This window comes from Cornus florida, unplaced genomic scaffold (genome assembly GCF_030987335.1).
Source record: "Cornus florida cultivar Cherokee Brave unplaced genomic scaffold, ASM3098733v1 CherokeeBrave_3.0.0_Hap2_Chr11, whole genome shotgun sequence".
Taxonomy (NCBI): Eukaryota; Viridiplantae; Streptophyta; class Magnoliopsida; order Cornales; family Cornaceae; genus Cornus; species Cornus florida.
In genome coordinates, this window is record NW_026775581.1 from 74,257,447 (window position 1) to 74,319,256 (window position 61,810).

Genomic DNA, 61,810 nt, shown 5'->3' on the forward strand with positions numbered 1-61,810 from the left:
TTAGAGCTTCTTGTTGTATCTTCCGGAGAGGATGGGTTTTGGAGAGGGGTGGAAGAGATGGATCCAATTCTATATTTCTACAGTGAGATTCTCAATTTTGGTGGATGGGTCTCCTTCCGATTTTTTCAACAGCTCATGAGGCTTGGGACAGGGAGATCCATTGTCTCCCTTTCTAATCATTAATGTGTTGGAGACCTTTAGTAGGTTGATGAAGAGGGCAGTAGAGTTGGACTGTATCAAAGGCTTTTAGAGTGGGCAGGTAGTACTCTAGCCTGGAGGTTTCTCATCTTCTGTTTGCTGATGATACTATAGTTTTCTGTAATGTGGATGAGACTCTGTTCAAACTTTTGAGGTGTGTTTTCAGGCAGTTGCTGCAAATAAATCATCAGAAGAGTGAGGTTGTGCCAGTGGGGGAGGTTCGAGAGACCCTCGTTAGCTAATATTCTGGGTTGTAACCTTGCCAGTATTGTATCTGGGTTTACCTTTGGGGCCGTCTCTGAGGAGAGACTCCTCCTGGGAGCTTGTGTTTGAGAGCTTTGAGAGGACACTAGTGGATTGGAAAAAGTAATATGTTTCAAAGGGTGTGAGGTTAAATCTTTTGAGAAGCACCCTTTTGAGCCTTCCAACTTACTTTATGGCCCTATTTCATATGCCCTCTTTAGGTTCCATCTTGTGAAGTGGAAGCAGGTTTGTAGGCTTATTTAGATTGGGTCTGGGTGTTTAGAGGTTGGATTTGTTCAGCGAGGCGTTATTGGGCAAGTGGTTGTGGAGAGCACAATCTTTGGAGGAGGATTAGTCAATGCAAGTTTTGGGGAATCTAGGGGTGGATGTTATTCTTTGGAGGAAGGGGCTCCGACTGGGGTGGATGTCTGGAATATCATTCGGAGGGGTTGGGATGAATTTTCAAAACATATCCGATATAGAGTGAAGAGTGAAATAGGGCCGGCTAGGCCATGCTTTTATTTATTTTTGGAGTTCAGGTCATGTCAGCATTCAAAGAAAGCACTCTTGAGGCTTGGAGAGGTTGTACAGTGGGGCGGCAAGCCCAAGATGCCTGGAGGGTTGCACTCCTTTGTTTGTAGTAAGGCTTATGGCAGGAGAGGAATATGAGATCCTTCACTGGAATGAAGGCTCCTATATGGGCACTTAAGTTCTATATTCTTGGTTCTTTGGGGTTCATGGTCTACTTAAAACTCTATGGGGGATTTTGTTAATTTTGTGGACAGTCTGCAGGCATAGTGGGTTTTTTTGGCTTTTGCGAAGTTGTATTTGGGATGCGCTTCCCTCTTGAGCATCTTTTAAATGAATCTCACTTACCAAAATGTAGTATGCAACTCCAACTGGCAACTGCCAAGTCTATCCTATCTCCATTCTAACGGTTGAATTCATGAATTATATGCAAACAGGACTCCTAATGCATCGACTTGACCGACCATTAAACTCAATAGAAAGCTTAGCTACCAAACATCCGTGTTAGTGTGTTACCAAACGTGTCATCTTTTGTTTGCCTTGTCTCCTTATGTTATTTGTTCAAACCAATTCAAATTCTTGGAGCAACAAATGTTCCCCTTAGTTTTCTCTTCAAGCACTATCCACCCAAAGACAACTATTAGGCACATTTACTTCCTGCCAATTGGCCATTTTTAACAGAAGAACAAGCCACCTTCCCGGTAGCTGTTCACATCAAATCAGACATCAATGGTGCCAAAACTCATTTAATTCCATCACCTTTTATTGATACAACTTGAAAGTGTCTCATATGCTTGCAGCCCAAAGGTCTAATCTTTTCATAATCATGCATTCTTCAAGATCACGCATATAAGAATGGAAAATTTCAAACTGAAGTCATGCGCCAATATTTACAATGTTTATTAAATGGTTTCAGTTACCATCTGACTGGACCCTTTTCATGTAACCACCTTCGGCAAGGTTATATTGACCTGAACATCCACTAGTTTTGCTATTAATTCACCTATTGTGCTTATTTTAACCATTTGAATGGGACAATGATATACGTTCGAAGCACGCCAAAATTTTAAAACTTGCATAGATAACAAGGTTGTCATTAGAGATCTTAATTCATGGGGTCTGGATAATCACATGCATATATTTGATGTTTTAAAATCAACATGGGAATTAAATCTCAACAAATGTACAATTCAAAATAATTTCCATACAGAAAGCTCCACCAATTCACGCAAGTATTGTTGAAAATAAATATAAAACAAGATATAAACCCAGCAGAATCAGGTAATGAAAGCACTAATTGGCCAGAACCAAAATGTGTGTGTGTGTGTGTGTGTGCAAAACTGCAAAAGTAAATAATCATAAGAATTGATGAACAAGAAATAAAACCTCACTTGAAAGAACTTATCCCACAGCATTTCAAAAGGCAATGGACCCGGTGTCAAGAACAAGAAAGCAATTTTCGGGTTCTTTGATTGAAAAGGTGTCTTCAATATTTCCCTGATTACAACCTGAGCTGCTGTCTCTTCGTCTGATAATTCTCTGGAAGGAATAGGTAGAATCTTTTCGTACATGGTGCAACTACTGGAGGAAAAGATATAGCAAGCTGCAGAGCTTCTGGGTGGATAAATATAGGCTCCGAGCAGAAAAATGCTCACCAAACAAACTAATATAATAACCCATATTGGTCTTTTTAAATGTGGCCGCTGGCGGTACCCAGATGTGCTCAGCATATCTCTTATGCCAAGCCTCCATGCACGAACTGTCTTCATTTAGGAAGAAGGCATCACTGCAGTATCTCAGAGCATCCTTCTAGTTCTCCAGAATCTTGGACCACTGTGGTCTTAAAAATGGAGAGGAAAACATATTTCCTTCAATGAACAACTTGAAGCATGAAATTCAAAAGTCTGAAATTTTAGACAAAGGCAAAAATACTTATTGAAGAAATAAAAGTAAGTGTATCAAATATGGTGCATTGTAAAAAGTAAAAATAATAATCTTTGAGTTATAATTTGAATACAAAAATTAAAAATAATTACTATATATAGTAAAATCATAAGCAGCACGCGTAGCTTATATAAAAAAAAAATCAATTATCAGCACAAATAGCTTTTATGATACATGCTAGTTATGCATCTGTCAATCCTCAATAACAGCAGCAGTATGGGTGATACATTAAGGGATTAATACTAGAAAATTTACTTGTTTACTTCAAATGGGTATTAGAATATTTAGCTTCCAATTGATATGGGCATTCGGCATGAGATCATACATTAAACCATGAACAAAAATCCCCAAAAATTCAACACATGCCAGACATGTGAAACCGATCAATCCAGTCCAAGAAGTAACTGAACATCATAACTAATACTATACTACATTAATCTAGTTTCGACTAATTCAAACAAATTCAAATTTTCTCACTGGAATTGACAACACAACAATTTCAGATCAAAGAACTATTGAATATAATACAATCCGTAAAGAAATTGACCGAGAATATGAAGAATCCTTAAAAAATAAAAGAAAAAGAAAACAAACAGAACTCCACGAATTCAAACAAAGCAAATGTAAACGAATCTCATTGAGAATGACCTTTTGAAAAAGCAGCTAAAGGAGAGATCCCAGTGTGAGTCTGATCGCAATATTCAAGATCTACGACAAAAGAGAGAAAAAGTAGAGAGAGACCAAAAAAATAAAAGACGATGGATCTATTGATGAATTATACTGTAATAATAATAATAATAATATATATACTATTATATAAGCAGCAGCAGTAGTACGTTGCTCCTCGTCGATTCGTCGTCTCTCCACCTTTGCTATGTGTGTTTATCTCTCTACTTTCTCTCTCTAGAAAAGTAGTACTACTGCTCTCTCCACAGTGGGTTCCGTTGATTCGCTTGGTTCCGAAGTAGGAGAGAGAGGAATGAGAACATTTCAGCCTAGTAATTTACTCCACGTATGTCTCGTAGCGATTGTCGTGAAATTGACTTTTCATTTCTTCATTTTTTTTTTTTTTTTTCATTTATAACTGTAGTACTACGCATTTATTACCAGTATTCAAAAACAGACCCGTTTAACATTAAATATCTCTCATTTTACTCTTACTCCATATAAATTGGAATAATTTAATGGGATTTGATTTATTTTTTACAACTTTTCAAGCCTATATTACACAATTAAGACATATATATATATAAACCACTACGCAAATTAATTATTAATACAAAAAGTATATTATTTTGGTCCATAGTGCCCTCAGTCCCTTTGGGGCAATTTCTTATTGTTATAAAATTTTCTTAGTCTTAATCTATTTGAATTATCGTTGTTATTTATTTTAAAATTTTCAATTAAATAACAAAGTATGATTTGTGGTTTTAATTATTTATTCCCTTTAGAAAAATGTATATATAAATAAGAATGTTATTGGCATTTACTCCTATATAGTAGTAAGTGTAGATCTAATATTTCCAAGTTGACTCTACTGTAAGTATTCAGAATCTGAAGTGATTGATTACCAAGTATGTCTCTCATATGTGATTTATGTAACCCTTTTTTTTTTTTTTTTTTGAAAGGTTAAGCAATGCATAGGTAGAAGAAAACTGTACATGGAGGCCTTTGGCCATAACAGCCCATAAAGGGCAACAGGCACAAAACAAGAAGTCAATGGCCAAAACAAACAAGAAACAAAAGCCCAGACCAATACAAGCCTAATAACTTTGTTTAACAAACTAATAAAAAAAGCCGTTAAACTAAGTTGTCAAGCTTTCAATCCGGTAGCAAAGCCCTAAATCGGCAAAGGGGATCCCTCTGTAATAGCTAATCCGGCGGTCTCGGAGGAGGGCGACAGCATGCCGGAGACAAATTCCAAGACTGCAAAATAGATCTAGATACTTCACAATCCTTAAGGCAGCGCAATTGGAGAAGACTTGTGATTGTATTGTTGACCTTAGTCAACACCAATCTCTGCGAAGACGATTTGCCTTTGAAGATTCTATTGTTACGTTCTTCCCATACGTGATACAACATGGCTGAGAGGCATATCTTCCGAAGCATGTTGATTGGAGAGCTTCCCTTCCATCTGTGGCTAATCCACAGAATCATGCCCTCCCAAGAGAAGAATGGTTTGTAGAATTTGCACCTATCTTGTATGAATTTCCATAATGGTGAGGAGAAGATGCATCTGAAAAAGAGGTGGGAGTGGGATTCAGGCTCATAATTGCATAGAGCACATATGTTATCATGACTAGCCATTGCACTGCTGTCGAGGGTTGGGAGTCTGCTTTGGGCTGCCAACCACATGTTGAATTTCATCCTTGGAGTTGTGGGAGAGCACCATACAAGGTTGTACCAAGCAATTTGATCATCGTTGCCTGCAAGATGGAGAGTGGTATGTTTGAGATTAAAGGTACCAGAGGGGATGCTGACCAAATTAGCTTATCTTTTCTGGTTGAGCATGGCTGAGGAAGAGCAAGAAGTTCAGGAACAGCATTGGAGAGTGAATGGGGGAATGACCATGAGTTATTAACTATGAATCTACCCACAGGAGTGAACTCATCAGCTCCCAAGTTTGAGAAGATGTGGGAAGGAAAACGTAAGCTGAGAGGACCTGCTGGAGACCAATTGTCCAACCAAAAGTTGGTATCCATTCCATTGCCGATGACATGCTTGATGATGAGTCTAGTTGGATGCCTTAGCTGAAGAATTTTCCTCCAGCTCCAAGAGCAAGGCTGGGGGATCTTCAAGCTCCAAAAGCTTCTATTCTTTATGAGGTAAATTCTGCACCAATTGATCCATACTCTGTTTGAATTGTCTGTATGAAGGTCCCAAATATATCTGAGAATAGCAGCTCTATTTGCAACCTCGAGGTTGGGGATGTCTAGGCCACCTTCAGCTTTGGGCCTGCAGACATTATACCATGCAACTTTTGACCCTGTAGATTTCAATTCTGGTCCTGACCAAAGAAATGATCTAAAGATCTTGTTCAGCTCATTGATTACACTTTTTAGGAGGACAAAATACTAGACCAATAGAGCTGAGTTGAGACAAGGACAGCTTTAAGAAGCTGTAAACAACCTGCATAGGAAAGGGATCTGGCAGACCAGTGAGAGATCCTGTGAGTGATTCTTTCAATGAGAGTTCTACAATCAGAGCTTTTGAGGTTTGTAGTGATCAGTGGAACCCCGAGATGTCTAATGGGCAGACTGCCCTTCTGAATGCTAAACATATCAATGATTACTTCTTCCATCTGAGGGTGAATGCCTGCATAAAAGATTGAGCTTTTTGACAGGTTAATTGTTAGTCCAGACATCAAGCAGAAGAGGTCAAGGGCTGATTTCAGTGTGAATATGGATTCAATGTCTCCATGGCATAGTAAAAGAAGGTCATCAGCAAATGATAGGTGGGTGATACGTTGCTCCTTACATCTCCAATGATGCTTGAATCTTGGAGCTCGAGTAACATAGTTGCTGATAATGGATGAGAGAGCTTCAATAACAATGACAAACAGGAACGGGGAGATTGGATCTCCTTGTCTCAACCCTCTCTTCCCCTTAAAAAACCTCTGAAATTCTCCATTCAGAGCAATTGTGAATGATGGGGATGAGATACAAGACGGGATAAGGGAGATAAACTTCTGAGGAAACTTGAGAAGAGTGAGGCAGTTGTAAATGAAGTCCCAATTTACAGAGTCAAAAGCTTTCATAAGGTTAATTTTGATATCACACCTAGGAGGGCCAATGTCTTTGTGATAACCTCTTAAAAGCTCATGTGCAAGGAGGATGGAGTCAGTGATCTTTCTGCCTTGGACAAAAGCTGTTTGAGTAGTGTCAATGATATGAGGAAGGGTAAGTTGAAGCTTGGAAGCCAACAATTTTGCTATACACTTGTAGATGGTGTTGCAGCAGGATATTGGCCTGTAGTCATTGAGAGATGAGGGATTTGAACACTTTGGAACAAGTGAAATGCAAGTGCAGTTGATCTCAGAAAGGAGCTTCCCATTCCTGAAGAATTCAGAGATGGCCTTAATAATTGAGTTCCCCACAATGTGCCATGTCTTTTGGAAGAAGAGTGCATTATAACCATCCGGGCCTGGAGCCTTGTCCCTATTGAGTGACAACATGCAATTCTGGATCTCTAAGGGAGAGGGGGGAGATTCCAGAAGGCTGAGCAAGTTGGAAGGCAATGATTTGGTGATGAATTGGGATAAATCAGATGGGCCATAAGTAGGAAGGATGGAACATCCTAGTAGTCTCTGAAAGTGAAAGATTGTTTCTTGTTTGATGGCCTCTAGATCAACAATGTCCACCCCAGCTGCAGTTGTGAGACTAACAATTTTGTTCCTGTTATTTCTGGAGGCAAGGGATTTGTGAAAGTAAGGAGAGTTGGAATCTCCTAGTTTCAACCAAATCATCCTTGATTTTTGCCTTAACATGTCCTCTTGAATCTTCCCAGCCTCAAATACTCAGCAATAAGAGCCCTCTCTAGTTGTCTTAGGTGGATATCATTTGGGCAATTGTCAAGATCAGTTTGACATGAATCCAACTCTAATTTTACAGAATCCAGCCTTGACCCAACATCAGAAAATTCTTTCCTGCAGGTTGATTTAAGAATGTGCTTGACTCTTTTCAATTTTTGGACTACCTAGAACATAGATGTACCCTTGATATGGGAGCTCCAAATTCCTTGAACAGAGTGGTAGAAGAGTGGGTGGTTACTCCAAGCATCGAAGAACCTGAATGGAATGCGCTTTCCTTGGAAGTTGAAGTTCATAGAGAGTAAGATTGGGCTGTGATCAGAGATACCTGGGGTTAAGCACTTGCATTCTGAGAATGGAAAGGACATACTCCATTTACAATTTACCAAAGCTCTATCAATCTTCCTGGCTATGCATGCATCCCCCAAGCTTTTGTTGTTCCAAGTATACAATAAACCATTGTATTTCAAATCCTCAAGTTCAGCCTATTGAATGCAATCTTTCAAGTCAGACATTGAAGAGCTCCACTTCTGTGAACCACCAAACCTCTCATTTGAACTGGTTATAGCATTAAAGTCTCCCATGATGATCCAAGGGGAGTGAGAGAATAAGTTTGAGTGGTTGAGAATGTCACTCCAAAGAGTCAATCTTTCATTTGCATGATTAGAGGCATAAATAAAGGAGCAGAAAAATGACACATCATGACTAATAATGGAGACAAAGCAGTAAATGGCTTGCTTGTTGATGTTAATAATGCTGAGATTAATGGAATTTGAATTCCATAAAATCCAGATTCTCCCAAGATGGGAGAAGATGTAATTATGGGCAATAGACCAATGAGGAGCTATGAGATGATGGATAGCTGCTACATTATCATGAGACACTCTGGTCTCTACAATAGATATAAGATCCAACTTATTTTCTGAGATAAGTTTCTTTACCCCAGCCTTCTTGGAGGGCTGATTTAACCCTCTCACATTCCATGTTATAAAGGAAATCATTTAAGGTTAGAGGTAGAAGAACCTCTAAGATATCTGTGGCCCTTTGGAGGGTCTGAAGATATCAAAACTGGGCTATGGCTTTTACTCTCTCTTGCAACCTTTTTTAAGCTTCGAACTGTCAATTTGTTAATTGTTGAATTTGCATTTGCAGGAGGAAATGATGAAGATGGCTCACTCATGCTGCAGCATTGTCTTGGAGATGCTACAATTGCAGAATCTTGAACTGCAGGGGAGTTGGGATGATGCTGCTGGTCCAAAGCAATGTGTGTGTATGGGGGAGATACCTCATTCCTGGACCTGCTCAGTCTCGGCTCTTAAGGGTAGGTTGATGGAACTTCCTTACATTCAGATGAGGTGGAACATGGCTGTGATGGGCATGTGAGTGGAGGGGTATGATGGAGATTGCATGTAGAAGGAGTGACTGTGCGTGTAAATGAAAGTTTCTTTACACAGAGAGGGGATGGATTGAGAGGTGGAGGCCTGCTGGTGTGTTTCCCTTTGGATTTGGAGAGAAGTGCAGTGGGCCTGTAGATTGTAGGTGCTGAATTGATTGGACACTATGGGTCAATATCACAGGTGGAGAGTGGGGTGAATGGGTAATTACATAATAGAGGGGAAATGACTGTTTGTTGTTTATCTTTGTGCTGTGGATGATTTCTCCTTCCATTCTTCTTCCTTAGTGTGATCCATTATGTGTTTTGAGGGTTCTCAGCAGGGTTATTGTCAACCATAACAAGGCTTGTGTCAACCCTTGGTGGATTAGGGGTTGTCTTCATTTGTGGCTTTGGGTTTATGTGGTTTTGGGGACAGGATGCTTCAGTATGGTTAAGCCTCTTGCAGGTATTACAGATCTTAGGAAACCATTGGTATTCAATACCAATATCAACAATGGTGCCATCATCCTTTTTGAGTTGAGTAGCTATGAGTAGAGGCTTTGTTAAATCAACATTGATACAAATTCTGGCATACCTTAGCTTTGATCTTGATTCTGTTGCTAGGTCAGCATAAAGAGGGATTCCAACAGTGCTAGCAACATGGCTGAGACCCTTAGCAGTCCAATACCTAATTGGAATGTTGTAAAATTTAACCCAAGTAGGAGTAAGGGTGGTTTGAGGGGAAGAAGGTTAATTAAACTCGTCCCATTTGACTAAGGAGAAGGGGTGGCCTGCTAGTGTCCAAGGCCCCATGGATAACACCTTTTCAGCCTCATTGGTAGAGCTAAATCTGAAGAGGTAAGTGTTGTTCTCACCCAGAATTGTCTTAGTTAGACCTTGGGAACTCCAAAGTTTAGTAGTTGCTGTACTGACAACTTTGAAGGGCAGTCTTTTGCGGATGGAGGTGCCAACCAAGTGATTTGAATTCCAAAAATTTAGACCTTCAATTGCTACTTCCTCTGGTGGCTCAATCAGAGATGGGTTAAGGGATGATGATTTTATGAACTCGAAGTTCATTTTTGCTGGGCCATTTTGAACAACTTCAGTCCATCTTTTTGTCTGTTGGATCTTAGCTGGGGGTGGTAAAGGGATGGTGGTATCCGCAATATGGTGGGCTAGGTTGGTTAGAGTAAGTGGGTTGGCTAGCGTGGGGGAGTTTGGTTGATAGCTTAAGGTAGGTTGGCCTAGTTGGATGGGACGTGGGTTGTTGGGAAAGTTATCAGCATTGCTTCCTTTTTGGAGACGGGTTCCTGCATTTGACAGAAAGTGGTTTGGACTGAGATGAGGTGGTGATGTCACGGATTTTGAATTCAAATTCAGATTGAGAAGTTGTGGTACATTGGCTTCTGTGGTGGTGGTGGTGGTGGTGATATCAGGTGGAGGTTGATGAAGGGTCGCTGTGGCCTTGATTTTGCTTTCTTCCAGTTCTTTCTTGAGCATAGAGATGGTTCTGTTCTTCTCCTGAATCATTTCTAAAGCTTTACCCAAGTTTTCTTCTGACCATTCAAGCTTCTTTGTCAATCTGTCAATTTGATGCTCTGGAGAGTTGTAAATTCTTGGGTTGAAGTTCTTTGGCAGGTGGTAGCTGCTGTCATTTGAAACACTTGAGCCCTTTCTATTCTTGTGTGGAGAATGAACTGTTGGTACGGGTGACTTTGGTTTTTTGCCTGTTAGCCTAATGGGCTTGGTTGATGGTGGAGGGAAGTGGACTGGTGATTTACCGGTGTGGAGTGAAGGTAATGGTGGTTCAAAAACTTCAATTTGTAACGGCCTAGGACAAGAGATATTTGTTTGTTTCACATTGATTTTGGAGATGGGCTTAGAAACATTGGTGAGTGGTTTTTTAGGAAGTGGATTGTGGGATGTTGATGCATAGCTTCCATTGTTGTGAAGATTCGTGGGAATGAATCTATCTCGGCATGCTTCCTTCCATTTGAAAAATGTTATATGTCATGAGCTAGCTAGGCAACGGAGTGTGCAAATTTCCACATTTTTAAATTAAGGTTCTTGAAGAAAAACACAAAACAATATTTTAGTTTATATATATATATATACACACACACACATATATAGTAAAGTACATTAGAACTTAACTCTCTCTTCTTCGTTTTTTTTGTTTTCCTTTTTATTATTATCATTATTTTAAAAACATTATCCACAATCCTAATCATTTATTGCTATTGTTGTTGATGAATGCAAGAATGTACAAGATGAGATATCACCTTTCTTACATATTAGATGTCCGTCTCGAAAACTTTCATTTACAATTTTTCAAAGGAAAATTTCAAAACAATATTTTAGTGCATATACAAATACGTATATAGTACATTTGAACTTAACTCTCTCTTCTTCTTCTTTCCTTTTGTTTTCCTTTTTATTATTGTTATTATTTTAAAAACATTATCCACAATCCTTCTCCTTTGTTGCTATTACTGTTGATGAATGCAAATATGGATATACAAGATGAGGTACTACTTAAAAAATAGGATAATTTATACACACTTCCCCTATAGTTTGTTATAACTACACAAACCTTTTATCTGATTTGAGAATTTACTCGGATCTCTTTTTACATGGACTTCCCTTCTGTTAGAGTTAACTTTAGTCTTGACGGAATATGCTGACATCATGCAAAAAAATTTATTAAAATTCCTATAATACCCTTATCCCTATCAGTTGACATTTTTTTTTTGTGAATATTCCTTTTTCTCTCCTCTTTCCTCTCCTAAGAATTTGAAAACAACAAAAAGACATTGCAGCAAATATGAAGATGACAATTGTTGCGGAAAGAGCAAGAAACTGTCATGTCCTGGGAAAATCCAACAATCCCGAACAAAACCTTAATCCTCCATAACTCATGAATGGACAACATGATCCGTGCACCCAACACCACCTTATAATTCCTCCTCTAGAATGCCTCAATTTGCAACCCAAACCCTTCCCCCGTACCGGAAAACGTGTGAAAATGTAAATATTGATAAATTTTCTCTCTTCTTTTCTTCTTTCCCTTATTTTTCTTTTTTTCTTTATTACTAACCCAAAGGTCATAGCGATTGAATGATCTAGCCCTATTCGGCCCACGGGATTTCTAATATCAGGTATATATTTCTCAGTTATGGAAGGGATGGCTGACCACAAATAGTAACCGTACTACCGTTCCTTCGTAGCCCTCTTCAGCCCAAGATCGCCATCCATTCTCTGTCGATTGGGTCGTGAAGGTCTATGTTTGGTGAAATTGGATCTCGCAGAGATCAACAATTGCAATAAGAACCATGATTTCATAAGAATTGGCAACAACTCTGGATCAAATGTGATAATTTCATAAGAATTGGCCTGAGATTGAAGGAGGCCAAGACCAGTACCAGTGCGGGGTATGGATTTTAGATATATATATATATATATATATATATATATATATATATATACGCACATATATAATTCTATGGGGTAATTTAGTCATTGACCATAGTAGTTTGAGGGTATTTTAGTAAATTATACAAATCTGTTAGTCCTTTTGACGGTCCCTCACTAAGACGGGAGGTCCGTGTAAAATAGTTTCGTATTTTTGGAAGGTTTGAATAAATTTTCAAATTAGATGGGAAATTTCTGTAATTATAACAAATTATAAAAAAGCTATATGTAAATTACCCTTAAAAAAAATAGAAGTACATGCCTAACCAGTATAAAATGCATGCAAACAAGACTGACGTTAGAGTCGAAAATTTACTTAAGAGGGGCAATCATTAAGACTAATACGAAAAAAAAAAAAAAATAGCAAATAGCATAGTGGTCTTTATAAGATTTTGATTTTTAAAATTTTGCGGGACTCTTAAGGTCTTTTGTGAAATTTGAAAATTCTCAGTGGATATACTTTTAAAATTATTAAAATCTGTTCATAAAAAATATAAATAATAAAAAATTCAGCAACCTCTATTTCCTCCACTGAGCATAACATCGGCTCTACCATTGTGTGCCCCTTGGCCCATTCTGGCTCTACCCCAAGTTACCAGTGAGAGGGATGCCATGCTTTTTATTACTACTCATATTAGTTATATATTTGTATATAAGTATTACATACATGGGCACTCCACTTTTGTACAACTGGACTCTATTTTTGTTTTTTTAAAGAAATAATAAGAAAGTCTCTACTGCATCGTCATCATTTTATAACATCATATTTACCCTTTTCACTATAAACTTTATCTTTTCTTACATTAATTATTTTTTCTTACTATTTGTTTTGGTGAAAGACAATTTATTCAACTGAAATTATGGATTCAATTAGGGCATATTTACTAATCATTGCAAATCTTTATCCAAATTGAGAACAGTCTTTGTGAATATTTTAAAATTAATCATACTATGTCATAGTTGTATATAATACCATCTACTGTTTTTATTATTATTTTGTTATTTTTCCAAAATCCATGTTCTTGTAATTTTATTTTCAAAAGAATTAACAACTTTATTTAAACTTAAAGATTCAAAGAAATTTCAAATTAATTCTTAAATACACATCCAAAAAAAAAAAAAAAAAAAAAACCAAAGTAAACCCAAAGCATAAAATAAAAAATAATTTTTTTTAATTACTATTCCCATCACCAACCAAATTAATTCTCAAAAATTACTTTGAAAAAAAAAATCCAAACTTAAACTCAAAGCATAGAACAGAAAAACAAAAAAAAAAAAAAAATTAAAATAAAACAAATTACCATTCCTAACATCATTAGCATCAAATGAGTATAATGCTTCATCAAGTCTCAAGAGTTATTCAATGTTTTTGAACGATTACTTAGAAAGACATGAAGTAAGAGAGGAAGGGGTGTTAACAAAGATATGGGATGCTAAAACCGTTAATTGGGAGGAAGGAGAAACAAAAATATTTTACCATAATTGAAAAGGATTATTATAGTATTTGAGACAAATAATTATTAATTTAAACTTAAAGTCAGAAGTGTCATTTAATTTGGAGTGCAAGCATGCCTCCTACGAGAAAGTATATTTATTATAATCACATGTATTAACTACTAATTACTTGCAACATTTGGTAATTAGTTGTTTAGTTGTAAGTAGCACTAAGTAATTAGTTGTAAAAAAATGAGTATCAATTACTAGCAATTATATAGAATGAGTATATTCTATTATTAGATAAATTAATAGTATATCACTACCTACATAACTTAACCCAATTAAGATATTTTCAATTACATTTCAATCTGATTAGCCAACACTGTTCTAGAACACCACCATCAAATGGGACAACGATACTCTCAATTTATTGTTGCTGGTTTTACAGGCATCCTTAAAGGATGGTGGGATAATGTTCTCACTGACATTCAGAAGGTAGAAATATTTTCAGCCGTCAAGATTGTCAAGGATGAAAATACTCAACAAGAAGGCCCAGCTGCTAATGCGGTTTACACTCTCATCACCACAATTATTTAACATTTCGTTGGTCCAGAATGAGCTAACAGTGAAAGGAGTAGAGAGTTGTTACAGAATCTAAGATGTCCATCTTTAACTCATTTCCGGTGGTATAAAGATGTCTTCTTACCCAAAGTTTTACAGCTTCGTGATGCAAATCATGAACATTGGAAAGCAAAATTCGTGGATGGTCTTCCTACCTTTTTTGCTGAAAGAATCAGAAAGAAATTAAGGGATATGAATAATGGAATCTCTATCCCCTACAGAAACTATATCTATGGTGGATTAGTTAACATCATAATACAAGAAGGTTTAGCTCTCTGTAATGATCTGAAGTTACAGTCTTAGTTAAAACAACAGAGATTAACAGGGAAAAAGGAAGTAGGTGAATTTTGTGATCAATTTGCCTATCAGACTCCTTTATCTTATCCTAAAGTTAGGAAAAGAAGGAAAAGACACAAGGCTAAAAAGCCTTATAAAAAGAAATATTCCAGAAAGAAATATCAACAAAAGGTTGATAATTCAAAACAGTACACTAAGCCCAAAAGGAAAACCTATCCAAAAGTAAAGGGTAAAGGAAAGCTCAAAACAAAGGCTAAGTGTTTCAAATGTGGACGGAAAGGCCATTATGCCAATAAATGCAGAACTAAGGAGAAACTTAACAGTCTTCCAATCAGTGAAGAGTTAAAACTCCAATTGAGCAAATTACTGCTTAATACTAGTTCTTCTGAAAATGGATCTTCTGATTCCGAGGACATACTTATGGAATTACAATCTTCCTCTTCCTCTGACGAAGAAAATAGTAATCCAGAATGTTCTTGTCACCAGAAGAATGACTATTACAAGGCTATTGTTGAAATGAATGGGCTCAGTTTAAATGTCTTAACTGCTCATTAACAATCCTTGTTGGATTTTATAGATCAAGTTCAAGATCCTCAGATTAAAATGAAGATCTTTGAAATAGGTTATGTAATTGCACAACCTCAAGAAGATAATGATAACCCAGACTTTCTAAGATCTGAGAATCATTACAGCATGAAAGAAGTTCTAGACAGATTAGAACATAAAAGCCAAAACTCCCGTCTTGCTAATCTTCCAGATTTAAGGATGGAGGTTAACAATTTAAAAGCTGAAATTCGCCAATTAAAGATCCATCAAACCAATATGGATTTGGAAATTAAGCTTTTAAAAGACAAGGTAAATCATGCTACAGAAACTTCTTCCTCACACATTGAAGTGCCTAAAGATAAAAATTATCTTAATCTTTTGAATCAAGTCACTTACCAAAAATGGTATATCTCCATTAATTTGGTCATCAATCAGGAATATACTATCACTAATGTTGTTGCTTTGGTTGATAGTGGTGCAGACATGAACTGTATTCAAGAAGGATTGGTTCCTACTCAATATTTTGAGAAAACCACTCAAGGTCTTACCAGTGCAAGTGGTGGTAAGATGCAGATTAAGTATAAGCTTAATCGCGTTTTTATCTGTAAACAAAGTATTTGTCTACCATCTACCTTTTTACTTATTAAAAACATGGCACAACAGTTTATTTTGGGTACTCCCTTTTTAGCCTTGATTATGCCAATTGAGAAAATTGATTATCATGGAATATGCTCAACTTTACAGGGTCAGTCAATCAAATTTGAGTTTTTGACCAAACCCGTGAATAAGCATATCAATGCTCTTAAAGATAGCATTATCTTTAAGGAAAAACAACTGAATTATTTGTAAAAGAAAGTCTCTTCCTTAGCAATTAATCAAAGATTGGTACATCCCACTGAGCAACAGGAAATTGAGTTAATACGACAAAGTTTTCTGAAGGATATCTGCAGTGATGTTCCTAATGCTTTTTGGGACAGAAAGAAGCATGTTGTTTCTTTACCTTATGAAAAAGGATTTACCGATCTGATGATCCCTTCCAAAGCTAGTCCCAGCCATATGAAGGCTGACTACTTGGAACTTTACAAAACTGAAATTAGCCCTTTAATGGAAAAGAAGTTAGTTACAACAAGTTATTCCCCATGGAGTTGCAGAGCTTTTTATGTTAATAAAAACTTTGAAAAAGAACGAGGAGTTCCTTGACTGGTTATTGATTATCGACCACTCAACCTTGCTTTGAGCTAGATTCGATACCCAATTCCAAACATTAAAGATCTGTTAGATAGGTTACAATCTGCTATAATTTTTTCTAAATTTGATCTTAAATCAGGATATTACCAGATACAGATTGCAGAAAAGGACAGATATAAAATTGCTTTTTGTGTACCCTTTGGACAGTATGAATGGACAGTAATGCCCTCTGGTTTAAAAAATGCCCCTTCAGAATTTCAACATATTTTGAATGACATTTTTAATCCTTATACTGAATTTTCTATTGTCTTTATTGATGATATTTTAATATTTTCAAAATCAATAGAACAACATTATAAACATTTGAAAATTTTCAAAAATGTTATTTACAGAAGTGGTTTAGTAGTTTCTGCTCCTAAACTAAAAATTTTCCTCACCCAAGTAAGATTTCTTAGTCATGAAATTTGTGATGGAAAAATTAAACCCATTGACAGAAGTATTGAGTTTGCCTCTAAATTCCCTGATGAAATTAAAGACAAAACTCAACTGTAAAGATTTCTTGGTAGTTTGAATTATATTCGTAACCATTACAAGCATCTTGCACAGGATACAACAATTTTACATACACGGCTCAGGAAGTCACCTTTCCCTTGGACTGAAGAACATACGAGAGCCATCCAGAAGATTAAGCTTCGTGCTAAACAGATTCCTTGCTTAGCCCTAGCAAATTATTCCTGGTTTAAAATTGTTGAGACAAATGCTTCCAATATTGGATATGGTGGTATTTTTAAACAAAAGAATCCAGAAATTCGCTTCACTTCAGGATCTTGGAAAAATACACAATTAAATTATTCTACTATTAAGAAGGAAATTCTTTCTTTAGTTAAATACATTTATAAATTCCAAGATGATTTAATCAATCAGAAATTTTTGTTACATATTGATTGTAATGCTACTAAACAAGTACTAAAAAAGATGTTAAAAATTTAATTTTCCAAATAAATATTTACTAGTTGGCATGCTGATTTATCTCACCCATCAAAACTCCAACTTGATATCGATGTCGTTAATATCATCAGCCCCCCAAATTAGTGTCGGACTCCTATCATTGCTCTTACTAATAGGAAAGAGGAAAATTAGAGACAAAAAGTCAACTACATGAAAAGACCTGCTCCATGCTGATTGGTATTAATCAGTGTAGCAGTAACTTCCACTTCTTTGAGAAAGTCCTCAACATAAAGGTACAAATTTAATGGTTTAGTTTCAAATGGAAGTTCACAACCAAAAGAAGAATGAACAAAGTCCAATTTCATTTTACACGTTCCCACGGCAACAAGAACCGGATGACACGGAGATAGGGGTGAGGGAGACGCAAGGTTCAGCGCAATTAGCCAGGCCCAACCTTGGGAATGTCATAATGCTCACTCAGATTGGCCAGATATTGGTTGAACTCCTGAATCCGATCACGGTGAGATTTTCTGGTAGTCTTGGCCAGCCTTTTGATATCGATCTTTTCCCACTGCTGGAGATACCGTTTCTCAGCTGGCGTAAGATGATCATCATACTTAGCAGCCTGTCCTTCCCCACCGTATTTCATGTCATCCTCACTCTGATCTGTAGACAATCCCGTATTTCCAACTGAAACCCACCAAAAATGATGAAAGAATTCAAGAATCAACACGAGGAGAAACATATAACAAATGAACCAACGGAGACACAAATCACAACGAGAATAAAGGCATTGAATGAGGATTAATGAAGACTGTCAAATACTATAAATGCCAATTATAAAGTGAACAAAATAGGGAGAGTGCTTAAAGGATACTTTCAAGATCTCTGACATTATCTTCCCCTTTTTGTCTAATTGTTCACTGAGAAAGTGTTTTTACCCAAAAATTGTGAAAACAAGATTCTCATCCATCACATCAACTTCCCAAGCCACCTTTTTCATATTAAAAGAAATATTCAGTGTACTAATTGACATAATACTCGAGCCACATTCACAAAACCTCGCAGAATGTACCACAAGAATGATTTTCAAATGAACCTGTACAAACCCAGAGATCTACTTGAACTATTATAATGCAGCATTTCTGCTATGATTTATCTCTTAATATAGCTCGGGCCACCGGAGGTAATTACAACGTATGTATGCATATATACAAACTGCAAGGGGGAGGGGGAATAACAATAAACAATATAGATTTGTGGTGTCAAAAACTGAGCTGAAATTTTATGTATACGCAATTCAAGTTTTGGGAAAACAATCAAACAAGTCATCACTTTCGAACTCAGCTCAATGACAAAGGAAAAGAATAACATTCTTCACATTATAAGAGGGCGCCAGTAAGTCAGTAACCTGTTAAAAGGTCATTCCCCGTGACTTGAGATAGATGGCCATAATGCTTGCTGTGTTTCTTTTTCTTTTTAATCCCATCTGCCTTCACATGCAGTGCTTTTCCCTTCAGCTTCAATTTCTCAGCAACAACGGTCTCATAAGCTGACATCTAGCAATCAATCAATAGTATGAAGGGCTTCGCATTAAATTATGGAAAGTTCTAAACATTCAACAAATTAGAGAAGTGGATAATTAAATGGAACTAAATATATACAATCTACAGTGACAGTATTCCGTATAAGAACAAGGGCAAAGCAGTAATTTGAATATGGCCTACTTGGGACCTCAAAAGGTCACAATTGGGTTGAGTCAAGTCTTAGCATCCTGACAATTCTGGAATGAACTGTAATAGGTCCATGAGTCATAATCCGGTCAATATATGAAATCTTAAATGTAATCTATTTGGTTTAGACTTATCTTAATAGTCTTAATTTTCCAGAATTTCCATTTTGAAGTCTTAACCCTCATAGAAGTAGACATTTAACAACCTATATCTATCTATACAAGTTTCCTATATTGGACCTCTCTTTGCTAAGATATGGAATAGATTTTACCCTACCCCTAATTTCCCAAATTATAAATATTAAACTCTATCAAATAGAGCTCAATTCCATGAACTTGAGAGATGCTATTTGAGGGTGGGAGTGATTGGGTCATGCACACCTATCTAGAGGTAAAGCTTTGGGGTTCTAGCTGAAAATCCCATAATGCTCTTGTTTCTTCGTGTTCTCATCTTCTTCTTCTTCTTTTTCTTTTATTTATTTATTTATTTGCAATCAACGTTTTACTATAATCATCACAATCAACCCTTAGATTTTTGGTGTTTATCATACCCAAGCCCTCAAATCCACAACCCTAACTCTTATGTTGTTTGAAGTATACCTATTACCAACACACTTATTTCTAAATTTTGGCAATGTATAACCAAATCAACCAACTGTTCAAGCAGCATTCTGTATCTTTTTTATATTAAAGTGAAAAAATCCAACTTCAGGATCTTTAAATTTTTTTACTTTCCCATCATTTGTATAATATAATTCCTGCTTTTTCCACGGAAACAATGTTAAATTCACATAGTTTAAAACATTGATGTAAAACCATTAGGACACTAATAAGACATTGGTTAAGTTAAATGACAGGTAGAATTACAATAGAACATCTATGCTTTCTCCAGCTTCACCAAAGACTACTTGAAAGGCTATTGTGCTTGCTCTTCTAGGCTAGAATCCTAGAAAAGCAATTGAATACAGGTCAAACTAGTAAAAAATCTAGCCAACCAATCAAGCTACATCAGAGGTGCTGTGGCAGTTTGTTTGCTATTGTATTTTTATTTTATTATTATTATTTTTTTAGTTTTGGCTATGAAAGCCCTTGCAGAGTGTTAAAGAACTAAAAGAGGGAGCTGAGAGAGTTTGTAACAAGGCACAGAATGCGTTGTGCGTGGTTAAGCACACTTGTAAAACCCTATGACCATCTGATAATACATTACTAATCTCCTCATAGACACTCGGTCAAACCATGCAAATCTTGTGTGCTTTTGTGCTCTTGAGTGTTTGTCGTCTGATTGTATCAGAGATTTGGTTTAGACTTTAGATTGCAATTAGAGATGTATACCAACTCCGAGGTGTAGAAGTTTAATGGCAAGAATAGGTTCAGACTCTAGCGGAGTAGAATTAAGGATCTCTGACTACCACAGGAATTAGGGAAGACACTACAAGGAGAATTGAAAAGTCTGAAAATTGCATGATGAGATTGGCAAGAACAGCTTCAGCCTCTAGGTGAAGTACCCATCCCCAGACATGTGTATGGAATACATGTCCAACTCTTTTAGTTGGATATGCACCTAAGAAACATATCTAATAATTCAATATTATTATGTTATTACTTCAAAATGAATGTAATGCCAATATTGAACACTAATTTGCATGAAGATATTATTTTACTAAGATATTATTTTGCTCTAGCAAATAAATTAAAGATATTAAATAATATTAACATTTTGCAGCGTCCATATGTCTTCCTGTTTGGAGATTTGACACATCTCATGCTTGGATTTGCAGGAGTTGTGGCGTGTCGTTTTGGGGAAATGAGAGGAGGGTGGAGTTCATTGGAAGTTAGAGATCCTCGGGGGGTGGTGGTTTGGAAATTTATTCGGAAGGGTTGGGATGATTTTTCCAAGCACATTCGGTTTCGTCTTAGAGATGGGAGGAGGATTTGCTTTTGGGAGGATGTGTGGTGTGGAGATATTCCTCTTGCTCTCACCTTTCCTCAACTTTACAGGATTGCTTCGGATAGGCAGGCCATGGTGGTTAACTGTTATCATCTTGATAATGGGAGACTGGTTTGAGATGTTCGATTCAAGCGTTCCTTTCAGGATTGGGAGATCGAGGAGGCCATTCGTTTCTTGGAGTTGTTGTGTCGCTAGAGGATTGTGGAGGAGGATTCGGATTGTTGGTCTTGGGTTGCAAACTCTCAGGGGCGTTTCGAGGTGAGGTCTTTCTTCAGGTGCCTCTCATTAGTTCCTGGAGTTCGTTTTCCTTGGAAGTCTGTTTGGCGTTCCAAGGCTCGTCTCAAGGTGACTTTCTTTGTGTGGACTTCGGTTCTGGGTAGGATTTTAACCCAAGATAATCTGAGAAAGAGAAGCCAGGTGGTGGTCAATCGTTGTTTTATGTGTCTTAGTGATGAGGAATCGGTGGATCACCTTCTCATTCATTGCTCTTTGGCTAGAGAGTGTTGGGATTTGATGCTTGGCTTATTTGGTTTTTCTTTGGTTATGCCAAGATCTGCTAGAGGGTTGATTGAGGCGTGGAAAGGTTGCCCTGTGGGGGCTCTAAGTCAGGATGCCTGGAGGGTTACGCCGCTTTGTGTGTGGTGGTGTATTTGGCTTGAAAGGAATAGGAGATTCTTTGAAGGAAAGGCGTTGTCGATTTCGGTGTTTAAATTCTCGATTATTTTCACTCTTTTTTGTTGGGTTTCAGAGAGAGATCATAGATCGTTGGAGGAAATTGTTGACTTTTTGGCCTCTTTGAAGGCTTGAGGCCTTTGTGGTATTTTGTATTTTTTATTGTATTTTCTTGGGTTCCGCTCCCCTTCTGAGCATTTTTTAAAATGTTTTATTTATCAAAAAAAAAAAAAAGATTTGACACATCTCATGCTTGGATTCATACCCACACCGTACAGATGTACTCAAGTCCATGTAACATAGTATATAGACACTATGATACTATTTAACTATTCATCAAAAACTTCTAGTAATCATAATCTTACTAAACAATTTTGTTAATAAATGAAGTAATCATTTCTTAAAAAGTTCTAAGCATTGACAGGAATACCATGGTCCAAATCATTTCCTGTTTTAAACTCACTCAATACATTTCTCACCTCACACAACCTAATCCTACTAAAAAACCTATTTACTCCAATCTCCTTACAAGTAATCTTCTAAAGCTACACTTCATATAATACTTTCATTTAACTTCTTATGCAACTATTTCACATTTATTTAACCTCGTCATCCTTCAGCAAAGACCTTTAAATACCCACTTATAAGGCACTTATTATGCTTATATTCTCTAGCTTTCATAACATCAATTCTATCTACAATTTTGTATACATGTAGCATTCTCATCCTTTTCCTATATAATCACTAAAGTTTCCCTGTATAAACAATTTCTCTCTTGTTTCATTTGGAAGCATAAAATCAGCATCTTGGAATTGAATTTCGAGAAAGTTTAGTTTGAAGTTCGAATTAATTTTCCTCCGATTCCAACTCCAAGAATCCATTCTACCAAATATAGCTTATATGTATTTTATAAATAAATTCGTTAATATGTTCCTAGAATTGTGCTTTATTACATTAATTCTAGTCGTAATTAGAATGTATAAGTTATAACCACTAATAATATCAATCATATTCTCTCAATACAAATTTAATTATTAAAAATTATTATTCCCACATGAATTTTATTTTTATCTTATTAAAGTTACATAACATATTCTACCCTCGTTGCTAATCAGAGTGTACTATCTGGAAACAACTTACTTTGCCTGTATAATCCAGATTATAGCTTTAAAAAAAAAAAACCCTAACCCACCTTTCACATTTGACAGCCAATGTGATGCCCCTTTGAAGAATATATTGTTCTAGCAAATACTAAAAAATTCTCATTCTTCATGTTCATAGTGCTTTTACAATATGAATGCTTAGTAAAAATTAAAATTGGGGCCACTCAAAATCAAAGGGAAACCTGAATATATGTATCTATATATGCAAAGTGTGTCAACTGTAGACAATTCACGTTCCTTCTAAAGTATGATCTTTGTCCTTACACTAGGGAATCATTTTCTGAATAATTAATAAATAATAACTACGATAGTTGTATTGGATGACTAAAGACTTTGGCATTTAATGTTTGAAAATTTTATCATATTTGGGATGATTAACAATATAAAATAAAATCATGGAGGAGAGAGAATGAAATCTTACCTGTTAAGACTGTAAGCTTTCTCAGTGATAACACCGGATAGAGAGACCGACGAGGGAGGAGGACACATTGCGAACTTTTATTGAATGCGATGTTCGCGAAGGTTCTCGTTTTTGCTGGTGATTGTTCCTCTTTCATACTATACTCTTTTAAAATATTTTATTTTATTTGGTTTCAGGAATCATCTAGACTCATAAAATAAATGTGCTAATTAAAAGGCCAAAGGAATATATATATGTATTTATTTACTTATTTAACCTTTCCAATTTAATATTTTTTTTATAACTTATAAAAAGTAAATCATAGTGAGGATTGGACAAATGGAATTGCTTCTCTAATAACTCAAAAGCACAAAAAATTGCGGTACAACGTTTTAGGTGAAAAAAAGAAAAAAAAAACTCTTATAAATAGTAGAGATTAGGTTTAAAAAGTACGGTTAAGTGAAATTAGGAATTGTAATTTTTGAAATTGCAAGTAGAGGTCCATGTCTTTAAGTAACTAATTTTTTTTTAGACAATTTAATCTCTTTATATTTTTTTATAAATATAATTTAATCCCTTCTACAACCAAATAGCAAACAATATCTGGGACTCTGTAACAAACGAAAATCATTTATTTTGGGACTCTCGAGCCCCTTCCAATCTTGGTTTATCTTTGGACTCTGAATTATATAATTGTTAAATATTTAATTTTTAATAAATTATGACTTGTAATTTGTTTTTAAAATAACTATACTACATTTATGCTATTATCTTAAATAACAAGTAATAAGATTATTAATTGTGGTCAAAGTCTTTAGTTTTATTTTATAAAATGTTATCTATATTGCAAAACAATATATTATTAAACTTCATTATTAGATAGCATATGAGCAAATTTACTTATTTTACCGGAAGATCCCAAATCAGATATAATAAACAAAATATGTGATATTTAAAAAAAAAAAAAAAATCAATACAAGTTGATATTTAATTCTTTTATAAATTATTGAACTCAATGAAATTTTATAATATTTAATATTAGGAAATTAGTATATGTTTAGTATAAGGGTAATATAGTAAAATTAGTAGCAATAAAAGTATTTTAAGCAACATTATTACCAAACAAATTTTAAGATGCTTCAAGTATAAAAAATGTTTTATACAATGTGTCACCAAATGCTTAACTGCATTTTACTGATATCAAGCAGCTTTACTATTAAAAGCACTTTTAACATTCTAACAGTAATTCCAAACGGGTTTAGTGTCAATATAATAAAAAAATACTAAAACTTATTACCTTCAAATATTAGATCTCTAAAAAAAAAATATATATATATTTATTTTGGGATGGAATGAGTATAAATTTTTAACTCTCCAACCGCATTGTATTTGCTAATAATTTTCTCTTTTATACTTTAATTTATTTTAACGAATTACTATATTTATTTTAGTTTAAAGAATGACTTTAGAGTACCATTGAATTTTTCTGCCTTTTTCCCTTTCTTTCCACTTGGATTAAGTTAAGAGCGTGAAAAAACCGGTATTTACTTTCCCAACTGTCTTTTTTTTTTTCGGTAATTCAATGTATTAAAAACCAAACAAACACTAATTAGTGTATAGTATTACTATTTCCAAGTGTTATTTTTTTTTTGGGGTAATTCAATGTGTTAAAAACCAAACATACTGTACAAAAAGGGAAGGGGCCAAAGCCCAAAAAATAAACCAGCCCAAAGGCTCCCAAAACACAGCCCACCCAATCACTGTATAACAGTTTTTTTTTTTTGATGACCCAGAACTCCATGAGGAGTGGCCCTTCGGACCCACCCTCAAGGCACCAAACTGGGGATACAGTAGCCGGCCTCATAGCTACAGCACTAGGTTAGTCGAGGGTGATAAGGGAGACGACAAGGTTCGATCACTGGCCTCCTGTGTGGCAGCTCCAAGCCTTACCAATCTGTCCAAGCCTCCAGGGGCTGAATAACCGTTGCTACACCGGCAATTTGAAGGCAAGAGAAAATGGATTCACCGATCAGATTACTCCTCACACTTACGTGGGTTATGGAGATTTTGATGTTGGTTCTTTTAAGCCAACACATGTCCCACAGATTTTTGAACCCAATGAAAAGTAGGGTTTGGTGCCCTCAACTTCATTTTCACCAGAGTGAAGTGTGGACTCAGCCACATACGACTCAATCCCACCGTACCGCGAGATCCATTCTATGTGTTGCTACACTTACGCAGATGGTTTGTGCGGTGCTAGACCTCCTCAGAGGCACCGCCTCGACTCTCGTTCTACTTTGGGCATTTGTTTTTGTTAACATAATAAACATTACAATTGCTGTTGTATGGTGATCTTAGCCATAATCTTAGTCGTGATTATCGCCATATTTTAGATATTCATTGTTAATATGTAGCCTATATTATCATTATTTACATCAATTCAATATATTCTTTCATATTATATATCTGTCTCTCTCTTTCTGTCTCTCTTTCTGCCTCTGATAATCAACATGGTATTAGAGCAACCGCCAGAGACGGCGGCATAAGCCCCATGGCTACCACATTTGCCATAAAGTGGTCTTTATGCTCCTGTGCGCATCTCAAGTGGTTATACCACTTTATCAAGCGGTAATCCCGTTCTGTCATACGCATCCGTGCGCCTCTTAAGTGGTAAATTCCACTCTATGATTCCATTCTAATATTTGCTTTCAAGAGCTCTCTCAAAGCTACTACACTTGCCGTAAGTGCTCTATCATGTACTTCTAAACACCTTAACGTATCGGATCTTCACAACTCCGGCATTGCCTTCCGCTCCAGATTTTCTCTCAAAACTCAAGTTGGTTTCTACTCTACCACCTCGAGTTTGAGGGAGATGTTGACATAATAAACATTACAGCTGCTGTTGTATAGTGATCTCAACAGTTTTGATGTCAACGCTTTCGGTCTTCAATGAGGCGTGGAGAAAGTCCAGTGTCATCAAAGCTGGGGATGGGGTTGCCGGTGTTGAGTTAGTTCGATTTCTTTGATGGAAATATTTGGATCGCTGTGGTTCTCTGGTTTTGGAAATGTCTCTGTGAGGAGGTGCAAGATCTTTGTCGAGCCGCCAACAACAAAAACATAAATTATTCTATTAATTAACACCACCAACAAAGATTGTTCATGACTAAAAGACTTACTAATTCATCTTAAATCATTTTGCGATCTGTAAGTTTTACACGCACCCAAGCAATATACCAGCGGCACATCCTATCCACAGACCAAAATCCTAATCAATTATAAGACCTTGATCAATTATGGTCTAGTGGATAGCAATATACCGGCGGCACATCCTATGCACTAGACCATTTTTTGATTTGAACATGAGAACCAAAATGTTCGATTGTTATCGCAGATATCAAAATATTCTCGGACTATTCCATTTCACCCACCTCAAGCAAAGGAAACACTTTTAGTATCACAGGCTCTGCAAGTACTTCTGTCTAAGGCTCCAAATCAAGCAATCTAGCAAGTCCAAACTCAAATCAAAGATGCAGATGATCTGCAACAAAAGAAGACGGAGCATTCAAGCAAATTCCATTTCCAGCCTAAACAAAGAGGAAAATTTGAAAAATAGTAGTAATACCTGTATAGTATGACCGTGATCAAGAGATGAGATTCTCTAGTGATGGTATTTTTGTCCTTTGAGGATGGTCCATGCCCTATAAATCAAACCATTAAGCATTCATTAATCTTATTATTTAATTGAAGAGAATGATATACAAGTAAAAACCTTCACATAATTGAGCATAAGTTTCTTAAGAAGTAACATTTAGGGAGAAGTAGGTTAACGAGTGAGTTACACGGTCCTCAATACCGAACAATATTGCTTCCTTATGGCACTGTGTAACATTCCAAAGTAAGATTAAACTAATTCATCTTACCTGCAATGTTGTTCAGTTTTTCGTCAAAAAACTCTTATCTTTGGAATCAAGAATAATCAATATCCCCACAAAATGCCACGGGGGTCCCTCTAGGACCACCTCTATTCCCTTGGAGTTATTAGATTTAAAGAAGTAGAACCCATTTTTCATGAGTAGAAGCTCTATGAAATCATGTTTTCCCCTATTTTTAAGATGAACTTCTAACGACCATTTACGGACTTACTTTCAGTACAACACAACCATCTATTTCCTCTCGAAGCTCCTCCACACTCCCCGTCCTCGAGCACTGCCTTAGAAATGGATTTGGATCTAATACAAATTGTTCTTACAAAAATGATTAATTGCATTTGGATCTAATACATGATAGTGTGAACTGATTAGCTGAAGCACTTTGCGCATTGTAACATGTGTTGTCTTAAGAGGCACTCCAATATGTAAGTTATTACAGCACAATCGCATGCACTGCAATCTCACGCTGAGTGAGTACTAAATAATTAAGAATCTTGTACCATGTCATTGCTGTCAACTCCAATTTCCTGCGCCATTTCTGGTTTGTTAGGCACATTCACCAACTTCAACTTACCCGAGTACGCATTTTCCCTGATTCTAACTTCTTAAAACATGGACTATCACCATTTTGAGTCTGGTTTTTATGACAAACTAACTTCAACAATTTCATCCTCATACATACCATCCTCTTTATGGTTCAAACAATATCCCAGAACATAAGCTGATCCTAAGGTTCATCCTCATCGTGCTTTTCTCCATTTTTATCCATCTTTGCTTTCTCATTCTGGCAATTTGATCCTTGGGACCTTGCAAGAATCTTGAGAACTTTGGGAAACTTGGATTTGGGAGACCTCATGATTTGAGTGTTTTGTTGATGAGACAAGTGGCGTAATGATTTGATATAGTGGAACTCGATTGATTGACAAGTGGAAGTCAATTGATCAAACTATTTTTTGAGGCAAAAAAAAAAAAGAAAAAGAAATCAGGTGACAAGTGAGACACATGAAAATTGTGTGACCATAAAACAGGTTAATGCAGAAAAAATAGTCAAGCAAGAATGGCCTCTCATTAAGCAAACTAAAGAAGACTCTAAATTAGGCCAATTGAAGATTTAGAAAAAATGTAATGGAAGAAGAAAGGTAAGAAGGCAAACCCATCCCATGTGCCTTTCTTTTAACAACACCAAAGGGTCTCTTAAGCAATGGAAATGGTACTAAGACAACATAATCATTTTAAGAACTTGATTGGGCAGTCACAAAGGAAGATGAATCTAAAGTGGTAGAGATCCACCTTCATGAAGTATTCTAAACAGGCCTTTAGCTTTTCAAGTTCATATTGGAAGATGCACCTAGAACCAAGGAGTGCCTCTGCTTCAAATACCCTCGTGAAGCTAGGAGAATATGTTGTAATGTTCTCAAGTAGTGATGTACTTTAAAGTCATTTGCTATACTGTTTTTGTGCTTGTAATCATATTAGATTAGACCCAAAGTGCAGTTTTAAATCAAAGTCTGACCTGTAAAGTTGCTCCACAAGTACAGCTAACGCAATCTGATGATTCAAGACCAAAGATGACAGCTTAATTGATACATTAGCTCGTTCTCGTAATTGTCTTCCATGACCATAAGGTCCACCAATGCAAAATAATAAGCTTGAAGCCCCCTGTTAAAAGATAAATGACAAAAAATCATCCACAAGGATAAATTCTGATTGAACTAACTAGAAAAGATCACAAATGACATTACTACGACATAAAAAATGTAGAAGTATAAATAATGGCAGAACTTAGGTCTATCTCCAGCCATTCCCTCCCAACATCCCACGAAGGAGAGACTAGAACTGAAAGATAGTCTTTCTTAACAATTAGAATATCCAAGATTGATTTGATTGAGGATTTATGATTAAGATTTTCAAGTGTAAGAAAAGGGTAGTAATAATCAAATTTCAAGTTGGCAATTGAAGTCACAGCTCTAAAGACAAAAGCTTTATACAAGATATCGGATTTAAAATGAACTTCATACCGTGTTTCCTGCATCCCCAATTAACTCAGCCATCTGCTCAGACTTGATGTCGAGTCCATGTTCATCCAACATCACAACCTACAAGCACATGATGTAGAAACATATAAGAATAGTGCATTAAGTTTCAAACTCAATATATTTGCAACTTCAAAAATAGTTTGTCCTAGGTCATCATCCCAAGGAAATGGAATGATTTCATTTTGTATTCTGCAGCATATGAAGGTAGAAATCTATCTTTTTGGATGAAGATTTTGGAGGATATGGAGCCATCAACACAAAAATAGCAGGAATGTCATTTTTAATATTATAATAGAACAATTCCATGCAAGCAATAGAATCAAGTATTGACAGAAACCATGAAAGTGTAAGGACCCATTCAAATGCCGGAAATAGGCCATTTTGTGGCTCGAATTTGGGAAGTTCCATAATCACCCAAGTCCCAAGCAAACTGAATCCATAAGTTCATTCATATCATGAACAAAAGATTCAATATATGTTAACACCATTAAAAAATACTTATAAGGGCATTAAAAAATAATTGGAAGTAAATGATTTTTCAGCTTCTCTACCAATTTCTCCATTCTTTGTACTTTTGTGTTCCGAAAATGAAAGCTTTATGTTAGAAGAGTATTAAATAGATCAAGGATAAGGGCGTTGAGATTGAAAAATATTTTCATATAGAGGACAGGATAAGCATTCTTTAATGAAAGAATGTTAGCCATATGCTGAAGAGAAAAAGTGTAACTAGTAGATAATTGTTGCAGGCAAATTTTAGAGCCCCGAGGCTAAAGAGGGTGAACACAGAGAACTTGTTTTATTACCATCAAAAGGTCAAAGCAAGGTAAACAGTATACTTTAACAAACTTGGAGGCAGAGAAGGCTCTTTACACAGAAAAATAGCTGAAATAGGCAGCAATTTACTTCAGCCAGAATCTTATCCTGAAGACACAAACACATAGGCACTCGCTTGACAGAATGGTATTTCAGGCTCTTACTCTCGAGCAGTAAGATTCAGTTCCACTAGAAATTCCGCGTTGAGGGTTCTTTTGAGTTGGATGGATATAAAGCTGATAAAAACCTGAAGTACTAGGCCACGGTTTGCCTATGTGGCATCAGTGGGAGTCAGCCATTAGAGCGTCCAATTGAGCTTTTGAACCCTCATTCTACCTGAAGTGCAACAAAGACCATCAAATGTGTCCTGACATCAGCATCTGTACCTTGAGTCATACAGACATCAGCACCCGTACAGACATGTGAGTCAAGACCGACATTGTTCGGCTTTGCCACTTCATCCCGATCATTATGGGTTTTTCTAAATTTTTTTATTGCAAAACACGTAAATAGAAGTGAAATTTGTTTATGAAAACTCCATATGAACAGTGAAATGAAACTAGAAAATGTTCATAGACCCATAAAAAAGTACTTCAAGAAGCTAAGATTGAAATTGACAAAAGGAAAAACACAAGAGAACATTTGACTTGGTAATGGTATCAGTCTATAGAAGCTGAACTAGTGTTTATCACATTTTTGCTAAAAGGGTTATGTTGGGGAGGTACTAAAAATAAGGATACAGGCAAACCAAAAAACTGAACTATCAGCGTGATCCACCCAAATGGTGTTTGAGGTTATACCCAATCGTCAGACTTGATGAGGTACATTAAAGCCATGTCTTCATGTTCAATCTGAGCCATCACGTCACTGCCACATTTGATAATATTGAAAAAAAATAATTTCACTTCATTGGAAAAATATGAAATATATATATGTGTGTGTGTGTTTATATATATAGCCATTAATTCTACCATACTTTATTAAATGTATAAACACAAACTTCAGATGCTCATGAAAGAACATGTAGATAGGAAAATTACAAGCAACAAACAATATGCAACCTTGTATGGCTATAACTACAACATTGCATGCAGACATTGAAAAATTTGCATCATGATATATGAAATTAGTTGATAAAGATGAATATTGCGCATTATAACCATTTGATGGATGTAGATTTCTCTCAAGGATACAACAGTATTTAATTTCTTAGTGCACCCATCAGCTAAGCATTGTGTCCATGGGATCACTATTACCTACTGTTAATATGTTAGGAAAAGCTCTATGCCAAATCAGTAAAAGAACAACTCATTTAGACTCACCAATTTGCAATTATCTTCATGCCCTTGGAGTAATTTGACTGCCGTAATTCCTTTTGAATTTATGGTCCACAAATCTTGCCCGTTGAAATGAACATCCATTTAAATCACCAAAGGTTGTAGCCCAGTGGTACTTCCTAACCTTTCAAATTAGATTGTGTGAGCTTCTTGCCAAGATTTATTTAAAAAAATAAAAATAAAAATTTGAGCATCTATTTCTTTTCAACTTCTACAAACATAAATCAGGAGTTACTAATTTTGAATTGACCCAACAAATCCATCAAATGTGGTATTGCAAAATTTCAATGGTTGGAATATCAACTGGTGAATTTTTTATACGAGCTTAGTAATTTTGAAGAATGAAATGACTTCAATGGAATCCATCTTAGAAGAAAGTTACAAGTGACTTAAAAATTATCTTTGACTTGCATTACAAGAAAGAAAAGATATTCTTGCTGCTAGAAACATTGAGAAACCTATACTATAGATTGGAAGAATGGATAGTAAAATTTACTTTAATACGAAGGGGTTAATAACATGTTATTCCTAATATCTATACAAACCCTGAAATTTTGTGGGAAAAGGCAATATATGACCACATAGTGTATTTCTACAAGGAAAAAATTTCTGTGCCTAACATGACTGCTTGAAGAAAACTTGCTTTCCTTTGAAAATGGTACCTCTTTGACTGTCAAAATCACCAGAGAAACTGGGAGTTCCACATCCAAGTTCCAACTCTTCTGGTCAATGGGATAAGCATTAATATCCTCAGTAGCAGCCATCAACATTTTAAAGCTTTTCGTAATTTATTTGCTGAACCTTCTGTAAGGTGTTCTTGTACAAGAAATAACAACCAAACCCACATATAAAATTATTAAACATGGGTTGGGTCCAAAATTAAGATGAAGTGACATTGTACAAGAAAACAAATTTAAAGGACCATGTGCCATGTGCGAACAAAAAAGTACCCGCAGATGCTGGTACTACCTGTGGCATGACTGCCATCCGCAATGGTAGATGGGGAGGCTAGAGGGGCTGCCTCCCATGGGAGAAGGTATTGGGTGCGCCCAGCGCATCGTGCACCGGGCTCATCCAAGCCGTACGTGGTGTTGTGCATGTACGGCTTGGATGAGCCGGTGCACCGTGCACCCGGCGCACCCAATATCTATTCCTCCCGTGGGCTCAGGTTGAGCCATTGTGCGAGTATGTCTTGAGTTCCTTTCCCTGGTCATCATTCCGATACCTCGATGGAGGGGGATGAGGAATGAAGAAAAGAAAAAGGGCTCTCGACACACTCCCAGGGGTCACAATAGTATTCCAATGACGAATTATCAGAGCTGAGACGCAGCCTCAATGGGATGAGCACCCAATATGATGCCACCAAGACCATCACATAGACTGTTTGGTGAAGTCATCTTGGGGACACAACTCCAAATTGCAGCCCATACGCTATGGAGGCACCTCTTGCTGTAGCATAACTATGCCCCAGCTCGCGTAGCTTTTCTTAGTAGATTGAGCTCATACGCCATGATACCTCCCAATACACTTAAGAAACCTCTTATGAGCTAAGGCACGTGTCATCAGGCTGTAGGCATGGCGCGCAATGTCTCAGTCCCAAGTGAGCATGGTGTGACACTAGTTGTGAAACGTCATGGCCCCAGGCAAAGAGGAGGGTTTGTTGAGGCATGGAGGATTGGGGTTCGTTGAGACAGGATAATGCAAACCAAATGACCTGTGACCCCTGAGGGAAGGGCATCTGTGTCTCGATCCAGGAAGTAACAAAAAGAAGGGGAAACATTTGCTCAAAGTTTTATAATTATGGCCGCTACATTATGTAGATATCTTGCTTTTTGTCTTTTTGATATCGCAGTACCTTGTATAGTTGATTTAATATTAATAGGTTCCTTGAAAATCCCAAATCCTCACCAATGTGCATGATTTTCTCTGTTAATATAACTGAGTCATTTTAATCAAGGATAGCTCTTGGAACCTCAACAATCTTTCCACTAAAATAAAATTTAACAAGAAGATTTTTTCTTATAAATAGAAATTGAACAATAAGATTTAGTGTGATGTTGTGGCCCAAATTTTGTTTCAGCCCAAGTTGCGTTATGACACGATTTTGACCCGATGAATTGGGGGAATTTTTTGACTTGATTTCTCTTGCGGGTCGCGGACCCTTTTTAGTACTCTCTTGTAGCCCATTATATAAGGGCGTTTAGGGTTTTTGACTGGGATAATGAGAAAAATTGTGTTTCTTGATTTGTTCTTGAATCGCGGTGTTTTTCGTAACATTTAGTTATATTGAAACTAATTGAAACCAAATTATCTATATTCCTATATTACAATTCAACCCATTTAGCTAAACTGAAGGCTAATGAACCATGAATTACTAAGCTCAAACTTTGTAGTTTAGGGAATGAATATCCACTAGCACTAGTCAAAAATATGGAATGGCTTATGCAAACAATTCAGAGATCTTTATAATTTTATTGAACATGGGGACGACAATAAACAACAGTTTTTTTTGAATGAAAGAGGCAAAAAAAAGCTGGATGACAGAGTCCAACTTCAAAATCCTAAAAACGTCATCAAGTGTCATTACTAAGAGTCCTTTGTCTACTTCCTTTTCCACAACCTTTGAAACAGGGCAACTGTATCAAGCGTACGCTAAGAGTGACACATTTGACCAATAATACTAGAAGAAATTCACACCGCTCCCTACTTAAATGTAGCTTGAGGCAATTTATGAAACACATGGCATAGTTAGGTACTATTCGTGTAAAAGTAGTAATTATAAATACAACAACAATTTGGATTATCTTATACTATTTAAAATATATTGTTAACCTAAGCCTTAGTAGACCTTATCTTCTATGGCAATACAAAAATCCAAGCAAGAAGCCTCTGTGAGACTTCGGGAATGTGTCATACTTTATAGGAAAGAAAAAATCACCATGCAACTCAGTAAAGTTACACACACGACTTACATTTAAAAATCATGAAAACCTTACACAAAATTGTAGTATTGCAAATTATCATAAAAATAAAATAAAAAACAGTCATGAAATATGAAAATAGTTGAGTGGAATGGTGACACACCGGGCATTCTTAGGATTGGATCGGATTTGTACATCTTCAACGCGGCAATAGTGTTTGAGCTTCTCAGTGTACTCATCAACAATTAATTGTACACCGCGTGATCTATTTTTCCCCACTGTCAATATTCGTATGGGTAGTGCTCTCTAGCCCATGTCCAAAATAAAAATGAATTATCAATATCAAAAACCTCTATAATCACAATAATGTCAAAATTAACTCAATCATCCCAGTTCAGATCAACTGAGTCCAAAAATTATAATCAATATTCAAAATTTCAACAATTGGGTGAGTCTTAAGTTCATTGATACAATCGGTTCAACAAAAAGGACACTTATTTGCCAATACAAAATTAATAACTTTCAGACATTTGTTGATAAGAATAAAGTAGATTGTATGAATAATATTAAACAATGTGGAGATAGTTTACCACTGATTGACCTGTGTATTTGCATCGTCCACCTGAAAATTTCAATCAGATTAAAACTCTTAGGGTTTGAAGATATATATAAACTACTTCACAATTTTATCGATTATTAATTTCTTTCGAAGTTTTAGAAAGTCATATACGTTGCCAAAGAGGAAATGGAAAATAGTAGGAATTAGAGTAGAACCTGGTATGGGAACTGAAATCTTCGTGTTGAGACCGGCGGAGAGTGAGAATGCCATTTTCGAGATAGAGGGGAGAGCGCAAGCCCTTTTCAAGGGGCTGCGGGCAAGCTCTTTTCACTGCGTTAGGAATGGGCAAGAATGTAATTAGCTTTCAAGAGAAAAAATAAAAGAAAAATAGAAAAATGAATAAATGTGTTTGTTTAGGCATGATTAAAATTGATTTGGAATTATGTTATTATGTAAAATTAGATCGAATTCATAATTCATTTGGAGTTGAATTCAAAATAATTTACATTTAATTGCCATCTAAAGTATATATATATATATATATATATATATATTGCAATTTAAATTATTTTTATTATTGTTTTATTTGTATATACGTATATAGGGAAAACTTAAAAAATTGCTAGTCAATTATGCTTATTTTTCAAATCTGCTAACTTTTTCAAACTATTAGGCTTTACAATTAGTTTTTCAAACTAATTACAAAATTATACAAAAACATAGGCCTTGTTTGAATTTTATCTGTGAATTACTAACAGTTTTTTCAAATTGAAAATTTGCTTCAAAACAATTTTTGAAGAACAAAAACTCATAAATATGCTTTGTTGTATCTACTTAAATAAGTTTTATGAACTAATAAAATAAATAAAATATTACACATTCCTCTTTTATTTATTTAATTTATGATGTTAACTACCCAATGCAATAAATTTTTTTTTTTTTTTGTTTACTAATGCAATATTTATTTACAAGGGTTGAAGGTGCATTTATTTAAGTTAGTATTCTTAACTTAATAAAAATTGCACAAATACAACATTACAAATTCAATTAAAAAATGTATAGGATTCGGTTAAATTAAAATAGAGTAAAAGAGGCATATGAATCACTTTTAGTGTCATATGTGCTTTTAGATGTATAATCATTAAATTTAGTTATACATAATTGTGGAGGGAAATTTTTTCACCGACACATGTTCGCAAACCAAACAAGAAGTCCAACCTAATAAACTGAACTGAGGGAAGAAGTCCAATTCACAACAGCCAACCAAAATGCCAAGGAAACGTCCGAAGCATTGAATCAGCCCAAGAGGTGAGACCAAGCCAAGCAAGCCCATTTAGAAGCCTTGGTTAACGAGAGTAACGTCCGCAACAAATCGCAAGGAATCAGAAATTGATTGAGCCCCATGTATGGAAAGCCCAATGTTAGCTCCAAAATGATCTCATTGTAACAGATATAAATATGTGGCAAGACCCAAAATGATTTCATTGTAACAGATATAAGCGCCCTTGTTCTTCCTTATATTGCTTTCTCTTTCTCTTTTTATTCATTGATTATTTGTTTTCTCAGCAAGTGTTTGAGCATAAAGTTCTTCTAATTGAACTGTTGTGTTCAGTTCGATCGAAATTGTGTGCACCTACAATAATCAAAAGAAAACATTAAGAAAATTACGTAAATAACTAACGGATCGTGGCATAACTGTATCAGACTCTTATTTTTTAAAAAGAGATTAAAAATTCAAGACTAAATAATTAATTATTAAATTTAATTATACACCAAAATAAATATTAGAGAATTACAAAAAATATTTTCACCTAACATTGTGTTGAATGATGCCCATATTTCAATCGGCAGGTGATTTGTATTGGGGCGCTCTCATTGGTGAAAAAGTCCCTTTGAATTTTTGTGTTCTATTACCCTATTACGGTTTACTGCAAAATTTATCAAAATGTCCAAATCCACCTCAACAACAAAAAAAATACCCAATTTATCATACAAAACTGTCTTTGTATATGCTAGATTTTCTTTTAGCAGTAGAAAATAAAAAGACTTTTCCTACATTGACAACTCATGTGGCCCTCATTGGTACACATCCACCAAAGAATTCTTCCATAGGCCAAGAACGCGCCACGTAAACTAGACTACAACAACCCCCACGTGTCATCTCCCCAACACCTTAAACCCTTTCTTTCTCTCTCTCTCTCTCTCTAGAAATCCAAACATGACAAGTATCATCCGTTTCTCACTCACACCACTTCTTCCCTGGAAAAAACTCACCTTCACCTTCCCATCAAATCCTACCGTTACAGTCTTCCATTCAAATCAAACCCATCTCCTCATTTCAATCCTCTCTCATCATCATCGCATCATGAACAATCCCGCCAATTCAAGATCATTTTCTGCAACACATCAGGTCCCCGAAGTGAGCCCAGACGAAATGGACCGAATTGCGGACCAAACATTTCAAAGGTACTCGTCGTCTTCAATGCCAAAAAGAAGTGGTAAAGGGGTTGCTATTGTTTGGTTCAGGAATGATTTGAGAGTATTGGACAATGAGGCTTTGTTCAGGGCTTGGGTTTCTTCTGAGGAGGTTTTGCCAGTATATTGTGTTGATCCTAGACTTTTTGGCACCACCCATCACTTTGGCTTCCCTAAAACTGGAGGTATATATATCTCTTTTATCACATTTCTTTTTATATATTGAATGGCCTTGGAATTTTTTTTTTTCTTTCTTAATTTAGTTTGGATGTGTTATGCATTACTTGGGTTTTTATATATTTGAGAATTTTGATTTAAAATTTTTTTTTTGGGGGGGTAATTAAGCTATTACAAACAGAGAAAAAAAACTATGTACAGGGGAGAAGAGGGGCATAACAAGCATAGACAAAAGAAACTTGATTTTCTGTTTTTGTTTAGGATTTTAAATACTGGGCCAAATTATTATTTTTTGTGTGATAATGTTGTTACAAAACTTCATCAAAATAAATTGATACACAACTTTTAACTCCAGAATTTGATAAATTAAACTTTAAGATGCTTTCAGCACTATAAATTTTCTAATTTATTACTCTTTTTCATTAATTTTTGGCCAGTAGAAAAAAATATATATATACATGAAATAAACAAACCATTAAGACGCGTGCAACATTTTAAAGCAACAAATTATTTTTTGACACTCAAACTAATATATGATAGTGAGTTGTAACTTGCAAGTTAGCTTGGAAGTTTGAAATGAGAATATGCCTGTTTTGGATGACTCGGCTGAGGCTGGGCTATTGCCGAGATTTGAAACACTGGTTCCAATAGTTCAATTTATTATCATTATTATTGTTAATTTTGAAGACTTCAGGGTCATACTGTATATGTTCTTCTCTGTTTATGGTAAAGCAAGTTCAAAATCCTAGAGAGAACTTCTGTTAGAAGAGTCTATGGCTGTGTTTGGATAAGCTTCCTGTTGTGAAAAGTCCTTTCAATACAACGGACTTTCAAGAATCACTTATACGAAGGAATTTAGAAATAAAAAAGGCGTTTGGTTAACCTTACTTTTGAGAGCTTCTTTTATGTACAAAAGTGATTTTACTCACGCGATATGTGTTTGGTTGCAAAGTCAACGAAGTCCTTCTACTATTAAATAACTACAAATTTACAATAATATCCTTACATAATATTTTTCTATATTCTATTTGACACAAATATTGAATCATATCAACAGTTTAGTAATTAAAAAAAAAAAAATTGTAATTAACATAAAATTAAAATGAACAATTAGATAGAACACTTCTACCACTAAAAATGGATACTTGATATGTTAAATATTATTTAAAGAAGATAATAAATTTCCATTTATATATAAAGTAAACATGATCAATAATTTAAATATAGAAGGAAAATAACATATTCAACAAAAATGAGAATAATTTTGCAAAAGAAATGAATTGTGCTATGATGCACTTAAAAAATCATGTCGAACCTGAGTCCGAGTTTTGCAACTTATGAATTGTGCAAAGAATTTGCAGAAATTGAAAGAGCTACGAAAGATAATATATATAGCTGTAGCATTTAGAGAATTGGAAATTTGTTGAATAGGAATCTTAGTCCTAAATTTTCTCTCGGAATTTTTTTTTGCCCCCCCTATTCCATACGAAATTTTTTTGTATGAATTTTTTCTGCCCGCGCAATTTTTTTTGCCCGCCTATTCCATACAAATATTTTTTGTAGGAAATTTTTTGCTTATTCCATAGGAATTTTTTTCCCGCATATTCCATAGGAATTTTTAAACTCTCCATAGGAGATGAAACATGCCAAAACTCTTCATTGGTCAAAGAAATTCTAGAGATTGATAGAGGTGAACTTACATAAACGATGATTCGATAATGGATTCTAGGGCGGTGGCAAATTGGGAATGGAGAATTTGATGAAAAATACTACGATTAGGAGTGTAGCAACACTCAAATTCATCTTCAAAATCCTAAATACATAATATTCTCCGGCAGAAATACGAACACTTGTGGGCTGAGTAACTCTGTGGAACTTCGGCGAGAAAGGAGAGCACGCGAATTTTCTTTTTCCTATTAGTTCGTCATCTCCCCGGCAGACATAGATTGCTCTTGTAATAAAATTGAGAACGAAGGTTAATTTGGAAAAAAATTATAATTTATAAGGTCAAAATTGTAACAACAATATTTATCACTTAAAATCCTCCTTGCTTCCCGAGAAGTGAATTTGAGAAGCCTCATTTTGTTGCTTCGGTAGAACGGACTTTTGAAGAGTTGGGCTTTATAAGGAAGCCCTTTTAAAAATATTTACCGAACACTCACTTTTTTGTAGAATTTCTTCCTGGGCTTAAAAGCCCGTTTTGGAGCTTCCAGAAGCCACGCCAAACACAGCCTATATCTTTACTTTCCTCCATAGCCATGAACTTAGATTGAGGCTTAGAACTACCTCTTGCACTGAATTTATCGAATGACTTATAGTTTTGAGTTTTACACAAATGTGGTCCCTTAGTGTATTGTCTCCAATGTGTGAGATATGCTACTCATTTGTATGGCAGCATTAGATATAGTATTGAAACTTTTACTTGCAATACTGCACACAATCCTCTTCAGTCTATTGAGCCCTAGGTTTCTCTATAGTTACAATATTAGCTCCAACACTTTGATGTAGGAGGTCTACAACCTAATTCATGGTCCGCAAACTCGCATCCAGTAATTTGAAGGAAAGATTTCGTCCTAATTTACATGTGGGGATAATTATTACCAGCAAAGAGGTGAATGGGAGATTGAACCATCCTATTGTATGAATTTACCACCCAATTTTATTTATAATATATTTATTATTACCTGCTTAGACCCCAATTCAGAGGATCTAAAGGGCTTGTGGGTCCATAGGACTTAAGAGGGGTGAATATGTCTCTACGAATATTCTTTTATCTAATACCATCAAAAATTCAGTTTCATTAAACACGGCCATTAAAATCCTTTCAATCAAAATAAATAAACTAGCTAACATCATAAGGAACCGACATGCTATTACATGGAAGACCTTAAAAGAAAAACCATTAAATTTGTCTAATCTACTATGAGAAAATTCAGGATTACACTCACTGATTCCAGACTTGACACACATATCTTCATCCTCTAAAACTTGTCCTTGGATCCTCAAAAACTGAACTCTCATTCTGCCATTTCACACTAGCGATTGTCATCCCCCTTTGGACCACAAAACTTGATTGCATGAGCAACATAGCAATCTTTAAAAGTTTAAAACTTGACCACTAATGTCAATGTCTCTAAACCTCTAGAGTTATTCTCCCTTAATCGCATTCTTCAGTCTTATTCTCTTGCTATTGTATGTCTTTTCTTACTAATGGACAAAGTCAAGTTGATAAATATAGAGAGTTGAATTACAAAAGAACTAAAGTGTGTTACATACAGACACTGGTTGAAATTAAATCGTTCAGCTGAAAATTTGATCAATACACCACATACTGGTTGAACCTGGCCTGGTCCAACTCTGGACTTTGACTAGTGCAATGTGTACTGGAATATCTTGGACCAATCCACTTATTAACTCGATCAGTCCAATGCTTACATGGATGGATAGATCGTATAAAGCTTGATGGGTTCACCTATCCTTTCCTTTAACAAGCTTTCTAACCAATTGCAAATAGAAAACGTGTTTGTCCAATGTCAAGGGTCAATCAAGGATCTTTTACGCTGACTAAACTAGCATTTATTACTTACAGGCTTGAAGTCTTGGTATTTATGTCACTTACCATTTTGAAGGCATGTGATTAAAGAACTTAAGTATGTATTTTCTGTCACTGCTTTGTGTAATTAGATGAATGGGAAGGCTCAATTAGGTTGATGAACAAGCTGATCCAATGCCAAGTGTCAAAACCCACCTAACCCAAGCTTAATGAGGCTTCTTGAGTTCATTCAATATTAAACTATGCAAAAGTATTTTGCTAGAATGAGCTTTCCAGTATATGTTTCTGTGTTTTATCAGCATTGAAATCGTATATTGTTTTTGTCACTGATATGAATATTGTTGTAGGCTGGTGAACAGTAAGGCTCAGTTAGATTCATGAACAAGCTCGTCCTCTGCCAAAATGTGACAACTTACCTAAGCCTAAGCTTAATTGGGCTTCTTCAAGCTCAGTTCAGCTTAAGCTTTATACGAGTTTGATGATGCTGAGCTAGGAGAAAAAATGTCTGCTCAGCCCAAATAAACTAAAATTTCTTCCTTTTCACTGCCAAGAATACTAAAATATGCAGATAAATCTGTATTCTATGTAACTTTTTTTTTTGCATTGCTAAAGTGGATTGATTCACTATTGATCCTTTGTCACTGCTACATCTTTGATCATCCATGATCTCCTTGATCGATCCGTGATCTCCTCAATAGATCGAATTTTTTCCCGAGTCCTTTGATTGATAGAGTGATCCACTCTGTACAGAATTTATGAAAAACTGTATCTTTTAAAACCATTTTTGCATGCATTTAAATATTTTAAACAAAGTACAGAATACCAATGTTCGATATGCAACCGTTGTGCTGCCTAATGGTGATTAATCCACCTTATGGAGTTGATTTCTACCTTTTTACCTTAAGATCAAAGCATGTCTCTTCACCATTTTAGCTGTGGTCGACTTTGGATCAGGAATATTACTCTTTTTACATCACTCAACTGAGAATAACTCTACTAGATTTATAAGCTCTGGCATTTGTTACGGAATTTGCCAACCATTTAGGACACTGAATCTAACATCTTGAAATTTAATTGTATATCGTTTACAATGAGACAACTTAGGATCTCATTAAAGCCTTGTGAAATTTTCTTCTTTGGCAGCTTTGAGAGGGCAATTTCTCATAGAATGTTTGGCTGACTTGAAAAAGAATCTGATGAAGCGGGACCTTAACTTACTCATTAAACATGGGAAACCTGAGGATGTTCTTCCTTCCGTTGCAAAAGCTGTTGGAGCCCACACAGTTAAAGAATTTTTTCACTTGCTTATTTTTATTAATTTTCTAGAATGGATTATTATGATTTATGATGTCTTAAAACAACTCTTACTTGAGATAAATAATGTGGGTATCTAATGTAACAGGTGTATGCTCACAAAGAAACTTGCAGCGAGGAGCTGAATGTTGAGAGATTGGTCAGCAATGGTCTGCAACAAGTGGTGCTACCGTTAACTCCAGGGCCGTTGATCCACACAAGTAGTACAAATAGCACTAAACTACAACTGATATGGGGTAGTACTATGTACCATGTAGATGACCTACCATTCAGTAGTAGCTGTTTACCGGATGTGTATACTCAATTTCGCAAGGTATTGTTCTTTCTATGATTTTGAATCTATCATACTTTCGGCTTATTAGAAGAGTTGTCCTCAAATGTTTCCTCTGTTTTCTGTGAAAATACTCCCAGTCTGTTGAATCTAATTCTACAATCCGAGGTTGCATTAAGATCCCAACGTCACTTGGTCCGCTGCCTAGCATCGAGGACTGGGGATGTGTTCCTACAGTTGATCAACTTGCACTTCATCAGGAAAAGGTAGGTTTTTATATGCGTATGTCAAGAAGTGTGCATAAATAGTCATATAAGAAATATAGAGCTAAAATTTCTTTGAAGTCCATTTCCTTTGATACAGGTGAACAAAGGAATGAGGTTCATGGGTGGGGAAAGTTCAGCACTGAGTAGAGTGAATGAATATTTCTGGAAGAAGGCAAGCGAACTTTACTTAGATTATATTTACAATAATACTGATTTTGCCAAGAAGGCATGGGAAAGAAATTAAAACCTAAAATCTAATGACAAGGTAAGGTTGGTTTTGCTGACTGCTTTTCTTTCCTCCTTTTATTTTTTTATTTTTTCTTGGAAAATAAAGCACAAAAGAATTGTCAATGGTTCATTACTTCATAAAGAGAAACACTTTCTGCTACTATTTCCTCTTAACACTCAAACAAAAAAAAAAAAAAAAAAAATAATGATGTATGAAATTTGGTACCTTTAACAAGGGTTGAGATAAAGGGGAAAAAAACATGGGTTGAGATGGTAAAAATTGAAATGTGATGGGCTATAAGAAGTTTAATTCTCATCTGGAAATGCATAGTAACCATCACAAATAGTAGGAATCTTGCTTATTTATCTAAACTTAGTTATAAACAACACTGTTTGTTCTAGATGGATCTATTGAAAAAAAAAATACTTGATTTACCCTTAATTTCTATAACTTAAGATTTTAGATCAGTTGGTTATTGACATGTTTCCAAAGCAGGCAAGATAGTGTGCACAAATCTTCCTAACTACCTGTTGATTATAATAGAAGCACATGAATGCAACTGTTGATGATGTAAATAAGTCATTCAATAAGTGCTTTAGAGGAGTTTGTTGCTAATATAGTATCAAACCCCATAGGTTTTGTGTTTAAAATAACCATTATTAGATACAACACATTCCCATGAACATTCCATTTTTGAGGAGCCACACACGAGGGGGAGTATTATTGAAATAAATAAACGAAGGTCACTGTAGGTGCAAAATTTCGCTCAACCAATAATGATTAAGAAAAATAAAACAACTCACTCAATCAATAGTAAAATAAACAAGAACAATATATCTCGAAGCGTAGAATTGCTTGATCTCTTTATTGGAAGTCTTAGCCTCTATTTATATACAAAAGATTGTAAAATTATGGTAGGACTCGCGTTGCTTGCCCTCCAATTCTTTCTATATAAACATTCTTTACTAATAGAGTTCTTTCCATTGTCTAATTTTCTATACATAGAACTTGCCTTGTACAGAACTTCCTATCTCAGAATTTTCCTTCTACGGTAAATCTTTCAACTGGTAGGACTTGTGCATTCTTGAATAACTGGGCTGAACATATTTTGATCTGGCTGGGCTTGAGTAACGGACCGGATGTTAAATATTAACAAGTTGGGCTGATGACCTCTTGATTCGGCCTTGATGGAGGTTGGAGGACAAATAATAACGGTCTTGGGCTATAAATACCCTCAATTTGGGCTTGAGCATGATGGGCCTTATATGTCCTTGGAATGTAGATATGTGTAGTGATGACGTGTGCGCTTTTTATTGGAGGTAGTTTTTTTCCCTCCACACTTTGCCCCAAATTTCATTTTTAATTGAGTGACGGCTCCTATTAAAGAGGGAATTGAAACCGGTTTTTAACTTTGCTTCAGAAACGGTTCGAGGTCTTTCTTTATTACTCCGTCATACAAGATTTTGCAAGAGTTACATTTGCCCTTGCTGCACTTCTGCACTCTTCATTCCATCGCTTTGTCAGGTTAGTTTTTTTTCGCATCTTTCTCTTCAATCTTTCATTATGAGTACTTCATCTACTCCCGAACGTATAGACATTGGGGATTCTGAATCCACACCTTCATCTTCCCCCGTTCGCATTAGGGCTCCCCTTCCTAGGGTTTCTACAGATCGTGTTTCGTCGAATCCATTAGGTATTTCCCCCCTTCCAGCCGAGACATCCACCTCAGGCTCTGATTATGTTCTTACTCATGAAGAGAGGAAAGCAATCATCTTTATTCGCCGCATCAAGTTCTCTATTGCTTCGGTAATGGAAGAATTTGATATTCCTGAGGGAGTAGAAATTGCAGAATATCCCGAGGGTGCCGATTTTACCTCCGGCGAGGGAATTAAAGAGAGTGAATTGCTTCTTTCGGTAGGGCATCTTAACGCCCTCCGATTCCCTCTTCATCCCTTCTATCATTTAGTTTTCAACAAGTTAGGTCTTGTCCCCCTTCAGGTAAATCCTAATTTCTTTCGCATCCTTTCGGCACTGTTGGTGCGCCGGAAATTAGAGGCTTTGGATTTGACCCTTGCCGACCTTCTGCTTACTTACAATATATCTAAGCATGGGACCGAGCCTGGTCGCTTCTTTTTTACCTCTCCCCTTCATCAGAGGATATGCACGAACCTTCCTTCATCCGAAAAGAAGTGGAAAGAAAGGATGGTTATAGTTAAAGGAAAATGGTTCGTGCCCCAATCAATTACGCTCCCCATCCCGCGCAAGTTCGGAAAATTAGGTATAGAATACTTAACCTCCCTTTATACCAAGTGTTCTGGCTGTTTTCCTTGCCAAGTCTTAATGTTTCGCCGTACTTATGAGTTTCTTGGTGTTTTTTTAGTTACATTCCCATCCTCCGCAGCAAGGAACAGACTTTCTTTTCTTGAGGAACGAGTCTGGAGTGACCCCTCGCCTATCGAGGACCTGCTAACTTCTTCAAACCTCAAGGATATTGCCTCCAGTGCTGTTGCTGTAGACCTCATGGATCTGTCTCTACAATCCTTTGACAGTTTCCCCATAACTGAGGAGGAGATACGGAGGGCTGAGGCTTTAAAAAAGAAAGCCGAAGATGCCCAACCCTTAGTCGTTATTAGATCTACTGAGGATGAGGTGGAGGTTGAGGAACCACCAATAAAGAAATCTCGCCTCAACCCCCCATCCTCTGGCAAGGGCAAGGTCCCTTCTAAAAGCAGAGGGAAAAAGGCTGGAGAGGCCGAACCTGAAGATGAAGTCAGGGCCTTTGTTCTGGCTGAGACTGGGGCTCCTTGGACTCCTTCATTCTCCAGGGTTGATAAGTCAGTCCTGCACTCAGGGGATTCTGTGATTACAGACCCTTCAGCTGCACTGGCGGTGGCTCGAGGGATGTGGCTCCCAAAGGACGAGGAAGCCATCAGCCAAATGGGGTTGGAACAACTACTCCCCTCTGCCCCGGTCCGGGCCATAGAGGTTCGCATTGCTCCTTCAGAATTATGTTACTCTTACTTGCTTATGTTTCCATTTATGCTCATATTTGTTCCTCTGTTATACAAAGTCTATACCACACCATGGCCCTCTGCGCCACTGCTGAAGCCCAATCCCTCTCCATCAAGAAGTTGGAAACGGATCTTGACAAGGCAGAGAAGAGAGCCACCACTGCCTCTACCAATCTGAAGATAGCTTCTGAAGCCAAGGATGCGTATAAGAGGCAGTTGGCAGCCTCTGAGGCTAAGGTGGATTCTCTTCAGGCCGAAGTTCAACGCCTGACTGAGGCTCTTACTACTTGCTTCAAGGCGGGGAAGCAAATGCAGGGGCGCTACTCCTGTCTGGCACACCTGGCTAGTGCTAAAGTGTTCCGGTTTGGCTATAGTCAGGGCTCAGGCCCTAGGACGATGGATCCGGACGCTTTTGACAAGCAGGTGGGGGTGCACTTCCCATATGATGAAGGGCCAGAGGCTTTGGAAGCTGAAATCCGCTTTGCCGAGATGGTGAAGGCGCACCTGAAGGGTACTCCTAGCTCTTCTGCCCCTGCGGCTTCAATTCCTCCTACCCCAAGTCCTACTGTAGTGGATGCCTTTGAATCTACTCCCTTCGATCCGAAGAGGAAGTAGAACCATGTATTTTGTTTTTATGGACAGCATGTTTGGGGATAATGAATATAATTTTTTGTTTTAGGCTTTCAATACCTGATTTGTTTTTGCTGTATGCTTTTGATATTGTTCATATTTTTCTGACTGGTAATGTGTTTAAACAAAACACATTGTCTTTATGCTTCGGATTTATGCTATCCGAGAAAAAACAAGAATGGTGGGAAGAAGGAGATCCTTTTAACAGTTTAGTTGATATCTCAGGATGATTCATATGGACAATGAATTCACTGTTAAGTGAACTCTCCTTGCCTTTTACTTGCCTGCAGTAGACGTATACATACTCTTTCCTTCTCGTGTGTTCCTGATGTGGGGTGGATCATGATGAACTTATGATATATCCACATCCACAGGGTGTTAAACACTTGGATTCCGGAGGAAAGAGTTCTGATCCGGGCACCAGAGGTCTGAAGCGAATTATTCCTCGGCACTGAGTGTGGAGGAATATTATTGAATAGGACACTTAGGGTCCGAAGCTGTCTTGGATACTTAGGATTCGAGGCGGATTGTTCCTCGGCACTGAGTCGTGGAGGAATAGTGCTGAACAGGACACTTAGGGTCCGAAGCTGTCCTGGACACTTAGGATCCGAGGCGAATTAAACACTCCCTGGCGCGGAGCCGGAGGGGAGGTTTTGCCGAGCCGGACACTTAGGGTCCGGAGCGAGATTTTTGCTGAGCCGAACACTTAGGGTTCGAGGCGAGATTTTTGCCGAGCCGAACACTTAGGGTCCGAGGCGAGATTTTTGCCGAGCCGAACACCTAGGGTCCGAGGCGAATGATCTATTCCCCGGCGCTGAGCCTGAGGGAAGTTTAAATGAATTATTCCCCGGCGCTGAGCCTGAGGGGAGGTTTTGCCGAACCGGACACTTAGGGTCCGAGGCGAATGAATTACTCCCCGGCGCTGAGCCTGAGGGGAGGTTAAATGAATTACTCCCCGGCGCTGAGCCTGAGGGGAGGTTTTGCCGAACCGGACACTTAGGGTCCGAAGTGAATGAACTACTCCCCGGCGCTGAGCCTGAGGGGGAAGTTTGTTCATATCTTTTCTCAAACAACTTATTATGAGGCCGAGGATTCAAAAATGATAAGAGGCCAAGAAAGCGAGTAACAGTGGCTGTGAAGTTTCCTATTTGTTGACTTTGGAGACTTTCCTCCTCCACTGATACTTCCTTCTTGGCAACCAAATGTTGTGAACCACGTATATATGAACCGTATTTCTTTTCTATTTCTATCCGATGTGGGATATAGACTAAATTTTGTCAAAAAGGTCGGTGTAAGGAATGCCTCTGGTATCGAGCTTGACAGCCTTAAATACCAGTGGGCCCTCCTTACACCGTAATTAACTATTTGAATATTCCCATATATAACAGAATGTAGCACATACTTTTTTGTCGATGTGGGATAGAAAGTTTTAAGCACAGGCCATAACTCATGTTTTTTGTGTGTTTTTTTTTTAAAAAAAAAAATCATTGTGACGAATGCTTTTTAGCAGCTTGCTTCTAATTGCATAAAAATTGCATAGTGCGACTTGACATGCATAAAAATTGCCTAATGCGATGCATGCATAAAAGTTGCATAATCATAGAGTAGTATGGCCCCCCATTTTTATAAAAAGAAACAAAAATAGAGGAGAGTTGTACTGAATATAGAAGCAAAATAAAGAAAAGTTTGGCTGACTGTGGACATACTCAGCCTTATTTGTGAAGAATTTGTAGCAAAATTGACAAACTTAACTAATGGAAATACCTTTTCAGGTGTATTGCGTTCCAAGGACGCGCAATGGGACGTCCGCCAGCTTCGGCCAAACGATATGCTCCTTTCCCCACTACTTCGGTAACCCTGTAGGGTCCGGTCCAATTAGGTTCCAGTTTCTTTACATGAGCTGTCTCCTGCTTCAAAACCCAATCGCCTACCACAAAGCTCCTGAATCTGACGCGTTTGTTAAAACTGTTACACACCTGCTGTTGGTATGCCGCGAGCCGAATTGCTGCTGCATCTCTCCTTTCGTCCACAAGATCAAGGCTATGTTCGAGTTGTTGCTCATTGTTCCCTTCCAGTACCAAGGATGTTCGAAGGGTTGGGATTATGGACTCGGTAGGAATGACAGCTTTGGATCCATATGCCATAGCAAATGGGCTTTCTCCCGTGGGTCGTCTTGGAGTGGTTCGATAGGCCCAGAGCACTTGAGGGAGATTCTCGTACCACTTTGTCTTCAATTTCTCTAATTTTTTCTTCAAGCACCCGAATATCGTGCGATTAGTTATTTCAGCTTGCCCATTGCCTTGTGGATGACTAACTACAGCCAATTTTTGCAGGATTGCGTGTTCGCTAAAGAACTTTCTTGTACTTCTGTTATCGAGGTTCTTACCATTGTCCATTACGATGACTTTTGGTACCCCAAACCGGTAAATAATGTTGCTCCAAATGAAATGCTTTACTTCTTCGTGGGTGACGCTAGAGAAGGCTTCAGCTTCCACCCACTTGGTGAAGTAATCCGTAGCCAGAAGCACATGCTCCTTTTTTTCCATGGTTTTGGGTAACGGTCCTACTATATCAATCCCCCATTGGGCGAACGGCCATGGATTAGCCATGGCGTGCAAACCTTCGGCAGGTTGATGCTTTATTGGACCATGGCGCTGACACTTGTCACATCTTCTTGAGTATTCCTCGGCATTCCGAGCCAGGTATGGCCAAAAATAACCTTGGGTTAGAATTTTGTGTGCAAGGGATCTTCCTCCCGAGTGTTTTCCACAATCTCCTTCATGAATTTGTTTTAGAATTGTGAGAGCCTCAGTAGGGGTTAAACACTTGAGATAAGGACCGGAGAATGACCTTCGGTACAACTGGTTATTGATGATTGAGTACTTAGCCGCGGTAAGCCTAAGCTTCCTTGCCTCAGCTTTTTGATTTGGGAGAACTCCTTCCTTGAGGTAGGCCTCGATTGGATCAATCCAGCAGGGCTCGCGTGAAACTTCCGGGATCACCATCACCTCTTGCCGGGGATTAATGCTGGGTTCTTCGAGAACATCGATTGGAACAAGCCGAATCAACTCTTCGTCTGAAGATGATGCGGCTGCGGCCAATTGATTTGCTTCGGCATTTTCATCTCGTGGTACCTGATGGAACTCGATTTGATCGAACTCCCGGATAGCACTCTCTACAGCATCTTTGTATGACTTCATACGTTCCTCCTTGGGAGAATAGTGCCCTGTCACTTGATTGATCACAAGCTGTGAGTCACTAAAAACTTTTAAACATCGTACCTGTAGCTGTTTAGCTAGCCGAAGTCCGGCGAGCAACGCCTCATACTCGGCCTCGTTATTAGTAGCTGGGAAATCTAGCAAAATTGACTGCTGCAGCTTGGTACCCTCGGGTGTTGTGATGTCAATCCCGGCCCCTGCCCTTTTCTGGTTGGAAGAGCCATCAACCCGTAACTCCCAGTACGGCTCTTGAAGTGTCAGTTCCTCAGGTTGATCTTCATACTCTAGTAGGAAATCCGCTACTGACTGCCCCTTGTGAGATACCTTCGGTGCATAGGTGATGTCAAAAAAGCTAAGTTCAATAGCCCATTTTGTAATTCGACCAGGCAAGTCTGGTTTAGCTAGGATAGCCCGTATAGGGTGATTTGTAAGTACCACTATGCTGTGAGATTCGAAGTAATGTTGAAGTATCCTCTTGGCATAAATTAACGCCAGGATTACCTTTTCCGTCTTGCTGTACCGTGTCTCGGCATCCGTCATCGTTTTGCTTGTGTAAAAGATTGGGTGCTGAACCTTGCCTCCTTCTTTAATCAACACTGCGCTTGTTGCTACAGCTGATACTGCCAAGCACAGGATGAGAGTGTCTCCGAGCGTTGGAGCAGAAAGGATTGGGGGTTTTGTCATGTAGCTTTTCAATTGATTGAGAGCTTCCTGCTGCTGAGGTCCCCACATATCTTTGTTTTTGGATCGAATAGCATCAAAGAAAGGTTTATACTTGTCAGATAATCGGGATATGAACCGGCTGAGAGCAGTAATTCGGCCGGTTAGAACCTGCACTTCCCTGCGGGTTTTTGGCTCTTGGTTCTGTATGAGTGCCTTTGCCTGAGCTGGGCTTACTTCTATTCCTCTTTTATTTACAATGTGCCCGAGGAACTGTCCTGACGAGATGGCGAAGGAGCACTTGGTGGGGTTCAGCTTCATATTGTACCTCTTGAGAGTATCAAAAACATCCTGGAGGTGCTTCGGGTGGTCCTCTTTCCGTATACTTTTGACCACCATATCGTCGATATAGGCTTCAACTGTATTCCCCAATAGATTATTGAAAATTTTATTGACAAGTCGCTGGTAGGTGGCTCCGGCATTCTTTAGACCGAAGGGCATCACTCTGTAGCAGTAAGTGCCCGTCTCTGTGATGAAAGCGGTTTTCTCCTCATCTTCAGGATTCGTGGGAATTTGATTATAGCCGGAGTATGCATCGAGGAATGTGAGCCTCTCATAACCTGTCGTAGCATCCACCATTTGATCAATCTTGGGCAGAGGGAAGCTATCTTTTGGGCAAGCTTTGTTAAGGTTGGTATAATCTACGCATACCTCCATTTCCCATTCTTCTTTTGAACGACTACTACATTTGAGAGCCATTGTGGGTATTGCACCTCTCGAATGAATCCTGCTTGTAATAGTTTATTTACTTCCTCGGCTATTATGCGATTCCGTTCAGGTGCAAACCGTCAGTGCCTCTGCTTGACTGGCCTGAATTCTGGGTTAACCCTCAAACTATGGCATGAGACCATAGGATCGATCCCCACCATGTCCGAGTGATCCCAGGCATGAGACCGAGTGATCCCAGGCAAAGACATCCGAATTGTACCGAATGACCCTGATCAATGCTTCCTTCTCTTCGGCTGTGCAAGATGAGCCAATGTAGGTGACCTTTTGAGGGTCTCCGAGGACTACCTCTATAGCTTCGAGGGACTCCTCGGTAGGTGCTTCAGCCTCGGCTTCTTCCTCTGCCTTGAGATACTTGGGCAGAGGATACTGTAACTGCTATTTGATTGCGCCTTTGGGATTCGCCTCTAACTGAGGTGATTTCGACGCCTTCTTTGCTTCATGTAGCGTTAGCATGTAACATTCTTTTGCAGCCACCTGGTCTCCCCAGAGGTCGATGACTTCCCTGCCATCTGGGGATAAACACCTCATTACTTGATGAAGGGTAGAGGGGACTCCGTTCATACGATGGATCCAACCTCTCCCCATAATGAGGTTATAAGATGGATGAATCTCCGTCACGACAAAGTTCTCCTTCAGAGTCCTCTTTGCTGCAGTAACGGATAGATCGATCACCCCAAGCGGATTCACCTTAGTACCATCAAATCCCATTAGGGGGCTGGAAGTTGGCCTGATGGACGATGGTGAAACCCCCAACTGATCAAAAGCTGCTTTTGTAATGATGTTGGCGCTACTTCCCGGATCTATCAGCACCCTCCTGATCATATAATTCGCTACCAGGAGGCTAATGACCAAGGGGTCCTCATGCGGGCGCTGGACTCTAGACAGATCATTGTTACCGAATTCAATGTTGATGCTGCCTGGTGCAACCGTGTTTACCGAAGACAATCTTCGTAACTTATGAGCCTCTCTCAGCCTGGATCTGTACAACTCTTCAGACTCTTCATCATCCTCTGACCTTCCGTGTATAGCATGGATAACCTTTACCTGACCGCCCTCTACCCGTCGAGGGTTAACCTCCCGAGGTTTTACGTACTCCTTCGTGGCGAGATACTCCACCAACTCTCCTCCCGCTATCATGCTTTCTACCTGTCGCTGAAGGGACCTGCAGTCATTGTTGGTGTGCCCATAGTCTCTATGGTAGGCACAATGTTTGTTTTTGTCCCTCTGCTCCAAGGGTTGTTTCATGGGCTGAGGAGTTGCAAACCTCGTCTTATTCTCTTGGAATAGGCGCGCTAAGGTAATACGGAGAGGGGTAAGCCTGTCCTCTGTCCTTCGCCTCTTCTCAGGCGCTTGGGTGACTTGTGTGGCGGTATGAGGAACCTTCTGCATCCTTGTGCTTGCAGCTTTCTCTCGATACTTGTTTTCCACTGTGACGAGGGTAGCGTGCTGTGCACGGTGGGCTACGTTTTCCTCTAACCGAATGTAGATTTGTGCCCTAGCGTTCAAAGTCTGCATATCCGGGGGGGAATATTTGACCAAGGATGTGTGAAACTTGGTTCCCTGGATCATTGCCAACTTAAATGTTTCGATTGCCGTGGCAGGGTGGCAATCTGCTATTTCCGAGGCCTCCATGTTAAACCTGGATAAGAAATCTTGCAGAGTTTCTCCCTTCCTTTGCCTTATGGTGAAAAGGCTGGCGATACTTTTCTTCTGCTTCTTATTTCCGCAATACTGGGCTAAGAACATAGTGCACAAGGTCTCATAATCAGGGATAGACTTGTGTGGCCTATTCCTGAACCATTCTAACGCTGCTCCGGTTAAACTGGTAGGAAAAACCTTACACATCCACGGATCGTTATGATCGTCCAGTGCCATCTTTTGTGCATAATGATCGAGATGCTGAGAGGGGTCTCCTGCCCTATCGAACTGGGTGAAGGATGGCATAGTGAACTTCTTTGGTCTCTCCACAAGGTACACATCGTCAGTAAAGGGGGTCTTGACCAAGGAGTTATTGTGCTCTCTAGCCATCTCGGCTGGTGTCTGAACTCTTAATAGCTTCTTTTCGTCGAAGGCATCTTGTACGCGTGCGCCATCTAGAACGCCATTGGACCATACCGTAAGCCTATGGCTGGACTCGGCCTGTTCGTCCTGTGTGCAGCACGGGAGATTATCCGAAGCAACCGCCTCGGACCTCGTCCCTTGCTTTTGCTGAACCTCATTAGGTCGAGCCCCGTTGGGTGGTGTCCCGTTGGCCGGAGGCTCGTGAACTGGAGGTAAATTCTGGGTGGGGGGTGGTGCTGCAGCATCGCCTGGTGGTGGTTGTGGCGTTAGCCTGGCCATTGCCGTGTGCAGCGTATGAGTCTGCTGCTGAAGCGCAGCTATCTGGGCGACACTCGTATCGTTTGCTTGCCGGAGTGTCTCAAATTGGTGCAAGAACTCTTCTCGCATCTTTTGCATCAATTCTATCTGTTGATTCATTGCTGACTCTCCGTTTGACATTCCAGATACGACTAAGGATTTGATTTGAAGAACAAGTGGGAGTATATTTTTATACGATTCCCACAGACGGTGCCAAAGTGTAGGTGCAAAATTTCGCTCAACCAATAATGATTAAGAAAAATAAAACAACTCACTCAATCAATAGTAAAATAAACAAGAACAATATATCTCGAAGCGTAGAATTGCTTGATCTCTTTATTGGAGGTCTTAGCCTCTATTTATATACAAAAGATTGTAAAATTATGGTAGGACTCGCGTTGCTTGCCTTCCAATTCTTTCTATATAAACATTCTTTACTAATAGAGTTTTTTCCATTGTCTAATTTTCCATACATAGAACTTGCCTTGTACAGAACTTCCTATCTCAGAATTTTCCTTCTACGGTAAATCCTTCAACTGGTAGGACTTGTGCATTCTTGAATAACTGGGCTGAACATATTTTGATCCGGCTGGGCTTGAGTAACGGATCGGATGTTAAATATTAATAAGTAGGGCTGATGACCTCTTGATTCGGCCTTGATGGAGGTTGGAGGACAAATAACAACGGTCTTGGGCTATAAATACCCTCAATTTGGGCTTGAGCATGATGGGCCTTATATGTCCTTGGAATGTAGATATGTGTAGTGATGACGTGTGCGCTTTTTATTGGAGGGAGTTTTTTTCCCTCCACAGTCACTCTCTCCGTTAGCTTAAACTTTTAAAGAAATTGGTGACTAACATGATGTCAGATTTAAAAATTCATGTATTGAAACCTTGATACTTCCCCTCTACTATATACTAACATTCACTTAGACAGCCCACTTGAATTAGACCATGGGTAGTATCGATAAAGTTAGATACTAATGGTATTACAATAGGTAAGGTTCTTGGATCAAATCTCACTACCTACGATGTAATTACAATATATGCATGTGTTTGGACAATCATGAAGTAGAGTTTTGTTAAATGTGTGAGGGGGCTTATTGATAAGTTATGCCTCTCAGAGCTTAATATACATTGTTGGCCCCATTCTCTAATAGCTTTAGCTCTTCTGGTATAATTGATAGTCTAACATGGTACAAGAGTTTTGGTTCTAGTAGGTCTTGGGTTCAAGTTTGAATAGATATGGTATTGTTTCCCTGTTTGGTCTGCAAGTTTGCACTTTGTTCTAGTTCCAGTTTTGTTTGTTTGCCTCACCATGCGTGCACTAGATGAATTTATGTATTATTTTATTTTTCCCGAAAGTTCAGGCAAACACACACACCCACATGTTGCCCCTAGCAGGGCTCAAACTCTCAACCCCCTTTGGGAAGGAGAGATCATACCATCTGGGATAATATCGATTGGTCATGTGTGAGACGAAGTTGCATGTGAGGAAGTGTGTTGGAGTTTGATATACATTGTTGGGCTCATTCTCTAACTGTGTAAGCTTTTGAGGAAGTGAGCTTTCATTCTAGGAGTCTTGTGTTCGAGTCTCTATGCAAGTTTGTATTTTGTTCTGATCTTTATTTGGTCTATTTGCCTTTGGAATTTGATATGCATTGTTGGATCCATTCTCTAACAATTTAAGCATTTGGGGTAATTGGTTGTTTAACATGGTATCAAAGTTTTGGTTCTTGGGTTCACATCTCCATATATATGCATTTATTTGTCAGTTTGGTGTGAAAATTTGCACTTTGTTTTGGTGTTAGTTTGTTCTGTTTGTCTCAACACGTGCAAGACGGTGTTACACGTGAGGGAGGGTGTTAAAGCTTAATATACATTGTTGGACTCATTATCAAACACAAGCTTTTCAGGCAAGTGGTATTGTGAAAAAACCCTAACAATTTGAGATATCGGAGCAGTTGCTTGTTAACAAGAATACAAAAGAAAAACATTGCATACATTTCTGGTAAATAAATTTAACTTTATAAAATTAATTAAGTAAATAGTTCCTCGTACCAAGAAGAGGGCCCAAGGCCTCATGTTGTCATACAGATGATACACCTCCCACTGCGCGTGTTGGGAAAAAGGGAAAGGAAAAAGCTTTACCATAATTTTGGACAATATTAGCATGTAGTCAGTGACCGATTTCGTAAACCACTAAAGTGCCAGACAATCTGATTTGAAGATGTAATCTATAAAAAGGTCGAGTGGAAAAACATAGAAACCAATAATGTTTAATATATGGTCACCTAAATCCTTCCAACTATTACATGTATGCAGGATTTACTGAAAATCTACAAAGAAACCCGAAATGGGATGTTGGGACCTGATTACTCAACAAAATTCTCTCCTTGGCTTGCTTCAGGAAGCCTCTCTCCACGTTTCATATATGAAGAGGTATGGGACTTGTCATAGTAGCTATTGCATTGATTAGCTAATATTACTAAGCCAATGAAAATACTGATCCTATTTTCATTTAATTTGTTTAGGTAAAGAGATATGAGAAGGAGAGGCAATCAAATAATTCCACATACTGGTATCTGTTTGTGTGTGTGTGGTGATTATAGTGCCATTTTAAATTAGTTGTTGCTGTCTAAATCAAAATAAAATTCAGAAACAACAAATTCAATCTTTGTTTTCTCTCATCAGTTGGGTCAACTTTGTTGCACTGTTATTTTTTTCTGAAGCAGCTATCATGATTTCAGGGTTTTGTTCGAACTGATATGGAGGGATTACTTCAGGTTTCTATCAATTAAATATGGGAATTCACTTTTCCATCTAGGTAAAACAGAGATCTGTTTACTAATTTAGTTGTCCAATTCAGTGTATTTAGGGAAATTTAGATGCTTGAAGATTCCAGCTAACTAAGACGTGACATGTTGCGAATAATACCACATGCTTGGGTTTGAGACCCTCGTAGAGCTTAATAGCTATCATCTCCTTTCCTAAGTTATATAGCAAAAAAAAAAGAATAAAAAAAAAAAGGGAAAGAAAGAAGGAAAAAATAAAAATTGTAAAACCACAAACTGAAAAAGCAAATTCATACTCTGAGAATCACTCTTGTTATTTTTTTGGGTAAATTAGTGTATATAGTGGAATTTTGAAATATATAACAGTTCCAAAGTAGAATTAAATTAAAAAAATTGCTATAATTTCTTCCGGATTATCAGATAGTGTGTTTATTTCTATTTTCAGGTGGCCCAAGAAAAGTCGAATCTAAATGGAGCCAAAACGAGATTTTGTTTGAGTCTTGGAGAGATGGTCGCACGGGGTATATTGCCTAACCTGAGGTTGTATGTATAACAACCATGTCATTGTGAAATGAGTCTTTTTTTTATTTTATTTTTTTACTCTTTTTTATTTGTAGTATGGAAAGATGCTCGTGTTATTCTTATACCTGCCTATTTGTTAAAGTTCTAATCATTCCACTATTATGGAAGGGATTGCCTATTAAACTTGCAAGTTCTAGCTTTCTTTGTGGTGCTATGGGAATCTAATTGGAATTGTTGAACTTCCTATATGTCATTTCCATATGCCCATCAAAGCTATAAGGCTTACCTTTCTTGAACTTTTTAGGTACCCTCTCATAGATGCTAATATGAAAGAACTGTCGACCACTGGGTTCATGTCAAATCGAGGACGACAGGTAAATCACAAGTCTAATAAGAACTTCTTTTAGAACATAGCTAGTAGATTGCATGTCTTAATCCTAGTATTGAATGGTCATCTGACTGAAATGCTAATACTGATTTGCCGGAAACATGAAACATAAAAAGAACACTTCATCATCATCAGTAATTAATCTATATTCTGCAGATTGTATGTTCCTTTCTTGTTCGGGATATGGGAATTGACTGGAGGATGGGAGCTGAGTGGTTTGAAACTTGCCTTTTGGATTATGACCCGTGTTCCAATTATGGTAATTGGACCTATGGAGCAGGTGATTCATTTCATCATACCTTCAATCATCAATATTTTTATCCAAATTTTTGTATTTACAGAATCTGTATACTTTTTATGTATATGTAAATGCATGCATGTGTTTTAGAAAATGGGTTTCCCATTTATTTGGTACTTTAGGAGTGCTTATTTTGTGTGTGTGTGTGTATATATATATATATTTAAGTAGCGAAGGAAGAGGACAAAACTTGTTGACCATTCCAGGAAAAAAGATGACTAAGCAATGCCTCACTCGGGAGATACATTAGAAAGTAGGACCTTGTAATGTGATATTGTTATCATAACGTAGTGAAATTGCTTTTCCATCAGGATAGCACATTCAGGCATGATCTAAGCATTAGGATGTCCATGAGAGAGCATAAAAAATGTCACTTTACAATTTAAAGCAGTAAAAGTGGGTGAAAAACAAAAGAAAAGAATGAGTTTAACTCAATTTCTCTATAGGGAAGGGTCTAGTGTTAAGGGCATTTACTTATTTGCCCAATATTGTAATTCCTGAAAAGTTGAGTTAGTTTTCTTTTTACTTTTTGGTACTTGAAATGTGAGAATTTGGAGCCAAGCATTTCACTCCATGTTCTTTTTAGGTGTTGGAAATGACCCAAGGGAGGATCGTTACTTCAGCATTCCCAAGCAAGTAAGTGAACTTAAACATTTTATTTTATTTATTTTCAATTATTTCAGTTTTAAGGTTATTTGGGTATCCCACAACCGTCCCACAGAAAAAAAAAAATAATAATAATAATAAGAAAAAAGAAAAAAGAAAGAGCAAGAACTTGGCATAAAATGTTCAGATGTTTATATAGTCAACAAAGGCAGTTGTTTGTATTGTACAAGGCCATATACGCACACTTATTAGGACCAATTATTGTTTGATTTATACATTAACTTATGCTGCATATGTATAATTATGTAGTGAACATTTACACATGTTCCTTTGGCTATGGAAGCTGCTTCTAAAATTTTGGACGGGCATGGAAGTTAAATGTCAATAAGTCTCAAAACCCTAATTTGTTCTCTGATGTGCTGGAATAGATGCAAGTTATTTATGCTTTGGACCCTAAAACCAGATCTATTTTACTCCATTTTTTACCATGAAAATCTTATTTCACAAGTTTTAATCTTTTCTTCATCAAGTAATTTTCACAGCCTCAAAACCTTACCTTTTCTTGTCTAATTATGACCCCAAGACACCACTCCTTTTTTGCAGTTTCACAAACCTTAAATCACCAGAGACTAGGGTTTATTTTTTCCACCTCAAATAGCAAAAAAATGAGTTTCTCCACTGGGATCCTAAGAACATCAAGAAAATACTCCATAAAGTTTATTAAATCGTTGAAAAAATTTCCACGCAGCCATGAGGTGATAACCTTAATTTTATTTTGATAATTGTTAATTTTGTCTATTTCCAGCATCAAGTCTTGTCTAGATGCTCTGATACATGATTTAAGTTCAAGCAACAACAAATTTATTAAGACTGACTTTTCACTGGGGTGAACATAGTGGTTGCAGTTCAATCCTCGTTTAATGGAGAACATTAATTTTTAAGAGAGCTCCCTGTATAGGCATTATAGTTAAATGGTTAGAAGCTAAGGGGAAGAAAAATTGAGAACCCACTCTTGAGTTTAAATTGTACTATTTGGAGTTCAACTTGTAAAATGTAGTCTAAAAATTGCTCTTCCTCTCTTTCTGGCTATCTTAGAGACCGTTGCTTTTTGGAAGTATTAATCCCGGCCTCCACTTTGAATTTTTTTTCTTTTCTATAGAACACTTAATAAATAAGAAGAAGAAAACTCAGTAAGTCTTACCCAATTAAAGCCTTATTTTCTGTATCATTTGCAATCAACTCTTTTGAAGAAAATATATTTTCCAATTTGTAGAATAACTGAAACATCATTGCCAGTAGAAAAAAATCGTAGGGGTATTTTTTGACTTAAAGACGGTCTTCACTATTAACCCTTTGTCTGTCTCTTTCAGCGTCTTAAGAATAAAATTAGATTAAAATAACATGTAGTTAAACACGAAAGAAAATATTGAAGTATGACAGTAGCATGAACATTTTAATCTGTCCTAATATTTTATTATCCGTTGCAGGCTCAGAATTATGATCCCGAAGGGGAATACGTAGCGTACTGGTTGCCGGAGTTGAAAAAACTCCCGAAAGATAAAAGGAACTTTCCTGGCATGTCATACATGAAGCAAATTGTACCTCTCAAATATGGATGCACTAAAAAGAATGGCAACAAAGATACGACTTCGGCAGCAAGACGAACCAGCACTGGTGTGAAACAGATGGAATGGCACAAGAGATAAGAGAACAAAGCTATTCGATTCCATTTTCTGTTTGGATAGGAAATGGAAGGCAAAAGTAAACTGGAGAATCCGATTGAAAAGTTTTATCCTTTCCGGTATGGGGCAAAAAACATAAATTTTCATGTAGTACAAGATACATCCAAGTTTGCAGAACAAAAAAATTGCTGATAAAAATGAATCTTTTTATGTTGCTTGTGAAACCCCACCTGAAAACTTTTCCCCATGTGTGCATGTGTACTTGGTGGTGGAATTAGTCCATGGAAGTGCTAGAATGATTTTCCTTGTAGCTCAAAATGAACTCTTAATTGTAAATGATGAAATATCAAAATTTTAGTTCTGTCTTCTCTTTGAGATATCATGCCAAAATTTTCTAGCTGAGGTACAAGAGATTGCTAAATATAAAGGATAATTTAGTAAAAGCATAGTTGGCTTCGAAGAGCTAACCTTTCCTCGCTAGACTCTCTCTCTCTCTCTCTTTTCAAATCTTCTTGTTTCCTGTTTGCCCTTGCGGCTATAGATTACTTTATTTTATATATATATATATATATATATATTTTTTTTCGGAAGGTACTTTATGTTATATTGCTTTTGGCTGCTTTTTAATGTACTAATTCCTGTCTGCCTTTGCTTTTTGTTGATTGGTGTGTGTGCGCGCGCGTGTTTTGTTCAAAGGGAAAATGCCTCATTTTACTGTTATAATTTCTGGTTTTTATTATTAACATTCTCACTCGCACTCCACCAAAAAGTAAAACAGCTTAAATTGGATTTTTATTTATTTATTATGTAATAAACACAACACATAAATCCAATTGCCATGACAAATATGCATGAGACAAACCTGCACAGCTTCAATGACAAAGTAATAAATCGATGGTATAATCTCCTTTTGAGGGAGGAGATCGAGTCCCGTTGTAAACAATTTGTGAAATATGTATGAGAATGTACTAACCTAACTAAAACAAAAAAAATATCAATCAACTCCTCATAGATATATTATGAAAACAAAATAATAGTGGAGAGAAGAAAACAATCCTGAATGATTGGGTTTCGGAACTTTTGCTTTCTGTAATTGTGTTAATGTTCCATGCATCTGCCGAGCAACGTTCATTAAGATTCTCATTGTCTCTGCTTTTTCCACAACCTCAATAATTATTATTATTATTATTTTTAGTTAACTCTGGGTGTTCGGAAAGATACGAACCTTTAGAGTGTCTCAACAACTCGACTAATCTCAAATGATTCGGAAGGACTTCTCCTCACTCAGACCGAGTAAGTTATTACAGGGACAATAAAAATTAGTCACAAAATTTACTTAGCGGGACTCGCATCTCAAACTTTAAACTTGCTAAGTTTTAAAAAACCGCTAGACCATATTCTTCCTCTATAATTATCTTATACAAAGACATTGCATTGGTTCGTCAGTTTCTCTTTCGATCTGACAATTAATAATGGTACTCACTTGACTCTTCTAGCCCACCAAAATTGACTTGAACATGGTTCACTACCTGCTAAAACCCTATTTGTACGATTAGTGCTTTTTAATCTTTATTCCATGCTTCTAACCTCATAACTAAAGTACCTTCCAAAAAAAAAAAGAAAAATTATCCAAGTAAATTTTTAATAATAATAAACTTTAAATTAGTTATGTTTTACAATAGATTTATTGATCTTAGTATAAAAGAGATGTAATATTTTTATTTTACTTTTATTT

General features: G+C 37.3%; 5 protein-coding genes across 9 annotated transcripts in view; 2 read left to right on the forward strand and 3 right to left on the reverse strand.

The window, feature by feature from the left end:
• LOC132286851 (glycosyltransferase BC10) overlaps positions 1-3,898 on the reverse strand; it is a 14,468-nt gene extending 10,570 nt beyond the window's left edge. Inside the window, exons 1-3 of one of the 4 annotated variants that reach the window (XM_059789258.1) lie at positions 3,750-3,898; positions 3,562-3,621; positions 2,361-2,802 (exon numbers count right to left, since the gene is read on the reverse strand). In XM_059789258.1, coding sequence (XP_059645241.1) covers positions 2,361-2,738 — 378 coding nt within the window. In that variant the 5' untranslated portion in view covers positions 2,739-2,802; positions 3,562-3,621; positions 3,750-3,898. Of the gene's footprint in view, positions 1-2,360; positions 2,874-3,561 lie in introns of all 4 variants that reach the window. The other 3 variants (XM_059789257.1, XM_059789255.1, XM_059789256.1) reach the window with 3 other exon arrangements.
• Positions 3,899-17,531: 13,633 nt separating this feature from the next.
• Positions 17,532-23,451, reverse strand: LOC132285725 (uncharacterized). Of its 2 annotated transcripts, none has more exons than XM_059787917.1 (3): positions 23,261-23,451; positions 18,736-18,876; positions 17,532-18,014 (listed from the first exon to the last, which is right to left on the reverse strand). In XM_059787917.1, the coding sequence occupies exons 1-3, from the start codon at positions 23,394-23,396 to the stop codon at positions 17,764-17,766; spliced, it is 528 nt and encodes a 175-aa protein (XP_059643900.1). In that variant the 5' UTR covers positions 23,397-23,451; the 3' UTR covers positions 17,532-17,763. The 2 variants fall into 2 exon arrangements, with proteins under 2 accessions (XP_059643900.1, XP_059643901.1); XM_059787918.1 differs by having other exon boundaries at positions 18,736-18,883; positions 23,261-23,388.
• Positions 23,452-26,347: 2,896 nt separating this feature from the next.
• On the reverse strand, positions 26,348-35,168 carry LOC132284220 (putative RNA methyltransferase At5g10620). Its single transcript, XM_059786304.1, has 8 exons — positions 35,050-35,168; positions 34,866-34,897; positions 34,439-34,581; positions 30,818-30,884; positions 29,187-29,264; positions 28,682-28,827; positions 26,862-26,937; positions 26,348-26,777 (listed from the first exon to the last, which is right to left on the reverse strand). The coding sequence occupies exons 1-7, from the start codon at positions 35,102-35,104 to the stop codon at positions 26,898-26,900; spliced, it is 561 nt and encodes a 186-aa protein (XP_059642287.1). The 5' UTR covers positions 35,105-35,168; the 3' UTR covers positions 26,348-26,777; positions 26,862-26,897.
• A 1,863-nt stretch (positions 35,169-37,031) lies between these two features.
• LOC132285640 (cryptochrome DASH, chloroplastic/mitochondrial) lies at positions 37,032-60,450 on the forward strand. Its single transcript, XM_059787834.1, has 13 exons — positions 37,032-37,494; positions 42,183-42,322; positions 42,442-42,666; positions 42,765-42,890; positions 42,988-43,062; positions 56,110-56,226; positions 56,319-56,365; positions 56,535-56,611; positions 57,025-57,100; positions 57,406-57,475; positions 57,646-57,769; positions 58,374-58,423; positions 59,881-60,450. Exons 1-13 carry the CDS (start codon positions 37,053-37,055, stop codon positions 60,097-60,099), a joined length of 1,788 nt encoding a protein of 595 aa, XP_059643817.1. The 5' UTR covers positions 37,032-37,052; the 3' UTR covers positions 60,100-60,450.
• LOC132285639 (uncharacterized) lies at positions 43,162-56,103 on the forward strand. The gene is made up of 2 exons (XM_059787833.1): positions 43,162-44,438; positions 44,540-56,103. Exons 1-2 carry the CDS (start codon positions 44,414-44,416, stop codon positions 46,306-46,308), a joined length of 1,794 nt encoding a protein of 597 aa, XP_059643816.1. The 5' UTR covers positions 43,162-44,413; the 3' UTR covers positions 46,309-56,103.
• Positions 60,451-61,810: the final 1,360 nt, after the last annotated feature.

What these genes read in the sequence shown, in the direction of transcription:
- LOC132285725 (XM_059787917.1), bottom strand. Translation starts at nt 23,396, where the DNA reads ATGAAAGAGGAACAATCACCAGCAAAAACGAGAACCTTCGCGAACATC. An exon ending in AAAGCTTACAGTCTTAACAG is followed by an intron (nt 18,877 to 23,260) that starts GTAAGATTTCAT and finishes GCTAGATGTCAG; the next exon opens with CTTATGAGACCGTTGTTGCT. An exon ending in GGGGAATGACCTTTTAACAG is followed by an intron (nt 18,015 to 18,735) that starts GTTACTGACTTA and finishes GGTGGGTTTCAG; the next exon opens with TTGGAAATACGGGATTGTCT.
- LOC132284220 (XM_059786304.1), bottom strand. Translation starts at nt 35,104, where the DNA reads ATGGCATTCTCACTCTCCGCCGGTCTCAACACGAAGATTTCAGTTCCC. An exon ending in GATTTCAGTTCCCATACCAG is followed by an intron (nt 34,898 to 35,049) that starts GTTCTACTCTAA and finishes TGAAATTTTCAG; the next exon opens with GTGGACGATGCAAATACACA. An exon ending in TTGGGGATGCAGGAAACACG is followed by an intron (nt 28,828 to 29,186) that starts GTATGAAGTTCA and finishes ATCTTTTAACAG; the next exon opens with GGGGCTTCAAGCTTATTATT.
- LOC132285640 (XM_059787834.1), top strand. Translation starts at nt 37,053, where the DNA reads ATGACAAGTATCATCCGTTTCTCACTCACACCACTTCTTCCCTGGAAA. An exon ending in TGTATACTCAATTTCGCAAG is followed by an intron (nt 42,667 to 42,764) that starts GTATTGTTCTTT and finishes AAATACTCCCAG; the next exon opens with TCTGTTGAATCTAATTCTAC. An exon ending in ATGAATATTTCTGGAAGAAG is followed by an intron (nt 43,063 to 56,109) that starts GCAAGCGAACTT and finishes ACATGTATGCAG; the next exon opens with GATTTACTGAAAATCTACAA.
- LOC132285639 (XM_059787833.1), top strand. Translation starts at nt 44,414, where the DNA reads ATGACGTGTGCGCTTTTTATTGGAG. An exon ending in GTGTGCGCTTTTTATTGGAG is followed by an intron (nt 44,439 to 44,539) that starts GTAGTTTTTTTC and finishes ACTTTGCTTCAG; the next exon opens with AAACGGTTCGAGGTCTTTCT.